This window comes from Cetorhinus maximus, chromosome 15 (assembly GCF_964194155.1).
Source record: "Cetorhinus maximus chromosome 15, sCetMax3.hap1.1, whole genome shotgun sequence".
In the NCBI taxonomy this organism is placed as follows: domain Eukaryota; kingdom Metazoa; phylum Chordata; class Chondrichthyes; order Lamniformes; family Cetorhinidae; genus Cetorhinus; species Cetorhinus maximus.
Window position 1 is genome coordinate 15539657 of NC_135893.1, and position 64370 is coordinate 15604026.

At 43.3% G+C, this 64370-nt stretch overlaps 1 protein-coding gene across 2 annotated transcripts; it reads right to left on the reverse strand.

Moving 5' to 3' along the window:
- Nucleotides 1–4603: 4603 nt before the first annotated feature.
- pank4 (pantothenate kinase 4 (inactive)) lies at nt 4604–59060 on the reverse strand. 2 transcript variants are annotated; one of them, XM_078557942.1, is made up of 19 exons: nt 58911–59060; nt 52339–52421; nt 50534–50742; nt 41134–41317; nt 40242–40334; nt 38516–38669; nt 34273–34454; nt 33984–34065; nt 33057–33157; nt 25112–25267; nt 21425–21537; nt 19698–19785; nt 16771–16922; nt 15949–16004; nt 15169–15218; nt 11316–11420; nt 8177–8277; nt 7303–7371; nt 4604–5001 (listed from the first exon to the last, which is right to left on the reverse strand). In XM_078557942.1, exons 1-19 carry the CDS (start codon nt 59050–59052, stop codon nt 4788–4790), a joined length of 2334 nt encoding a protein of 777 aa, XP_078414068.1. In that variant the 5' UTR covers nt 59053–59060; the 3' UTR covers nt 4604–4787. The 2 variants fall into 2 exon arrangements, with proteins under 2 accessions (XP_078414068.1, XP_078414069.1); XM_078557943.1 differs by lacking the exon at nt 52339–52421 and having other exon boundaries at nt 58911–59021.
- Between the last annotated feature and the right edge of the window lie 5310 nt (nt 59061–64370).

Genomic DNA, 64370 nt, shown 5'->3' on the forward strand with positions numbered 1-64370 from the left:
CATCACCCTACCATCTCCCTGCTCCTGCCACTGCCCTCCCCCATCAACCCACCATGGGAAATAATTTCTTTACAAAATGCTCACCTTTTAATTTTTTCTGAAAAACTTCTTTCTACAACTAAAGGAGGTTTTCATAGGAAAAGGGTAGAGTAAAAGTAGTGCTATTCCTGCAGTTTTTTATTAAGAGGATTAATTAGGTGGTATAGCTCAGTCCAGCTTATTCCAGCCCATAACCTATGGAGCCACATAATACTGATTATAGTTTTTAAGAAGTAGTGTTAAAATTAAAGTGTACAACAGATCTATACCTCTCAATGATAAAATGAAATGTATATTAAGTCCATATGGCTAGGCTGGAGCTTTTAACTAATTAAGCAAATATAAATCAAATTCATGGCTGGTTACAATCAAGTTATTTAATGGAGCATCTCAATCATTCATTGCAACTGTCTACTTTGCTCAGTGTGTAGCACTCTCATCTGAGATTCAGAAAGTCATGGGTTTGAATCCCCTTATAGACTTGGACAGTAAAATGCTGCATTGCTGCGGGTACTGCCTTTCAGCATAAGGCATTAAACCAAGGCCCTGACTTCCGGCTCAAGTGGAAGTTAAAGATCCCCTGGCACTATTCTAAGAGAAGGAAATTCTTGTGCTGTCCTATTCAAAATTCCTTCCTCAAACAGCACCAGTCATTCATTCAGTTATTGTTTGTGGGACTACACTGTGAAAATTGGCAGCTGTTTAGTACATTTCTTTTAAAGCACTTTGGCATGTCCTTGCATAAATTTAATGTTTATTTTTTCTAAAGACAAAGAAAGATTCCTCTATTAAGCCCATTTTAATTCATCCATCCAGAAAGGTTCCTTCGCCCCAACTCACAGCGCCCAATAGCTTCTTAGATGATTTGTGCCCCCATTACTCTACCTGCTAGCCATTTTTAGTCTGAAGAACTTCCTGATGTTCATTCTAATGTTACCTTTGCCAGCTTGAACCTGTCCTATTGTCACTGTTCAATTTGAAGGAGTGCTTCCGATGCACTGTTTATTATCTCGTAAACCACTCAGAAATTCACACCATTTCCTGAAGACAGCTACCTGGCTCAACAAGGAAGAGACCAAAGCAATAATTAATTGGGGCTAATGTTCCCACTAAGCTGTGTGCATGCACAGCCACGCAGTAATCATGAAAATAATGCGTAAGTTGTTCACAAGTTGTCCCCTTTAAGACATCACGCATGCACAACAGTGCCCAAGCAAAGACATTTAAACGTATCGCACATTGAAATAAATAAGTCACACGCACCAAAAAATTTACAGGGGTCGTTGTTTGGGGCTTAAAGAAAGAAACAAAGTGAATATTGGCAATATTGTCAGTTGGTGCAGGTCAGGACTTGTGGTTGGAATTCATATAGTCTCCAAACTCATGACTGAAACTACAGCAGGATTGTTTCTCCAGCTAAGTGGAGGATAATTACATAACAAATTGTGTGCATAAAAGCAATTCCAATTACTTACAGCAGTGCAGCCTCCAGCGACTGACGGGGGAATTACACTAACATCTCCATTCTGGCCACAGCTTCTGTTGTCACTATATTCAGCCAATAAGAATATCATGCGACTATCTTAGTGAGTCAAGGTGCTGGTTCTAAATTAAAAAGGCACGATAAAATCTCATTAAAATAATTTTTCCACATAACTTAAAAAAACTCCTTCAGTGGTTTGATTGTGCCAGTTGCAACACTTAGCCACTGAGATCAGGGAGAGCCCAGGTTTGACCGATGCTGAGTGAGCTGATCTCAGCCAGAGTGGCAATACAAGCTGAACAATTGGTCAAAGCTCCCCCAGGGCTACTGGTGGGGGAAAACCAGCCAGGGTTCCTGCTCATGAGTGTTGCTTGGCAACTCCCATTAGAAAAGTGCCTGTATGCACAAATATTGGACAAGAATAGGGCCAAGCTCATTTGTGGTATTTCCCACGGTCAAACAGTGTGGTGAGACACGTTGTCTAAGCACATTCATGAGGAATGGTCACCTGTTGAAGTGCTGCTGGTGTATGTGGCACTGTAAGGCAGCAAGTTTGAGTTTTCTGGAAAGATTTTAATAGCAATAGCATGAGAATTGATGCTGAAAACCTACTCCATAATCCTATAATCCTTTAACAATCACTCCTGTAAACATTTAAGCAATACTGTCAGGAGGTAGTGCAAGCTTGCACAATTACTAACACTCTACTGTTACTGCAGAGGATCACAACTTTTGCAATACAGTAAAGAAAGGAAGTTGCACTTCCTTCATCCTCCCCTCTCAAAGTCCACTCTCACTGACATTGCTTGTGCACAGACTGAAGGGGTAGCGGAAACAGATTCATTAGTAATTTTCAAAGGGAGATTGGGCAAATACTTGAAAAAACTGCTGGGCTATAGGGAAAATGCAGAGGAGTTGGACTAATTGGATCAATCCTTCAGAGTTGGCTTGGGTGATTCTATGACACTCCAGTCACAAAGATAGAAACATTCTGCCACAGTGAGACATGCAACAACTAGCCATGAACAATATCAATTACAGTGAGCTTGGGAGAGAAATACTACACAAAATGTCTACTTCCAGTCTACATCTAAATTAGCAACTTTTAAACTACAGAGGCGGGAATAAAGCAGATTGAGCATCCCTCAGAAACAGATACAACAAATTAGGATTACAGTGCAAGTCAAGAGACTTAAATAGTTCCGCTGAGGACAAAAGTCAGTCGTGGTGACTAACATTATCAATTGACAATCAGCACCCAAGGATCTCATGTCTTCAACAGGGTATTGGTGAAGGGAGAACAGACAAATTTTGGTCACAGCAGCTCAGGAAAATGGCATGTTACACGCTTCAATTTTTTTTAAGCTCCCCTCTTTCCTGACTGGGTAAACCCATAGAGGGGTACAGGCAAACAGAAACTGTCCATCCTTCAGGAGCTGGTCCTATATGGCCAGAGTTTGAATGCAAGCCGAGACAGTAAGTGTTGGTGGGCCCTTTTAACTCAGATTATTTTAAATTTGACCTCCACACATTGTATCGCCTACCAATTGAAATAAATCATGACTATTTATTGGACCATAACTCTTCATAATGATGGCCTCAACAGGACTCCTTTGAATCTTCACAACTCCTGTCCCCCTCCCTCTGAGCTCTTGGTCCCTCCTCCCAAGCTCCTGTCCGTCTCACCCCCCCCAAGCTATCTCAAGTGACTTTACAATTATAACCCACAGTCCTGAGAACATTCTACTGAATTTCCACTGCACCTTTTCCCATTGATTTTCTATCCCTACCACAATGAGGTGCCCAAAACTGCACAATTCATGCAGTGAGCATTGCTTACTTTGACACATAAGGAGGGACAGCAAATAACTGTAATACTTGTAAACTGACAAGCCTTTTAGAATAAAAACAGAAAATGCTAGAAAAACTCAGGAGGTCTGGCAGCATCTGTGGAGAGAGAAACAGAGTTAACATTTTGAGTCTGTATGACTCACCTTCTTTTAGAATAGCACATTGCTCGCACCCCAAAGCAAGAAAAAAGCATACAATACTGAAATCTCCAAGCAGATGACCAATCCTGCAAAAAGCATATGTCAGGCTCAGCTGACGCACACTGCAGTTCAAAACAAGTTTTGGTTTTAAAACATTGATTCCCTGTTTAGAAATTTACGCTAGCTGTTTCAAATCACAAAGCGACTTTACCTGCTGTGTTCAGGGTACATTGCTGGTACTGGTGTCAGCTGTAGCTCAGCATGTAAAACTCTCACCTCTGAGTAGGTCGGTTCTGGGTTCAAGCCCAACCCCAAAGACTTGACACAAAATCCAGGCTGACACTGACAAAATCTAGTTCTGAGGGAGTTCTGCACTGTGAGAGGTGTTGCCTTTCAGATGAGACATTAAATCGAGGCCCCATCTGCTCTCTCAGGTGCAAGAAAAAGATCCCATGGTGCTACTTCAAAGAAGCACAGGGGAGCTTTCCCTTGTATCATGATCAATATTTATCACTCAATATCAATAAAATAAACTATCTGGTCATTATTTCATTGCTGTTTGTGGAAGCTTGCTGTGTGCAAATTGGCTGATGTGTTTTCCTACATTACAACAGTGACTACACTTCAACAGTAGTTCATGGTTGTAGTGTTATATAATAACAGATCTGTACCCACAGGTACTGTAACTCCAGTGCTAGTGACAGAACATTACCCATCACTACTATACCCATAGTGCTATATTGGGACAAACCTGTACCCGCTAGATTTGTACCTAGTATTATATAGCTTCAATTGTTCTTTTCAAATGTGATTCAAGGTTTGAAGCACATCTGTAATTGTGCTGCTGACTGTTATTCAGAGTTCCAAGTGGGCACAGTATGAAAATATCCCCCATGTATATTACACTTTATTGGTACCCTAATAACACTATCATCTGCAGACCGCATTATCCTTCAACTGGATTTCTTCAAGGGAACAGCTTGCGAAAGGGATAATATTTCACCTGATTGTCGAGTGACCAAAAGCAAAACAATGTTGATTTCCACAAATACTGTGTCTATACAATAAACATTTGTTTAAAACAAGGATATGGTTGCTGTACATATATAATATATATTATTGCTTCTGACACAAAAGCTTTACCAATCCATATTGACTTTTTTTTCAAACTGCAATTATATAGTCACAGAAAAAAAAATACAATTACATTCCACAGGGGACATCTCAGTGCCAGTGCAATGCCAAGTCCTTCCTCAGCAAGGTAGTCCTCACTTTCACTTTGGTGGCATTTCGTATTTAAAAACCACGCTGAAGATTCTCCCACCAAGCCGCTCTGCCAACCAGGCATTCTTGATGACTGCAAGCTTGAGGCTTTCGCAACGTAATGCAGCATAATAGTTTGTGTGAATAGCTCGACCCATGCCTTCGATAATCACCAGGTCAGTCTTCCGCTCCCAGACTACCGTCGCCAATCCTTTGTCCAGTCGACTGAGAGAGAAAGAGACATTAAAGATGGTCATTGGCCTCTACACAAAAGTTGACCTTTGGGTGGGAGGGGATGGTTGTTGGGAGTGGGAGAGTTCAGTATTATCATTCAGTTGAGCCTATTGCTATCAACTGAAGTAGAGTCATGGATTGAAAAAGGGGCAATCAAGCCTGGTGAAGCTCGGTCCTCCTTTACCCAGATTCTCCCATAGCAACATGCAACAAAACTGGAGGGAAGCTCCGTCAGACCCATCCATGCTCATCCTATCCATTAAAAAATGCGACTTCACACTCCAATTTCCTCCACTGGTAGCAATGCCCATTCCCACCATGGCATCAGCTACAAACTGAATTCCCTCCACTGCCCCATCTCTCATTTTCTCAGTTGTTTGGAATAGTACATTTTTCTGGTTCTCTCTTTTAACTGTATTTTTCACCAATTAAAATTTGCATTCTCTGGTGCCACATCTCTGAATTACCTCAGTCAAGTGCTCCAATTAACTAATGCCTTTCTAAAATAGAGAGCTTAAGCCTCTCTAATCTTTCATAACCTGTGCCCCTTTATATTGGGTGGTGGAGGTGGTGGTGGTGGTGGTGGTGGTGGGGGGGAGGCAAGGAGGGAGCCTGATTGCCTTTACCTGCATTGTCTCCACGGTGTGCTTGTTTTTTTTTGTGATGTGCCAGCCGACCTTGAACACAATGTGTGGCACAATTTTGTCAGTTGTTTGTTGTCGGTAAGGCTCAGTTGGTAATACTCTTACCTGACTGAGAAGGTTGTGGGTTCAAGTCGCACTCCTGGACTTCAGCACATCAGTGAAGTACTGAGAGCTGTTGTCTTTCAAATGGGGAGTTAAAACAAGGCCCTGTCTGTTTAGTTAAATGGGCAGGGAGTTCTCCCTGTGCCCAGACCAACATTCTTCACTCAGTCACCACAACCACCAAAAACAGAATAATTAGTCATTTGTCTCATATGCTGATTGAGACTCCTTGCCATGCAAAATTTGACAATTTGCAGGGTTTACCTGCTTAACAGTGACCACACCTTGCAATAATAAGCGAAGCACTATGTAACATCCTAAAAACACGTTAAGGTGCGACATAAAGGTAACTGCTTTCTTATTGTAAACTCTTAGCATCTACTGTGTATTCTACCTTTCTGGATACAAGCCCTGTCATTCTCTTAGCTGATAGAACAATGGTGCAGAAAAAAATTGCACTTAAAGCAATGCATTTTGTTATGATCACCTACACCACTAACACTAGAGACAGACTTATGCCCTCCAGCATTCTACTCTAACTCTGTGTTGGTTAATTAAAGTCCAAAGCAAAATGTAAAATTTTACAGTTCAATCTTTTCAGTTCAGCTGGCCCGAGTATGAAAATGACAAATGCCAGTTAATTGTTTTTAAAATAATATCTTTAAAATTCACTTAAATCATGGGTGATGGGATGGTCAGATATGGGTACACACTCAAGACTGAGCATATGGTCAGCTCCCACTCCTTCAAGCTGACACAGAGAGCTGCTGATTGGGTGCAAGGTGTTTTTCCCTTGGGAAAAGGCTTTAAAAACTGTGCAGGGGAGAATGCAAACAAAACTAGTCCCCACTCGCATCCTCCTCCCACCCCCCCCCCAGCAGTTACTGGCAGAACTGACAGCAATTTACTCAGCCTGTGTGAGCATAAGCATAGCAGTAGAATGTTTTAAAAAAAGGTAACAACTGCCCAATTGCTCAGTTGCTACAGGCAACTTAGCCACACAGACCAGAATGTTCCTGAATTCTTGCCAGACAGCTGCCCTCAACTAGGACTGCAGTTTTGATCCTACAACTGGGACAGCAGTCCTGGATTATGATGAAGGAAAAATAAATAAACTAGTGTTCAATTGCTAATTATGCATTCACCTCTGTGCATGAGAGAGAAATTGAGAATGAAAACAAGAGCGCAAGAGAAAGAAAAGGAAAACAAAAGTTTTCGGTTAGAGAGAGAAAAAGAGAAAGAGAGGCTCACATTGGCAAGGTAATGGAGAGCAGATGGCACCGAGGAACTATACTGGATCAAGAAACAAAGACCCTAGTACCGAAGGTCTATAAGGTTGTTCTTCCACAACACCACTAAAATAAAATGACTACAAAGCAGTTCAGGGACAAAAACAACCAGGCATTGAACAGTGGTGGGAGAAAGGGTAGGAGGAGTGACTGAAACAGTGGTTGGGAAGTACGTTTTGAAGAAGAGCTTGGGGACAACAAGAATAGTTAATTAAATAAGAGTTATTAAAAAAAAGGACAAAAAAAAGAAAATTTACCTCAGGTCTAGACAAGGTGAACTGGAGCCACTCTGAACTAATAATAATTTATCTTCTTGTAAAGCTGTCCTGTGAGGAGGAATGGGAGCAGAGTTAAGCACTATTACCAGTTCAAACATTACAATAGACTCACAGCATACTGCAAAACTGTCCAACAATAGCAACAAAAATAGACCCCAAAGGCACAGGCATTGAATTTCTGCAGGAATCTCCTAACTTAACTTCAGCAAAAAACTAAAGGAACTGTGTAAAGGGACATTTTTAGCCATTGCACTGGGGTTACTGCCAATTTCACACTGGTGAAATGTGGCAGGGATTCCAGCCTTAGTGCTTAAATCTCAAAGCTATGACTGGACAGTAAGTCTTTTGTTCACCACTGCTCCCCTCCCTCCACAAAGTGTATTCATGCTGGAGTGCATTCCAAAAGCATCAGGAACTACCTAGGGCCTGGCCTTCCTCAGGTGTGAGCCCAGACAATGTGTGCAACTGGAGGCAGCTCGACAGTAGAAAATGCCATGGTTAAAGCTGGTCTTGTCCTCACTTTCCAGGCAAGGGTCAACCAACCAAGTTACTGGAATGACTGCATTTTAGGCCATGCAACTAACAGATAGTGCTTACCAACTGCTTTGTTCCAGGATATATGGAATCATACAGCAGAGAAAGAGGCCATTTGGCCCACCATGCCTGTGTCAGCTCTTGGAGATATCCAAATTAGTCCCACTCTTTCTTAATAGCATTGCAAATTCACCCAAATGCTACACAAAAAATTGAAAAGGCAAAGTGCCCATTTGGTCAGCAATCCTCCAGCCACAAGTCAGTCTTTTACCTAAACCAAAGGCAGCAGTAGTAGATACAACTCTGTCATGTTTCTCACCTGATGATTGAGTCCATTGCCGCAATCCTCTCTGTAACTATTGCCAACTCACTGCAGGTAACATCATTTAATGCTGGTCCTGAGTTACTGGCTAAAATAACCTGCATTTGAAGACAATTATGTCAGGCAAGCTTGGAGTGAAATCGCAAACAGATCCACTGATGTGCTGTTTAAACATGTTTTGTAAAAGCCACATAAGCATAGCAAGCCTCAGAAGTTTCCTCCATCACATCAAACCATTTATAGCAATGATCCAGCAGCTGTAGCATGTTACCTACAGTATACCACCACTGACTGGCAATTTCTCTTTACGGTGCATTTGACTACACTTGGGAGTTGGAATGGGGGAGTGGAAGAGAAGCCACCAGAGGAGGTCAGACACATCGGAAGGTAATCAGACAATAGCAAAATGACCATGGTCATGACAAAATAGTTTTGCACAACTGCTAGCTGGCAAGCCTAGAACATGGTCAGGCTTGGCACAGGTACCACCAGCTCAGAAGATTGGCGATACATCATAAAAGAAAATGTATTTTGGAAGGAATTTACTCCCTCCAAAATGTTGCATTTCCACTATAGCTGACACAGAGCAAGGTGAAAGTCTGTTATACACCAATTGAAAATGGCATTTGTGGACAAGTTTAGATTTAAACTGGAGGTAGTGTAGCCAGAGAATTTTAAATGGTATTTAAGTCTTGAGTGCAGCACGGGCTTCCTGCAGGTGTCACACTTACTTCCTCTAACGCTTCCCTGTCATACTCTGTTGACAGACCCGACACTGAGCAGCGCATCCTCTAATTAAGCAAACAACGTCACATGAGGGTAGACGCATATACAGCCAGACACAATCTGTGTTAGGGTTCGAGATATTAAAAAAACTCAATTATTGAAGATAAAGGTGACTCTTTTGTGGCGTTATTCTTGTAATCTGAAATCTACAGAATGGTCGTAAAATTGAGTTGCTTGTCTTATCCAGCCATTTAAGACCACTGTTCTCAAGTACTCCCCGTTGTAAATACAACTGTTTGTTAAAATTTAATTCACCTGAGAAATTAAAGGCAGAATTTTACGACAGCGGGATTTTACGTTCCCGCTGTCGTCAATGGGATTTAGAACGGCCCGCTGCATTTCACAGCCCCGTCCCCGCCGAAATGGGGCCATAAAATTCTGCCCTAAGTTTCAGTTCAATAATTATTTCTGTTAAGTTGCTTTAATCTGTAACAAACTGTGACATTTAGTGTATGACAGATGTGTGCTAGATTCTAGGCATCTTTTAAAATTTTGTAGTTATAGAAGCCATTTGATGCTTCAAAAGTTTTGCAACCTTATAGAAGATTAAGGCCATACCACATGGCAGTTGTTTGTGTGCCAAGGACAACAGCTCTTAGTACATTTTATAAAGCCCAAGCGCATGTGCAATGCAGTTGGTTTAGGCATGTTACAAGAGGGGTCTGCTCACACAGAGGACAATAAAGAGGTCTCCTCACGCACTGGTCATCATGAGGGATCTGCTCACTCACAGGTCAGTGTGGAAAGAGGCTGCGTACACACAGGGCATTATGTGGGGGAAGGGTTTGCTTACAAACGCACATCACACTTCTAAAGACTTGCAGCAATAGTATGTGAGATTGAGCAGAAACAATAACTGTTCACAATTACGGAGGAGCTTCCCCTAGAAGATGGGCATGTAGTCAACCCCATATCTACCTGGTACACACACCACCAGCAATTGGTCTTCCAAGAGCATGTAACCAAGGCATTCACACTGAAAATTGTGTGCTGCACTATACATCCTCTTAACTGCTGATAGTACAAGAGTAAAACAGCTCTGAAAAATCTGTCAACATGCAGACAAAGCAGATTTCTACAAGTTAGAAGTTGGCACAGTTCAAAATCCTTAAGCCAATGCAGCACACAATTCAAATGATTCTTCACAATATAATCAGTACAAAACAAAAGTAACTGTTCAGATATAACCCTGTTCAAATATATCACATATAAAATTTGTTTTTTTTATTTTTGATAATTCGGGGCCAAAAATTCCCTGAAGCTTTTTTTAAAAAAAAGACAAGAATTTTGGAAAATTAGGAAGAATAAGTAATATTGGCCCTCTTGCTTCCCTTAAAAAAAGAAATGAAATTCTGTCCTTCAATTTGGGCAGCAGAGTTAATCTGAGCAATGAGTACTGTTACAGTTATTGTTAGATTACAGGTAGATCTCAAAAATGGGCCTCATTAGCTGAGAATTGAACATTTGAAGCGAATGTTCCACTTTAGAATTTTACATGAAAAGGTGGGACATAAATAATGAGAATCCACTCTAAATACAAAACCCGTAATCTAATAGGAATAAAGTATTTGTTGCAGGGGGAGTTCCTACTTTCAATAATTTTATTGACAAGAGGAATTTCACCCCCATGGCATGTTTATCCAGGTTTTAACCAACTGTTACAAGTATTACCCATCAAGAGGTGAATATGGGAATGGTGGGAGTGGGGCAACATCACATTAAGCCAGTGTCATAATTGGTAACACAGGGGCACTGATAAGAGGACCGGAATTTGGCAACTTCCAACCATCCACCTGAAGTCAATGAGAGGGAGAATGAGGGCCAATCCGGCCAATGGAAAATAAGCTATCCTCTCCCCAAGTCTCCTGTTCCCCAGCCCACAACCCTCAACTTCCCCAAAGATGCTGCCTAATTTAGGTTGCTCTCTACAGTCTTGCCCGCATGACCCTTTGTTATAAATGAGTCTACAGAGTGAGTGCCAGATATTCAATTCTGGCAGTTATCAAGAGTTGAGCCTTGTCCTGTCCTCATCCAACACACTGCCAAGCAGTTGTCATCAGTTAGCGATCAGGAGGGGAAACCAATCTGCCTCCTCGTTATCCTACTGTCAGGGAGATCAACAGCTCTGCCCTTTACTGCCACCCTGACTCTGATCAGCTAACTCAGCAGAGGTGAGATGGTGAAGACTTATGTGGTTCAGATACTAACTAGGCAGAAAATTTACCATTAAAGCCATCAGGGGCAGCCCAAGAAAGGGAATCATGGAGTGAGAATGTGTTAAAACCAAGGAATAATCACACCTTTTTGCTCATTATTTCACAATCAGATGGAACAATGTGCAATACTTTACCTCTGTGCCTTTGGACAGCAGCTCCCTGACAAATGGGAAAACTCCAAGAATTATGTCTATTCCACTATTATCTACGAAAAATAAGGCACATTTGTGAGGAGGACCCTGCAAGAGAAAGCCAGTAAGATTTGGTATTTGATCACTGCGTATTTCTTGTCTGTTTTTTAATCTTTAATCGTGTATCATACAGATACATATATATCTATAAGAGCTAGACATAGAATTTTTTGCTAACCAATTACAGATCATATTTCAGCAAAACAGCAGCACTAACAACAGGAGTTAATGGCATCATTGCTAGCCACTGCTGGCATATTAAATTGACAGAAACTGAATAGAGCTGACATTGTGTATAATGAATAACTAGTGTCAGGGAATGATTTATGGCTGTAGTCAAATTGTAGAGTCCATATGACATATGACAAAACTCATGTTTTGAACTTGGGTTTTATGATGTTGTGTTAACTCTTCAAATACCTTTAGTGTCCTGTAACTCACTCTGGGTTTCCAATGTTCTATTTATAAACTATCCAGGAAAATAATTAAATTCCAGCTCATTTCTTGGTAACTGAAGTAACTGGTATTCTAAATATAAACGATTCAACCTCTGCAATTCCTGCTGCTCCCTCTCGGGTCCTTCATTCATGAGGGCTCAAATACATAACCTCAAATCAAGATACGAAAGCATAAGACTGTGGATGTTGGAAATCTCAAATTAAAAACAGAAAATGCTGCAATTACTCAGCAAGTCAGAGAGCATCTGTGGAGAAACAAAGTTAGCATTTCAGGTCAATGACCTTTCATCAAAACAGTTTTGATGAAAGGTCACAGACCTAAAATGTTAACTTTGTGTCTCTCTCTACAGATACTGCCTGACCTACTGAGGATTTCCAGCACTTTCTGTCAAAAGAGGTAATTTGTAAGAAGCAATAGTTTTTAACCACCCTGTTTTACTGGTCTCAAAACCAGGCTGTTGCACACTTTAATATATTTAAGAAACTCAATGGGCCACTTAATGAACCCAGTACTCAACAGTTTAAATCCAACATTAAATTGCTCTTCACTCCACACTTGACAGGAAACAGCGCAATGGTGAACAGTTGTTTATCGGACTGGGGGAAGGTATACAGTGAGATGCCCAGGGGTTGGCACCACTGCTTTTCTTGATATATATTAATGACCTAGACTTGCGTGTACAGGGCACAATTTCAAAATTTGTAGATGGCACAAAACTTGGTAGTACTGTGAAATGTGAGGAGGATAGTGATAAACTTCAAGAGGATATAGACAGGTTAATTAAATGGGCAGACATCTGGCAGATGAAATTTGTTAACAAGTGTGAAGTAATACATTTTGGTAGCAAGAAGGCAGAGAGACAATATAAAATAATGGGTGCAATTCTAAAGGGGGTGCAAGAACAGAGACACCTTTTGGCATATGTGCACAAATCATTGAAGAGGGCAGGTTGAGAAAGTGGTTAAGCAGGCATACAGGATCCTGGGGTTTATAAACAGATGCATACAGTACTAAAGCAAGGCTATTATGGTGAACCTTTATAAAACACTGAACATTGGTTTAGCCTCAACTGCAGTAGTATGTCCAATACTGGGCACTACACTTTATGAAGAATATGAAGGCAATAGACAGGGTACAGAAAAGATTCATGAAAATGGTTTGATGGATAAGGGACTTCAGTTACATAGGTAGATTGGAGAAGATGGATCTGATCTTAGAGAGGATTGCAAGGCGATTTGATTGGTAACGTTCAAAATCATGAGTGGTCTTGAGAAAATAGATAGGGAGAAACAATTCCCGTTGGTTGAAAGGTCAAAAGCCAAAGGACAGGGATATAAGATGAATGGCAAAAGAACGAATAGCAACATAAGGAAAAACATTTTTTACACAGCGAACATTTAGGATCTGGAATTTTCCCAGAGTGTGGTGGAGGCAGTTTCAATCATGGCATTCAAAAGAGAAAGGTTTATGCACCTGAGGAGAAAAAAAATTCAGGTGTACAGGAAAAGGACTGGAGAGTGTGACTAGCCAATTGGTCCTTGCAGAGAGTTGGCACAAACAGAAAGGGCCAAATGGTTTTCTTCTGTGCTGTAACCATGCTATAATTCTATGGCACTTCAGTTGTTTCACAAAACAAAATCAAGAGTTTGATTGATAATAAGAAAGATGCGACAGATTCCATTCAATTATCAGTAACACAGAAAACAGAAAGAGCAAAATAAATCTGACACACAACAGATGAAATGTAACAATAACTTTTGGGTCAGGTTGTACAGTGGAGAGAATGGTCCCAAATAAATAGCCAATCAAATGCCAGCTAAATAATACAACAATCTGAATGGTCTTAAAAAAGCTATTAAAAGATGGTAAAGAACAGAAAAAACTTTCCCCGAATGCTAGAAAAATTAGGAATAAAATACTGGAACTGGAATCATATGTAGCAAAAGGATAAGACGACAGTTTAGGCACTGTGAAATTATGGTTCCCCCCCATAAGAGGGAAAATACAAGAATGTAGATTGTTCAGTAAAGAGGGAGCTAATCAGAGGAGTCAAGGTGTAATTTTATACATACTGGATGAGTCAGGTGTCGAGAAACTGGGCAATTCTTGGTTGGCGCACTTTAAAAATGACCAGTAAGCAATATGGAGGGTGCAGAGCAAGAATGATTCTAAGTTGAAAAGGGGCAAGCTACATGGGAAAGGCAGAGAAGCTCGAGTTCTATACTTGAGGTGGTTAAAATGGAAGATTGCACTGAAGTACACAAAATACTACACAGCACAGACAAGACAAATCTAGAATATTAATTTATTCCAGCTGACAGAATTAGTGAATGCAAATTTGAAAATAGTTATTAGAAGATTATTCCCCTACTCAAAATGCAATAATTGTTTGGAACAATCTAACTAGTAAAGCATTGTAATCAAAATTGCAGTGTTCAAGATGTAGTTTGACAATCGTATGCTAGACTGGGTGAACTGAAATACCAGACGAACAAGCTTAATGAGCCTTTTTAAAAATCATTTTCCTTATTTGTTGCATTTAAGGGGAAGTTCTATAAATACACGAGTGAGAAGGGAATGGATGGTTATGTTTATATGATTAGATGAAAGGGGTTGGGAGGAGGCTCATGTAAAGCATTAACACTGCCACAGACCAATTGAGCTGAATAAACTGTTTCTGTGCTGTAAATTCTGTGATTATGTTTTATGCATCATATCCCAGATTGCCGATTGGCAGCTCTTTGGCCTCATGAGGAATGTATATGAGGAATGTATATGAGGGCAACCCAGGATATTAAGAGCTTTAAGAACACAACCTAAGATTTTTTTTTAAAAAAGCAGAAATATTTTGGGGCAACCATGGTACCAAACCACTAGAACACCAAAGTAGCAGGAAGGGAATTCCTGCCCAAACCCGCCCCCACCTAAATTTTTTTACACAATAGTCAGGCTTTGCATTCACGATAGACAAAAATAGAAGGTGGGGAATAAATAGGCAGATCGTTTGGGTAGGTAGTGGAGGAGGGCCAGTGTCTGCAAATTCAAGAAAAAACTGGATAGATACTCAGCAAAGTGTTAGAGAGACATGGGTGTTAGAAAACTGTATGGTATTTTTCAAATTTGGGATTGGCTAAATCGACTGTAATGATCTATGCTTCTGCCCACCTGTATGAACCCCTTTTACATTATAACCTTGAAACTCACTACCAGGTATCATAACTGATATCAAATTTAACATTTTTAACCCACGTTTTCAGTACTCAGGAGCACTACACACCCCAGTCCAGTATCCTGACATTGGAACAGAATTAATTGAGTTATTGCTACAAATTCCTACCTTAAGTCGTTCTAACCAGTCATTATATGCATCCACCAGCCAAGGACGTGCTGAGAAACACAAGAGCAAACATTTCTGTTAGTTACTTCCATCAAACTCTTTTAGGAATGGACTCCCAAGTATTTCTTTCTTTGTTAAAGGGGAACTTCAGCATCAGATTAAGTGTTATGGCAATGCACAAACTCTCCAATATCAGTCTCAAAGACAAAAAGATAAAGTGTGATTATCATGTATAGATGGCAAAACATCTAAAGAGAGAAAAAGACAGGTTAACATTTTTAAATGGGGATGTTTTGGCAGAGCTCAGGAGCTTCACCTGAAACATTAACCTGGCTTTTCTTGGTACAGATTCACATCAACCTAATGTTCTGTGCATTTTTTTTTCAAAGGGAGTTTGAGGGAGGGGGCACTGGAGTGGTTTAGTCTTTGTAAGTTAACTGAATTAGCTCAGTGTAGAACCTTTGTTTTTCTTCTTCGTTTACTCCTCTCTTTTCCAAGATGTTGGAGAATGATCTATTGACTATACAGGTGAGCAAACATTGCCCATGAAACCTTACCTCATAACAATGCAGCCGCTTCAAGAACATTTGGGGAAGCAGGTGGGCTAGGGGAAGAATTATAATTCAGACATAATTTCAATAATTCCTTTACATTTCAATTACTCTAATTCCCCTAATCTCCAAGGTGCAACGCCATGGCACACAAGATATCAATCTCATTTGCAGAGTTGAATTAACTTTAATTTCTTACAATGTCAAATAATGTCTCATGGTTCCTTACCTTGTAACCGCTTTTTTGCTTCTTCAAAGCCAAACGCTGAATTTGTTTCAAGAACACTAAATGTGACAAAAAACATGATTTAACACTTACACGTACAGGACACTACAAATATGGAACTAGAAAAAAAGGTTTCCAAGTGGCTTCCCAAATGTTATTACTGTGAATATGGCATGGTAGTGCTTTTCAATAATCAGTACTCCATTTATTTGTAAAAGTAGCACCTATTGTGATAATAAGCCAGGTTCTCTCCTTGGTCTATGCTCAATTTACTGATGGCTTCTGGGACTACAATAAGAAGCAAATCCCATGGCTACGGTTCCAGCTGCTGATCACCACAATGTTACCACTGTTGGGAAACTCACTGGTGCAGATGTCAAATGACAGCAGACTTGAGGTTCGGTTGTGATGCCTCCTTTGCCCCACAGTCAAATAGGCTGCAAAACATCTGTGGTCTAAAACTCAAGACATAAAGAATGCCCATTAGGCAATTGCTGAACAGCAGCAATAGTCCAGGCTCTCTCAAGATGGAAAAAACAATTAGGAGTAAAAGAAACAAAATATGTACTTTGTCCACAGAAAACTAAATCATCAAGACTGCTTGCTGCCTGAGAGGTCAAGTTATAATCGCAACAGGCCTACTTAGATAATACAGGTGCAACCTCAACCAATCAGTACTGAAGTGAGCATGGACCAGGATTCATCCAAGACCTGGGCCCTATTCAACACCTCATGAAACAAAACATCCTCTGCCTCTTCAAAATTTCACCAACCCAGTGAAATATTAGAGTGTAACAGCTTCCATCAGTTCTCGCTCCAACTTACTCTGAAACAGCCTTGGCTCCCCAGTCAAAGACATTCCCCGCTAAGAGACCTTTCACTAATGCAAACTGCCGCTCCTCCATGCTCAGCGATTCCAAGGCCTGCACAACCTTCTGAAAATGTTTCAACGCTATGTCATTCTCCCTCTGTTTCACCTGCAAAACAGTTAAGTTCACAAAACTGTAGTACAATATTACAGGAGAAATACCAGAGAAAAAAAAATGTACAGGATCAGCCAACACAGGGAAAGATACATGGATCACGAACAGGCCAATTTGGTAATTACAAGCAACAGTCAACACCAAGAGTGTGAGATAAATCAATGCTGTAATTTCAGGGTTGCACCAGATGTTGCTCTTATGCTGTGCCAAGAACCACTCTTGTAAATGAGTCCTCTCTTCAAACACACTAAAGTGTAACTGCACACACATCTGTTTACCAGACACAATATCAAGTAATATAGATTTTCCTTGACTCAAACAAAATACCCCAATTACAGAAATTGACACAAGCCTTTTTGTATTAACTCCAAACCCTCAAATAACAAAGAGCAGGAATTGGTTTAAGACTGTGGTTTGGGCTATAATCTACCAAACAGGTTTATTAGGAGTATAAATTAGACAAAAAGCAAAAAAACCAGTAAATTTGACAATACTTAGCTTACAACTTTTGGGTTACAACAATAAAGGATCATGATACTCAGTTAATTTCCTAGTTATAATGAACATAGGCCTGTTCTCTCAATGCAGAAGTTATAGAGGAAGCTTAGTCTACCCACACAGGTGCTCATCTCAACATCGCTGGAACGTGAATACTGCTGCATGCTCGGGTGCAGGAGATTTCATAGTGCCTTTCATGACTCCAGGGCATCCCAGAGCACTTCACAACTAATTAGTTGCTTTTGAAGTGTAGCCATTGTTGTAGTGTAGGGAAATATAACAGCCAATTTGTGCACAGTATGGTCCCAAAAGCCTCAACGTGATAATGACCAAACAACCTGTTTTAATGAGCAATGAGATAAATGACAAGATTATCTGATTCAGCGATTTTGTCTCAGGAATAAATACTGGCTAGGACACCAGAGGAACTCCCCTGCTTTTCTTTGAATCATGTCCTGGGAGCTTTTACATTCACCCAAATGTAGGCAAGGATTGATTTAACTCACTTAAAGATGTCACTCTCTCCATACCGTATTGAAGTGCCAGGTGATGTGATCAAGTCCTTGGAGTGAAATTTTAACCCTCAATCTGTCGACTTAGAGGTGAGAGTGCTCCCTTCCCTGGGATGCAATCAACCTGCCAAATCCTTTGAAGCTCAAACTGGCGCAAAAGTGATTGAGAAAGATAATGGTTTAGACTACTCCCACACTACCTTCAACCTTTGTATCGATTGAACCAAATAGCTGCTGTGGACTGGAAAGAGATATACCTCTAGCTTTCTTTAAGGATCAGATTGGGGCCAAGGAAATCAATTATTTTTCCATAATTGAATAAAGGTATTAGTCACACTAAGGCCTCATTTCGTGACACCATGATTCCCAGCCAGAATGGAGACGACTGGGTAACTCCCCTATTAATCACTACTGGGATCGATTTTACACATATAATTTTTAAGTAACTATCTTCCACTCACTGCATTTTGCTGTAGAAATCACCCTGATTTTATTGGGTGACGTTTCTATAGTTTCCGTCATGAATTCTGTTTGCTGTAGTTTGTATAGACACTTTTGAAATAGACTGTAAATTGTTTGTTATAGTGCACTGTTTAAATAGATTGCTGAGTAAATAGACTTTATTTTCTGCAAAACAGACCGCTTGCTGCGAGTCTTATCGCAAGTTCCATTCCACCTACAACTCACCGGCTGTCACTGTGGCAGTAATACATTCTGAACATATAGGGATGGCATCCTGGAATCTGTCAGCCCTATATACAGAGCTATTGCCTATGATTTAAAAACTGTTCCCTTTAAGTAATTTTTTAACAGGCATTTTCGAAGAAAACCGCAAGGTGAAAGTGCATACTGCCAAAGGAGGAAACAAGGTTGTAATTAAAAGCAGTTGTTTTACTCCAGCATTCTGCAACTGCTTGGACTCTAGAGATAATGACACTGGTTGAATGAACGTTCAACTTTCAGTCCAAATGTTACATTTATTTAAACAAACCCATTTTAAAATCATATATTGTAAAGGGAGAGAAAGGAAAAATAACCAATTTAATCAGATCCCACATATTCTGCTTATGCCATAAATTAAGCAAGTAGATTAAAAGAATCAACCATTAATTTGGTTTTTTGGTCTCACTTCTGCCACCACTCCCCGCCTCAGTACTACTTCATTTAGAACCAAGTCCTGTCTTTTAATAGCGTTTGCAATTCCCATTTCCGCTGCATTTGATTTTCAATTACTAATTTGTCCTGTGCATTTTTATAATCTTCTTGTTGCTGTGTCTTGTGTTGCCAATGCTGTGCTAAACTTTACCCTTCCTTGTCTAGAAATTTGAAAATAATTGCAGAGAGAGAGAGAGGGAAAGCTGCTGTGCCAGTTACTGACATACCATACTTATTTATCAAAAAACACACTATTATATATACAAAGTGATCTTTTCCCTTTTATTTAAAAGGCAACTCATGGCCTTGTTCAAAAAAAAAGGCGATCTTTAATGAGGCTACTTGCTAAGCTGACTGCAAATGTTTCTAGTTATGTCACAGAATATTTTTCTCAACACTGCCCTCTGGTAGCAGGTTCAGCACTGTAACACACAAAATATTTCAGGGGCTTTTTAATCCTCAAATGCAGCATCAACATCACAGGCCCCAGTTTTCCATAATCAACGCAACAAACGGATCGAAGACATTTGGCCAAAGCTTTCTTCTGCAAGAAATTACTGATATTTCTTTTTGAGGAGAAGTAAAGGAAAGCAGGAGTGCCTACTTTTGAGTAAGGATCTGGAAAGTTGAATTCATTCAGACAGTGCTCCCGCGTGTCCAACAAGCTTCTGACTGTTAGGGATCCATATGCACTGAGAGAAAAGGGAAGTGAAAAAGCATTTTCAGGATATACCAGGACAGCCAAGTGTACAGAAATCTATGTTAAAAAAAAACAATTGTAACGCATTCCAAGGTGACTGCTCCTTGCTACTCTTCCCAGAGGAAGGTGAAAATGTGAAGGGTGCGTGATAGCAGGATCAGGCTTAGCAGTGATGCCTTCCATATTGAATAGTCTGTTGACATTCACTGTCCATGCTCCCCCATGAGTAATAGCCACTTTTGTGAAGCTCTGAAGGGCTCCCACCACTTCCAGTGCAAGGGCCTGGCAAGAGTCTGTATCTTCAGGAGGTGCAGGGGGGAAATGGATGCACAATACATATGGTTTCCTTTAAATTATGCATTTTTTGTTTAAAATATTAATTTAACGCTATGGAAAAGAAAGATTTCCCAGGTTAAGGGTTTTTGTCCAAGTATTTCTCCATCTATTTGACAGCAATAGATATTGACTTTGTAAAACAGCAATCCTGACTGGTTACAAGACTTGTTATGACTACTAAATGAGAGCAGTATAGGAACTGATTGACAAGAAAAGGCTAAGGTCCCTTGAGTTCACCTTCTACCATCCTGGTAGTCACATGATACAAGAATAATGAAATTGTTGAGCAATCATGGCAATTAATAGCTATAATTAGTCTACAACAGATTCAGGCACAAGGCAAGGAGAGCTTTGGGAACTACAGATCTAAAGTTACCTGTTTTGCCCAAGCATGCTTCACAAACCACCAGTCATGTCTCAAATTATTTACACACTACACAGCAATATATTATTTTGTGAAAGAAATCCATCTAATTGCACTTGAATGAATCAAAACTGTCTGCCTCCACTGTTTTCCTATGGACTCCGTTCCATCAATTTATCACTCGCTCGGTGAAATAATGTTTCTGTAGATTAGTTCTGAATTAATCGTCTTTCTAGTGCAGGCTGTGTCCTCTAGTGCTACTGTTCTGGGTAAGTGGAAACACCTGGTCATAGTCAACATTGTCCGGTCCCAAAGGCAATCAGATCAACTTCTCAGCCTTCTCATTGCTAGTGGGGACATGCCCAATTTATATAATCACTCAAAATCCAATCCCTCAATCATTCTGACTGCTTCCTTCTCTACCTTTTCAATGGCTACAATACCCTTCCTGAAATGTGGCAACCAGAACTCTATTCAATATTCCAAGTGCAGTCACACTAATGATTTATAAAGTGACAAGATTGCCTCACCATTTCATTGACTTACACAGAATTTACAGTACAGAAACAGGCCATTTGGTCCAACTGATCCATAGTGGCATTTATGCTCCACATGAACCTTCTCCCATCTTATTTCATTGAGCCCTAATAGCATATCCTCCTTCCCCCTCAACTCATCTAGCTTCTCCTTAAATGCATCTACGTTAACTTCCTCAACTAATCCTGCAGTAGCATGTTCCAGCTCAAAACTGAACATACATTTTATTTGTTGGAAAGCCAAATATTTACATGTATTACAGCAAAAAAGGGTTCAGAACCCTGGGAAGTGGTGATGTTTTCAAAACAGGCAGCACCATTGAATTGTGAGCTTTTTATATTAATCTACAATGACTTTGGATCCACTTAGAACACTGGACTAGGTAAAAACTCACAATGGCTGGTGCCTCAATGTTTGAAGTTTGTGTCGGTATTTTTGCCGGAATTTCTCTGCTCGCTCTGTGGCATCCAGTGACTGCGGCTGGCTAGCGACAGCCCGCTTTACTACCTGAAACAGAAGAAACAAAAACACTGCTTCACGTCAGAACAACCTCTTTCAGCTGCTCCAATGAGAGAGTCACAAAGGAAGAACTCGCATTTATGTTGTGTTTCATCATACCCCGGAATATCCTAATGAGTTCCACATCCAATTAATTATTTTTGATGTGCAGACTCTGTTCTTATGTGCGGCAACACGGTAGCTAACTGAAACAGAGCAGTTGACATAAATGAGCAAGTAATTTCATTTTGAGGAGTGTTGGTTGAGGAAGAACATTTCTTTCGCCGTTCTATACGGCCTAGGATTTTACTTCTAGTCTTTGGAGTTAGTTGACAGCCGAACCCTCAGGTGCTAAGTTCTGGAATTCCATCTCTAAACATGTCCGCCTCTCTCCACCTTTAAGACACCACCTCCGGAGGTTCCTAGCATCACAGGTGCCAGTCTTCAGCCAATTCGATTCACTCCACGTGATATCAAGAAATGGCTGAAGGCACTGGATACTGCAAAGGCGATGAGCCCTGACAATATTCCAGCAATAGCACTGAAGGCTTGTGCTCCAGAATTTGACATGCCTATCCAAGTGCAACACTGGCATCTACCCAGCAATGTGGAAAATTGCCCTGGTATGTCCTGTGCACAGAAAGCTGGACAAATCCAACCCAGCCAATTACTGCCCCATCAGTCTACTCTCCATTATCAGTAAAGTGATAGAAGGGGTCATCAACAGTGCTATCAAGCAGCACTTGCTTAGCAATAACCTGCTCACTGGCGTTCAGCTTGGGTTCCGCCAGAGTCACTCAGCTCCTGGTCTCATTACAGCCTTGGTTCAAACATGGACGAAAGAGCTGGACTCCAGAGGTGAGGTGAGTGTGACTGCCCTTAACATCAAGGCAGCATTTGACCGACTGTGGCACCAAGAAACCTTAGCAAAACTGGAGTCATTGGGAATCAGGAGGAAAACTCTCTGCTGGTTGTAATCATACCTAGCACAAAGAAAGATGGTTGTTGCAGGTAAATCATCTCAATTCCAGGACATCACTGCAGGAATTCCTCAGGGTAGTGTCCTAGGCCCAACCATCTTCAGCTGCTTCATCAATGACCTTCCCGCCATCATAAGGTCAGAAGGGGGGATGTTCGCTGATGATTACACAATGTTCAGCACCATTCGCAACTCCTCAGATACTGAAGCAGTCCATGTCCAAATGCAGCAAGACCTGGATGATATCCAGGCTTGAACATACAAGTGGCAGGTAACATTCGCGCCACACAAGTGCCAGACAATGAGCATCTCCAACAAGAGAGAAACTAATCATCAGTCCTTGACATTCAATGGCAGTACCATCGCAGAATTCCCCACTATCAATATCCTGGGGGTTACCAGTGACCTGAAACTGAACTGGGCTAGCCATATAAATACTGTGGCTACAAGAGCAGGTCAGATGATAGGAATCTTGCGGTGAGCAACTCACTTCCTGGCTCCCCAAAGGCTGGTCCGCTATCTACAAGGCACAAGTCAGGAGCGTAGTGGAATACTCTCTGCTTGCCTGGATGAGTGCAGCTCCAACAATGCTCAAGAAGCCTGACACCATCCAGAACAAAGCAGCCAGCTTGATTGTCACTGCATCCACAAACATTCACTCCCTCCATCACTGACACACAGAGCAGCAGTTTGTACCATATACAAGGTGCACTTCAGGAACTCACCAAGGCTCCTTAGGCAGCACCTTCCAAACCCACCACTGCTATCATCTAAAAGGACAGAGAAGCAGACCCATAGGAACACCACCACCTGGATGTTCCCCTCCAAGCCACTCACCATCCTGACTTGGAAATATATGGCTGTTCCTTCAGTGTCGCCTGGTCAAAATCCTGGAAATCCCTCCCTAACAGCACTGTGGGTGTACTTATACCACATGGGCTGTAGCAGTTCAAGAAGGCAGCTTGCCACCACCTCCTCAAGGGCAATTAGAGTTGGGCAATAAATGCTGGCCTAGCCAGCGATGTCCACATCCCATGAATGAATAAAAAAAACTTCTTAAACATACCATTTTGACAAAATGTTTAGTAACCCAGCGTAATATCTCCTTCTTTAGCTTGGCCTCAATTTTTGTCATCATTACGCTCTTGTGTGAGGCACCTTGGTACATTTTATTACATTAAAAATGTTTTGTCAACCTAAGTTGATATTAGGCAAGACAAGTGCGTTCATGTTTGTACATCTGGAAAACCTTCCTAATTTATCACTTTCATAAAAGTTTAGTGGCTTACTCAGCAATAATGTATCTTAAAAATCAGGTAACAAAAAGTACAAAAAAGTCAACAATTGCACTGTTTATGCCATGAATCTGGTACACTTTCACTTCTCAAATCTGGAATGTTTGGGACCAAGGCATTTCTGGATTTCAGAATTTTCTGGGTTTCAGAATAATGTCAGAGTGCCTAATCACAAGAGTGAGAACTGGATATAAATATGCACCCAAGACATAAAACAGTGACAAAGCATTAGGAAGCAGTAATAAAAAGTGCTTTATTTATCCAAAAAGGTAATGAAAAATTATAAAGCAATAATGTTATAAAGCAGCTGATGGAGTGAGTGGGAGGGCTGATGGAGCGGGTGAGGAGGCAGTGACAGCAGTGCGGGGAAACACAGGAAACAAAATTAGCAGTAGGCCTCATTAGCTTCTGTCATCCTCTTATCTCATCCAGCTTGCATCCAGAATGCCCTTACACCGCATCTCTGACAGCGTATCGCATCCTCTACGGCACTGAATCGTCAACCTGGATTTTGTGCTCAAGTTGCTGGAGTGGGACTTAAACCCACAGTTTACTGACTCAGATGAAAGTCCTACCCACCAAGGTGACTAACAACAGAACAGTAACAATATCCCAATTCACTGGTTATTGGCTTTAAAAAGTGCAAATTTTATTTGTGGCTCAGTGGGCACATGGATCACAAGATGTGATACCAACCTACACAGCCATTATTGGGTTCAATTCCTAATATAACTAATCTCAGCTGGTGCAGCGACTGAAGACCAACACCTTTCGCTTTTTTGAGCTGAGGAGGGAAAAAAAGAGTCAGGATTTCTGTCTCTGAACATTACCCAGCAAATCTTCCTGGAAGTATAGTACGTGGATCTCAAGAGAGTTAAGGATCAAACTTCACGGTGATGCCCAATGTGACAGAGCAGCCGGACATTCATTTTCCAGGCTTACACATGCCGAGTGCTTGCTTAGACAAGGCATTGGGCAGCTGCCAGTATCTGCGGAACTGAACCCTGGCAGCAGGGAACATCCTAAGCAAAAGAGGGAAGAAGGGTAAAAAAATGAGACGGGGGAGAATTGTGAAAACAAAACCTGGAAAGCAATATTTCCTGATTGTACCTAAAGAGATCAAGTAGCAGTCACTCCTGAAAGTTGAGACAAGTAGAATAGATGCATTTAAAGGGAAGTGCATGAGGGAGAAAGAAATAGAAGATTATTTTGATAGGGTGAGATGAAGATGAGTGTCAAGGGGCTCATGTAGAGAATAAACATCAGTATAGACCAGTTGGATCAAATAGTTTGTCTCATTTCTACTTACACCATCTAAAGCATCCTCGAAGCAGCTCAGCCAATACTCCCTTGCCATGGCATCTTCGGTGAGGTCAACTGTATCTGGGACGTATGATGATGCATCGAGGAGGAGAGGAAGGTTCACCAGTTGCCGTTCCAGTCGGTCCATCTCCAGCATGTCAAACTACCAATGAATCAAACCTTCAGTTTACTGCATGAAGCAACGCTTTCTTTTAATTTCTCATTAGGGATCTTTTGTAGCATCTCAAAATTGCGGAAGTATTAGTGGGGCAGGCAGAAGTTGACAAGAATTTTTTTAAAAGTCAATACACGCAAGCACACACATGGGCGCACAGTTCCAAACTGTCAAACACTGGAAGCCTCGTTGGCTTTTGGTGTTTATCCTGTCAAAAATCAAAGTTTCTTTATTTTCTGCTCATGCTACTGTATTATACTAGAATATGGCTTTAGAAGCATCGCAGCCACAAAAAGCTGGACGTCAGAATTCATTTACATCTCCCTTTATTGATTAAAGAGGATGCTGACAATTTTGCAATAGATGAGGAGGTAGTAGAGAAATTGGATCGGATAAAATAAAGAATAAAAAGGTTGAACACACTGCAAGCAGAAAAAGTCATCCAACCGGATGGGATGCATCCTTGATTGCTGTGCAATGGTGGAAATTGTAGAGGTTCTGATCACAATGCTCCAATCATCCTTGGATATTGGGTGGTGCCAAAGGATTGAAAATGATACACACTGTTCAAAAAAAGGGGAAAGGGATAAACCTGGCAAATGCAGGCCAGTTAGCCGAACATTGGTAGTGGGAAATCGTTTAGAGTCATTAATCCAAGACAAAATTAATAGACACTGGGAAAAATAGGTGTTAATAAATGAAAGCCAGCACAGATTTAAAGGAAAATGTTTGATTAACTTGATCAAATTATTTGATAAAATAACAAAGAGTAGATCATGGTGGCATGGCTGATGTTGTTCATATGGACTTTCAAAAGGTGTTTCATAATGTACCACATAATAGACTTGCTAGCGAAATTAATGCCCATGTCACTAAAGGAACAGAGGCTGTGTGAATACAAAATTGGCCAAAGGACAGGATGCAGAGAGCAGTGATGAATGATCATTTTACAGGATGGTGGGAAGTGTGCAGTGGTGGCCCACCAGGGATTGGTATTATGACCACTGCTCTTTCTGATATATATTAGTGACCTGGACTTGGGTACATAGGGCATAATTTCAAAGTTTGCAGATAATGCAAAATTCAGACATGAGGATAGTAAACAGGCTTCAGAAGGTCATGGCTGACTGGTAAAATGACAGGCACATGGCAGGTCAAATTTAACAGAGAAAAATGTGACATGATTAATTTTGATAGGAAAAAGAAGCAGCAATATGAACTAAATGGTACAAATTAGATGGGGTGGACAGTGACCTGGGGGTGTTTGGAGCTGGCAGGACAAGTTCAGAAGATTGTTAAAAAGGATCCTTGGCTTTTTAAATAGAGGCATAGAGTACTAAAGTGAAGGAGTTATGTTAAACCTTTATAAAACACTGGTTAGGCCTCAACCAGACTATTGTGGCCAATTCTGAGCACCACGCTTTAGGAAGGATGTCAAGGCTTTAGAAAGGGTACAGAAGAGACTTACTGGCATGGCATCAGGATGAAAGCCTTCAGCTACATAGACAAGCAAGAGAAACCAAGTTTGTTCTCCTTAGAGGTGTGAAGGTTACAGGGAGATCTGATAGAGGTATCCAAAATTTGAAAGGGTGCTGATGGAGGAAGTCAGAGAAACTGTTTCCAGTGATAGAAGGGTTGGCAGAGGGGACAGATATAAGGTAAACTGATAGATGAACCAGGGGCAAAATGAGGGGGAAAAAAAATTACACAGCAAGTTATGATCTGGAATGTACTTTCTGAAAGCCGATGAAAGCAGATTCAATAATAAATTTCAAAAGGGAATTGGATAAATACTTAAAATGGACAATGAGGAAAGAACAAGGGGGCAGAACTAATTGGATATTCTTTCAAAGAGTAACCACAGACACGATAGGCTAAATGGGTCCTTCTGTGCTGTTTCAGTCTTTGATTCTATGATTTGATCATGAGATTAAAGCTTTAAACATGGGCCAGCATGGGTGGCCCCATCATTCACCCACTTAAAATCAATTTTTTAAAGCACATACTGTAAAAATGACACCTTGTACATTGAACAATGTGCTTTTGGGGACATTTTAAATGTAACAGCACTGTGTAAGGATCACAAGTCCTTCTATTCCTTTTTCCTTACCACCAAGACACCCAAAATAGTGCATTTAATCTTACTATTTGTTTACAGGTGGTATCAGTACACTTACAACTGGCACTTTTGGGAAAACTGGAAGACATTGAAGGGGGGAAAAGCCAGCCTGTCTGTTACAGCCATCAAACTGTAGTATAGACACATCATTCCAAGCACAGGCAGGCCAAAAAGGGTTTATACCCTCCAGTGATTATCCCACCCCAACCCATCCCCAGAATATGCAAACAGTAGGGGCAACAGCAATCAAACGGATTCCTATCTATACGGCAATGGGGAATAAAGGACAGCAATTGAAGGGCATGGCTATTCAACCTGCTCATCCTCAATGCCATCTATTCAGGGCAACTGCCAATTATTACTGTCTGTTCTTTCTTTCAACAGGGTGAAAATTACACTGGAGAGTTAATGCGACAAAGCAAAGGGGATAAAAATTGAACAAGAACACTTACTGAAAACTGTGGAAGGATTAACAGAACGTGGAGGAAACCAGGAAAGGAATGAAAGATACAGGTTAGAAGTTAAAAGTGAAAAATTTACAAAAGAAGAAAATAAATGAGTTACCCTGCAAACAAAATCTCACCAGTTGAAGAGGGGAAATGCTTGCAGTATTCTTCCTTCTCTACCCATCATCTAAATCCTTCCCGGAATTCTGGTATCTCAAATCATACGCTCAAGACTTGTAGAATCAATTTCAGGGAAGGGAATGGATAATGTTCTGCTTTTTAAAAATTACTTCAAGGCTTAAACAGCTTTCTTAGCACCCTAAATTCAACTCCCCAGTTCTGATGAAGAAAGCTTGCCACTTTAACTGAACAGCTGACATTCTACTGAAATGTAGGTAGCAATGATGGAACAAAATTTATACCTGGACAAGTCCCTCTTACTAACATCTGGGGGCTTGTGCCAAAATTGGGAGAGCTGTCTCACAAGACTAGTCAAGCAACAACTTGACACAGTCATCCTCATACTTTACAGATCATGTCCCAGACACCACCATCACCATCCCTATCCCTGCGTATGTCCCGTACCACTGGCAGGACAGATCCAGCAGAGGTGGCGGCACAGTGATATACAGTCGGGAGGGAGTTGCCCTGAGAGTCCTCAACATCGACTCTGGATCCCATGAAGTTTCATGACATCAGGTCAAACATGGGCAAGGAAAACTCCTGCTGATAACCACGTACCATGAACACCACACACCCCACCAACCCCCCACCCTCCTTCAGCTGATGAATCATTTGGAGGAAGCACTGTGGGTGTCAAGGGCGCAGAATTTACTCTGGATGGGGGACTTCAATGACCATCACCAAGAGTGGCTCGGTAGCACCATCACAGACCAAGTTGGCTGAGTGCTAAAGGACATAGCTGCTAAACTGGGTCTGCGGCAGGTGGTGAGGGAACCAAGAGGGGAAAAACGTACTTGACCTCATCCTCATGAACCTGTCTGCTGCAGATGCATCTGTCCATGACAGCAGCGGTGGGAGTGATCACCGCACAATTCTTGTGGAGACGAAGTCCTGCCTTTTTTAAAAAATTTGTGGGAATGTGGGCGGCGCTGGCTAGACCAGCATTTATTGCCCATCCTTAATTGCCCTTGTTCAGAGGGCATTTTTATGAACCAACTACATTGCTGCGGGTCTGGAGTCACATGTAGGCCAGACCAGGTAAGGATGAAAGATTTTCTTCCCTAAAGAACATTAGTGAACCAGGTGGGTTTTTAATGACAATTGACAATGTCTTCATGGTCATCATTAGACTTTTAATTCCAGGTATTTACTGAATTCAAATTCCACCATCTGCTGTGGTGGGATTCGAACCTGGGTCCCCAGCGCATTACCCTGGGTCTCTGGATTACCAGTCAAGTGACAATGCCACTGCCTCCCCAGGATACCCTCCATCATGTTGCGTGGCACTACCACCATGCGAAATGGGATAGATTTTGAGCAACAGCTCAAGGCTGGGCAACCATGAGGCGCTGTGGGCCAATAGCAGTAGTGTACTCGACCACAATCTGTAACCTCATGGCCCGGCATATCCCCCACTCTAGGATCACCACCAAGCCAGGGGATCAACCTTGGTTCAACGAAGAGTACAGAAGGGCAGGCCAGGAGCAGCATCATGCATACCTAAAAATGAGGTATCAACCTGGTGAAGCTACAATGCAGGACTACTTGCGTGCCAAGTGCATAAGCAGGAAGTGATAAGACAAGAGCTAAGCGATTCCATAACCAACGGATCAGATCTAAGCTCTGTAGTCCTGCCACATCCAGTGGTGAATGATGGTGCACACTGGAGGAGGAGGCTCCACAAATATCGCCATCCTCAATGTTGGAGGAGTCCAGCACATCAGTGTAAAAGATAAGGCTGAAACATTCGCAACAATCTTCAGTCAGAAGTGCCGAGTGAATGGCCCATCTCAGCCTCCTCCAGAGGTCCCCAGCATCACAGGTGCCAGTCTTCAGCCAATTCGATTCACTCCACATGATATCAAGAGACAGCTGAAGGCACTGGGTGCTGCAAAGGCTATGGGTCCTGACAATATTCCAGCAATAGTACTGAAGGCTTGTGCTCCAGAATTTGCTGCACCCCTAGCCAAGCTGTTCCAGTAAGGCTACAACACAGGCATTTATCTGGCAATGTGGAAAATTGCTCAGGTATGTCCTGTACACAAAAAGCAGGATAAATCCAACCTGGCCAATTACCGCCCCATCAGTCTACTCTCTATCATCAGTGCAGTGATGAAAGGGGTCTCCAACAGTGCTGTCAAGCGGCACTTGCTTAGCAATAATCTGTTCACTGACGCTCAGTTTGAGTTCCGCCAAGGCCACTCCGCTTCTGACTTCATTACAGCCTTGGTAAATACATGAACAAAAGAGCTGAACTCCAGAGGTGAGGCGAGAGTGACTGCCCTTTACATCAAGACAGCATTTGGCCGAATGTGGCATCATGGAGCCCTAGCAAAACTGGAGTCAATGGGAATCACGGGGAAAACTCTCCACTGGTTGGAGTCATACCAACACAAAGGAAGAAGGTTATGGTTGTTGGAGGTCAATCATCTCAGTTCCAGAGCAATACTGTAGGAGTTCCTCAGGGTAATGTCCTAGGTCCAACCATCTTCAGCTGCTTCATTAATGACCTTTCTTCCATCATAAGGTTCGCTGAAGGTTGAACAATGTGCAGCATCATTCGTGACTCCTCATAACTGATGCAGTCCATGTCCAAATGCAGCAAGTGCTGGAAAATATCCAGGTTTGGGCTGACAAGTGGCAAGGAACATTCGCGCCACACAAGTAGCAGGCAATGCACACCTCCAACAAAAAAGATTCTAACTGTCACTCTTTGAAATTTAATGGCATTACCATCACTGAAACCCCCACTGTCAAGATCCTGGAGGTTAGCATTGACCAGACGCTGAACTGGACAAGCCATTTAAATACTGTAGCTACAAGTGCAGGCCAGAGCCTAGGAATCCTTTAGCGAGTAACTCACTTCCTGACTCCCCAAAGCCTATCCACCAACTACAAGGCACAAGCCAGGAGTGTGATGGAATACTCTCCGCTTGCTTTGACGAATGCAGCTCCAATAACACTCAAGAAGCCCGACATCATCTAGGACAAAGCAGCTGCTTGATTGGTACCCCATCCACAAACATTCACCCCCTCCACCGCTAACAAACAGTGGCAGCAGTGTGTACCACCTACAAGGCGCAATGCAGAAACTCACCAAGGGTCCTTCGACAGCACCTTTCAAACCCATGATGCTACCATCTAAAATGACAAGGCAGCAGATACATGGGAACACCTCCATCTGTAAGTTCCCCTCCAAGCCACTCATCATCCTGACTTGGAAATATATCGCCGTTCCTTCACTGTTACTGGGTCAAAATCCTACAACTCCCTCCCTAACAGTACTGTAGGTGTGCCTTCATCACATGGACTGCAGCAGTTCAAGAAGGCATCTCACCACCACCTTCTCAAGGGCAAGTAGGGATAGGCAATAAATGCTGGCCTAGCCAGTGACATCTCCATCTCGTAATAGAATAAAAAGAATATACAGTCAGGAAATAAATAACCTCACATCTAGGACATGTGACTTGATGCCACATCTTGTGATATATAGTAGCTACCTGTAACACGATTTGAGGCAAAAGTACCACAGTTTCACACAAGATGTGCATGAAGTGGCGAGAACGCCTGTGTCTATGCATGCATCAGCGACAACTAGTGACCTGAATTACTCATATTATTTCAGAGATAAAAGAAAGGTACTGAAAACAGCCTTTGTACAGAGTAATGTCCAAGTCTCGAATGCTCTGTACACATTTACATTGAAGCAAGAATTAACATGTAATTTCAAAAACCATTATAAACAAGGGCAGATGGTGGTGTAGTGGTAATGTCGCTGGACTAGTAATCCAGAGGCCCAGGCTAATGCTCTGGGAACATGGGGCAGAATTTTACGACAGCGGGATTTTACGTTCTCGCTGTCGTCAATGGGATTTATAACGGCCCATGGACCTCATTTAACAGCCCCGTCCCCGCCAAAACGGGGCCGTAAAATTCTGCCCACGGTTTCAAATCCCCCATGGCAGTTAGTGGAAGTTCAATTCAATTAATAAAATCTGGAAATGAAAGCTAGTTTCAGTCATGGTAACCATGAAACTATCATTGATTGTCGTAAAAACTCATCTGGTTCACTAACATCCTTTAGGGAAGGAAATCTGCCATCCTTACCCAGTCTGGCCTACGTGCGACTCCAGACCCACAGCAACGTGGTTGGCCCCTAACTGCCCTCGGCAATGGCATACCGAGCCACTCAGTTCAAGGGCAATTAGGGATGGGCAACAAAAGCTGGCCTTGCCAGCAATGCCCACATCTCATGAAAGAATAAAGGAAAAAAATAACATTTTTGAAATCTTCTGGAATAAATAATTAATGTGCAAAACATGACACAATAACTGGGTAGACTGAAGGGGGATCTGCTGATTTGAGGCAAGGGTTTTTTTTCCCTTTCCCTTCATGGCATGAAATGATAAAAAATATGCTTCCTTGGGAAATAAAGGTTCACTTCAGAATAAACCAAACTGCTATAACAGCCTTCACGTGAACGAATTTGCACTCATGTCAAATTTATGATGGCTCCAAGGTGTATTTATACTGCAAATGTAGTCCCTCCTACTGTGGTATAAAAGTAGCCAGAATCGGGAGTTATGGCCCAATGTGATACCAACCAGAGCTAAGTGGAGCGGGGCCCCCTGAAGGAAGAAGCCTCTTACATCTCTCCAGTGTCAGGTTGCGCCTCCACGCTGTATTTAAATTATACTCACGTTGAATTTATATGCCTGAAGTGCTCATCATATTAATCTGCTACATCAGAAAGCATAATAAATGAAGACTTTCTGCAAATCATTTGAAACAAATTACGCAAATTTTGAAACAACATAGATACATTTTTGTTTGTCTTGCTGTAGGAGAATGTTAAATGTCACTTTAACTCCCTGCTTCCGAGGCAACTGCTCTTTATTTAAATAGCAACTACTTAAAGAGAACGACAATCTGGTGAATGCCCATTCCATAGACTAGTCTTTTGAAGGTACCAGGTTTTATATAACTCACGTGGTTCATAAAATACATGATTCTCATGACAGATGCATACCGTTCCACTTCGTGCTCGCTGCATTGGATGTATATCAGGGGAACTGTTCATTAAGCCTGAACTGCCAGCATAGTTCTCTCCCCAGCTATACTGATTAGGATCTGAAAAATAAAAAACGATAGAGTAGAAAGTGCGCAACTTAGCAGCAGGAAGTCTGTTTTTCTGGGAACAAAGAAAAATTTGGAGAAACTACACTGAACTGAAATAGATTTTCTATAACTAATAAACACTCTAGGAATCCCTCTCAGTGCTGCCTTGGAGTATCAGCCCCAATTACATGTTCAAGGTCCTGGTGTGTGGCTTGAATCAACGAACTTCTGCCTCAGGAAGCAAGGATGGCACCAGCTATGCCAAGACAACCGGTGGCACTGAGTGTTTAACTGAAGCTAAATTATGAGGACAGTTTGTATCGACTAGGTTTGTATTCCCCTGAACATTGAAGCACAAGGGATGATGTAAATGAGGTGCTTATGATAAACAAAGTTGAGAGGGCAAATAGAGAGAAACAATATCCTCTGGTGGGAAGAGTCTAGAACAAGGTGACATAGCCTTAAAATTAGAGCTAGGCTGCTCAGGTTTGATGCCAGGTAACATTTCTACACAAAGGGTAATGGAAAGTTGTATCCCCCCCCCACCCCCCCGTCCCCCCTCTCCCGAAACAGACTGTTGAGGCTGGGGATCAACTGCAAGTTTCAAAACTGAAATTGATCAATTTTTGTCCGGCTATGGTATTAAGAGTTACAGAACCAAGGTGGGTGCATGGAGTTAAAATGCAGATCAGCTATGATCTAATTGGATGGCAGAACAGGCCTAAATGACTGAATGATCTATTGCTGTTCTTATGACCCAACCACAACGCAGGAGTGAGAACAACATGCCAGATTTTACCACAACTGAAAGGGTAATGTACTGAAAAGAGATACTTACTGTCCTCTTCTGCTCCCTTTAGAAAAGCCCCAATGGCACCAAGGTATCCTTCATGTCTCAAAAACAATGCCTGAACTTCACCCTAACAACCAAGTGAGACAAAACCATTAATAAACCAGTCGATGACAAATTTGCTGTTACACAGTAACTTCATGTAAATAGATTCATTGTAAAGAGGTCAGGATAGCTGGATTCATGGTAAGAGTTAATGTTAAACAATTTAGGTACTTTCATCAAAGACTTCAATGAAATAAGTACCCGCGCCCACGCCTCCACCCACAATCTTTACCTTTGTGAAGTAGTTGATACTATAGGTAATGGTATGCATGGTAACTGGGTGGCCTCGGATAAAGAAACCACCAAAGTAGACTCTGCTGAGGTTGTGAAGCTTGGCATACAGGCAGGCCAGCTGTCCAATGTCATTGCTGATCATATGGAGTAAACTCTTTGCCATGTCCTCTTTGGTGAACTCTAAACACAAATAAAAAAGACATTTAATGATCTATACGGTTGGGTGGAAAGGCGAACAGCAGAGAGGTAAGAGTGTGGTTCACATTTATAAACATTACTAACTTCTTGCAAAGTTCCAGAATTTCAACCAACGTCTTACGAAACAGCCACCATAAAGCAAAGGTGTTCAGGCCTTTACTTGAATTCCCACATAGGGAGCTACTAATTGCAGTCATATCACTACAGGTCTAGCTGTCCTCAATTCTACACCAAATTAGTGATTTGACTGAGGGGTGTCACAGGAGAATTGACAATGGAGAATGGGACACTGGTGTAAAAGTAGTACACCCTTCTTAGCTTGGGCCTTAAACATTGTTCGGTGAAAGAGTGAAGAAGCTTAACTCTGCATGAAACCAGGCTACGCCACATATAGAAGGCAATAACAAGGATTCTATACGCCTAAAGTAGGGGCAGAATTTTTCTGTCGGCGAGCTGAGGGCGGGGCCCGCTCGCCGACACGGGGTGATGTCGGGCGGAACCCCCGACATCATCCCGCCCCATTTAAATATTCAGGAAGGCGGGCGGACAACGCGATCAGCTGTCCATCCACTGGCCTGTCAATACCTAATTGAAGCCATTGGCAGGGTAGTTAAACCAATTAAAGGCCCTGCCCGTCCAACCTTAAGGCTGGCGGGCAGGCCAGGAGCCCCGGCGGGCTTCTGAAAAAACATGAAACCTCATCCACCGGCGGGATGAGGTTTTATGTCAGTTTTAAAAAACTTTAATAAAGTTTTTGTGATATTTATTAACATGTCCCATCTTGTGTGACATTGTCACATGAGGGGGACATGTTAATGATTTTTTTATTGTTCTATTTTTAAAGTTTCAAAAACTTTCAGCGATCTCCCTGAGGCAGCACTTAGTCTCAGGGAGTTGTGCACTCTTTAGTGCGCATGCGCGAAAGAGCGCACTCTCGCATTTGGGGAATCCCCCCCACCCGCACAGGGAGCGCATAGTGCTTCCCGTCGGGCGTCACGCTGGGCGGGCCTTAATTGGCCCACCCACTTAGAATGGCGGTGGGGCCCGTTTCGGCGGCGGGGATTGGATGCCCGCCCACCCATCAAGGGCAAAATTCTGCCCTAGGAGCTATTCCATTCTCAGCACCAACATTTCCCACCTTAATGAGCTTAAAACTTAAAAGTAAAGGTAAAGGTAATAGGTCAAGTAAGAGTTTTTGCTCTGGATTCTACCATCATCACTTATTTATGATCTGTCATGTTCTGTACAAGATTCAGCTTGAGGTATAATTTTGCCTTTCATTGCTGTCTATGAGGCAGGCTAATGGTAGCTCTATTGGGCAAGATGATAGAATAGCAATAACTTCTAACATCGTTACTCAGCTAATTGCATGAGTACATCTATAAAATGATAAGAAATAGGAACAGGAGTAGAGCCTGTTCCACCATTCAATATGATCATGGCTAATTTACTGCCTCAACTTCACTTTCCTGCCCGCTCGCTATATCTCCTCATTCCCTGAGACACCAAAAGGTAGCTGAGTCTACCTCAGCCTTAAATATACTCAATTGTGGGGCATCCATAATTCCCTGGAGTAGACAATTCCAATGATTCACATCCCTGAGTGAAGAAATTTCTCATCTCATTTCTAAATGATCAACCTCTTATTCAGAGACTCTCCCTGCGTTATAGATTCCCCACCCAGGGGAAAACAACCTCTGTGTCTACCCTGTCATGCCCCTTCAGAATCCTGTATGTTTCAATGAGATCACCTCGCATTCTTCTAAACTCCAGAGAATATAGGCCAATTTACTCAGTTCCTCATCATAAGACAACCCTCGTCCCAGGAACCAATCTAGCCAACCTTTGTTGCACTTCCAATATAAGTATATCCTTCCTTAAGTGTGAAGACCAAAGCTCCAAGTTTGGACACAGTACTCCAAGTGTGGTCTCACCAAAGTCCTACACAACTGTAGCAAGACTTCCTTAACCTTGCACTCCAATCCCCTTGTAATAAAGGCCAACATACCTATGCCTTTCTGATTGCTTGCTGTAGCTGTATGCAAACTTTGTGTTCCTTGTACAAACATTGTTCACCCAAGTCTCTCTGAACATCAACATTTAGAAGTTTCACGACTTTTAAAAAATATATGGATTAGTATTTTCCCAATAGCACTGTAAAGCAAACATACACAAAATGTCCTGCTCTTATAATGCCATTGTGTTTTCCCCCATTACCTATTAACCTAATTTAACAGACTTGGTTTTAAACGCCGTCTTTAGGTCTCTCTTTACCACTACCCAAGATATTGGGCAGGCATCACGCTCTTGTCCTGTCTCAATCCAGCTGTTAGTGTTGCTGCTTTGCATACACCCTGGGTACAATCAGATTCAGTGCATTGTAAGGCTCCCATTTCCCAATAATGTGTGGGGAACTTCCTGTCTTGTCTAATTTAAAGCTCACCCTCCTCTAATTCCAATTTGCCCATCCAAGGCTTATCCATCAGTCTGCAGGTCACTGGTCTCTGGAATACTCTCCCAAAATCAATTTGTACACTTGTTCTCTCACTGCCTTCAAAAAGAAAGACTCCCAAGGATCCTCCTCTTCCTTCCCAATTTTCTCCCTATTTTATCTGTTCCATGTCCACCGGCATAACTCCATGGCTAAGGTTTTGGAGAGAATTGTGTGTTGTGCTTTATAACAAAGTGAATTTGCACAGGTTTTAAAACAGAAATAGCAACACACTGCAGGCACTGAAGAAGTGCGTTAAAACCAAATGACTTCATTACTTCAAAGAGAGACAATGATAGACAACTGACTCATCCCAGAATCATTAAGTCACTGCTGTGCTTATTAATTTTGAAAATAGCAGGAAATGTCTTTAAAGCCACATCATAAAAAAGGGGCAGGGCAGCTAGTCAGTTTTATTTGCATGGCCTAATGGCAAAGCACTGAATAAGTCAAAGGGACTGATTTCCCACTGATTGGGAACTTAAGAGGTAAGGCCAAGTTAGTCCACAAGTCTGGGAGGCTTGCTTAACTTAAACTCCAGATCAGTCAGAATCAGGCCAGGATAAGTTATGCAAGGCCGCCAAGAGGGATAGTATGGCATGATTTCCATTGCTCATATTCTCAATTAGGGTTTTCCCGTCAGTGGCGGGTGTGTTTGGCGACGCGAACGGACAACATGGTGAGAAGGCTAAAAATCGGTTTCACGACATCGTGAAACCAGTTTGAAATTGTCCACTAGAATCACGTCTAGATTCGATTATGTCTTGTTGTTTGGAAATTTAAACAACTTTGCAATTGTACCACAAAGTATTTTAATCTGCCTTAGGAAAGACTGGAGAAGTATTATGAGAGCATGTGTGCAAGATCTGATATCCAGTTCAGTTACAACGGAATCCTATTGGTATTCCCAGGGTTAGACTATTGCATAATTAGATATAATGCAGTACGGTAAATCTTTTGAACACAAATCACTCCAACTGCTTAGGCAAGTGGCACTCACTGTCGTTCCTGAAAAAATATCTAAAGCAGATCTGAAAGTTGTACTGTCTACCCTTTCCTTGAGCATCCAGGATGTTGTTTTTCATGAAGTGTTACATAAATACACATATGCATAAAATTTGTGAGAAGCTGTTTTTTACTTATATCTACCATTTTGTTAAAATCGGCAAGAATAGGAATTTCACTTCTGCACTTCATGTACTGTAACTCCAACTGCAGAAGACACCCCATGACTATTTCCATTTTCCACTTCAGCTACCTTTGTCTGAGTAAGAGGAACAAATTAGTATCGATTTATCAGCAGTTCTAGATTGTGAAATTGTGCTTACTGAGTACTGGATCAAGACTATCCAAATTTACTTCACATAGGAATCTTACAGACAGAAAGAGAGACTTTCATCCCACAAATTTGGGTTGGATTCAAAACCAAGTATGAAAGGTAAAAACCAAATTCAATTACTAACTCCCTCTTCCCAAACAGTAATTTCAAGAAATTGACTCCAGCTGAAGAGGATGTAAGGCAAGACACAGATAATCATCAAGATGCAGTTACCTTTATCAGTAGTGGCAGATTTTCCAAAGCTACTGGCTATAAGATCCCCGGTGAGCCCAAAGGATTCGTATGCCCCTCCATAAATGTCACGAACTAACATGTCCACGTTTGTGTGCTGTCCTTTTGATGCAAGTTGCAATAATTCATCAAATCGCTGGAGAAAAAAAATATAAGTTAAATGTAAGCCACAATCAAATAAGTCAGCCTTTGAGGCATAACAGTCGAGATGAGAAGAATGCAGGAAACAGCTTTTATGAAACTTAAAATGCCATGAGTCTTAAATAATGTGAATTTTACAGCCCTTTGTTTTCTAATTGCTACACACGTAAGGAACGCCCAAAGTGAAAGAAAATCCTGAACTTAAAATTGCAAATCTTGTTCACTGAGTGCCCACTTTGCTTACCTTCCTCCTTCATTGACTCCTTGATGAAATATAGGTCCATAAATGACAGTTGACCGACTGCACCTCAGTCATCAGTCTTTGCTTACTCAGGCAGTGTCATCATCCTTATCCTGTCCTCAGCCTGAGTTGTACTGCCCTGTCTGCACTGGGTTGGATGAAAAATGATCAAGAGCAGGAACAATGACCAATTCTGCTCTCACTAATCCAGTAAAGGGAGGCAAATTATAGTACCCCTTCTCCACCCCACAGCAAAGTTCAATTTGCTCAGGAGAGTCTGGGGATTAAGCCTCATCATCTGGGTCTTCATCTAAATTTATCTGGGTCAAATTATTTCCTCCCGCAAAATTGGGTCACCATACATCCATTGAGTGACCATGATAGGAACCAGCAATCCCACCAACGATTCTCTTCCAATTGCGCTCAACAATCACGTACACAAGGATAGTTTTGGCTGAATTGTGCTCAGCTTAACCATCATTATGTGGGGAGGTGCTTTCCTCACTGTTTCAACATTATCCACTGATGACAAAGCAATGATCACCTTTGCTGATCTCTGCGGGGTTGGGGGGGGGGCGTGGATGGCCACAATATTCTAAACAAGATGTCAATTGAAAGAAGCAGCAGAAGACATGGCAGAAAGCAGCATTAGAGCAAAGTGGAAAATTTGCTGAATTACAAGCAAAGCAACTAGTGGAAACTGACTGCATTTTAACTGGTAACTTCAACAGAAGAGAACAGCTGCCATCATTATCGGCGTTGTGGTAAAACCTCAGGACTTATTAAGGCATCAGCTAGCATCTTGCCGCCGAGTCAGGAGGACTTGGGTTCGACTCTCACACCAGAGACTTGAGCACAAATGCAACAGCGAGGGGCTCCTGCATTGGCAAAGGTGCCATCTTTCGGGTGAGGCATTAAAGCTGGGCCTCATCTGCCCTGTCAGATACAAGTAAAAGATTCCATGGCTATCCTAAATTCCATTGTACTTTGAAGAAAAGCAGGCATGTTACTCTTACTTTACTAGTCAATGTGTGTCCTTCAGTGCTGTGTGCAAATTGGCTGCCACATTACATTAAAAGTGATTAGACTTCAAGAATACTTGGGAGTCATAATGTCATGAAAGATGTTACTTAAATGTAAGTTTTTTCCCCCCTTTTTACTGCACATGGGGAGGAGGCAGTCATCCCAAGCTTCCAAATGCCTGACTTAGAAGACAGAACTGCTGATGCCTGAAGACTGTTTCAAGCCCATATTCCTGACTTCAACTAGGCATGTGGTGAGGAGAGGATACATAAAAGACAAAAACAGGGGGAAAAAAATGACCACCTTTGTTTTTGTCAGCAAGGCTCCGAGCCCCCAAAACGTACCACCACCTATTGAGCTTCCTCCAATCCGCTCAAATTGGTCTTCAGACTCCACCTGCATGGATGAGAGGAATTAAAATAAACAGAATTCATTTCACTATTTCTAACCCACTTTGAGACCCACAAGGCAATGTATAACGGTAGGTTTTTTCAGTATCACTGAACCAGACAGACCTGTTCTTTTCAAAAAGGTTTAAAATTTAATTACAGGAAGGAAATCTTCCTTCATTGCATTCACCATTGAAGCATGCAGATCTGAATGTTAACTTGAGAAATCATTGATCTGTTTACTATTCAGGATTTATATGTTGAAAGAGCAAATTAGCTGATCTCAGCAGCACATAAGTTGAATGCCACAACTAGCCTTTGTGTTTCCAGGATGGTGAAGGGGATGAAATCCAAGTATTTGATACACCTATCTGGAAACTGCACATGCACCTGGATGAGAGCAGGATTGGGTTCAGCCCTGATGTTTTCTTCAATTAAATAGCCAGCCGATCCTTAAGCTTAAAAAATGACCACTTTAGCAAGGCGCTAGAAGGCCGCCAGCTCCTACTGGCACCATTCCCAAATAACAGTCAGTATCTTGACAAGTTAAGGGCAGAAAATTAGGAGAAAGATGAATTAGAAGATCACAGCCACAATTCTGCATCAATAACCTGTGCCAGCCCTGTTTTGAAAGCTAATGGAGAAAAGATAGTAATTAAGAGAAAAAGCAACACAGTATGTATACAGCTGTGTCCTTTGTAGATGTATGATATTTTAGTGGAATGCACCTTTTCATTCCTTAAATGAATGTTGCGCTTTTGTCAGTTACTGATAGCACCGAATTATTCTACATAGATCCTACTTACCCGGACTATAGATACTCCCGACCCAATGTTCACCAGCAGGTAGGGGAAGATATCTGGGTGCGTTGTCTGAAAACGAAATTCAGGGTCTGCATGCTTCACGTACACAAAGGCCTCATGTGGGATATTTCGCAGTACAAAGTTGCAACCTTTGATTAAGCAAGTCATTTCATCTTCCTTATCCACTCTGCAAAGAAATTGAAAGAAAAATCTGGTCTCACTCATTTGGAAGGCCAAAGTACAAAGGATCACATCAATTGGGAATGGATTATACATATAAAACTCAACATTAAGCACAAGCTATGAGAAATCTACCATGTAATCTGTCCCATCTCAAAGGGAACCAACTTAAAAAGAACTGGAGGCTAAAATAGTGCACTGTCCCAAATGTGTGAAGAACACTGCACTAACAAAACCAAAGAAATAATGTATTCTCATGAACAGTACAAACCACACAAACCTGACAAAACATATGTAACTCTCCATCCCACCACAATCTCCTATCACATCCCACTAACAGCAACTCCCTCCCTACCTGTAAAACCCCCCATCAAACTCTCTCCTTTGACCATTCCTTTCGCAACCTCTCAGTAGTTTTCCACCAGTGCACACCCTGGGAGGCTCCTGTGTCCCTGTATAAGCTATTTGTAAATAATATAAAATATCTTTATCAAACTTATTTTAAAAAGCTAAAATGAAGTGTGCGCTATTGGAATATGGTGCTTATAGTTTCAGAATAAGGAATAATTGTTGGGTAGAAACGTATAGTAAGGTAATTAACTCACTTAAGGGGTCAGAGTCTCGAATATACATCATTCTTTTTCCCCAAAACACAGTTCACAAATTGAGAGCCTTCCTTTATTTTCCATTTCTGACCAATGAACATTCCCCATGTTAACTGACAGGGAAAAGGGAGCATTTTGTACGGTTATAATTGGAGAAGGGTTTGACTGAAAAACATGACATGATTTGGAGATATTGGACTGATGGCATAATAAATACTGCAGATGGGAGCATAAAATTACACAAGAGACATCAATAGATTAAGTGGGTAAAACTTAGGCAGATGAATTTCAACACCATTAAGCATGAGGGTTAGACAATAAAGAGAGTTTTGCTACAACTATACAGATGTAGTCCAGCCAGGGCTTTGGAGTAGTGTGTACAATTCTGGTCACCACCTCAGAGAAAGGGTATATTGGTGTTGGAAGCAGTACAGCATAGATTCACCAGAACATTATCAAGGCTCAGGGGGTTAATTAATGAGGAGAATACAAACTAAGTTTGTATTCTCTGGAATATAGAAGGTTAAGGGGTGTTTTGTTTGAGGCTTTAAGGATTTTGAATGGAATCGACAGGGTAGATGGAGAAAACTTTTCCCGCTGATAAGGGACTCTGCCTTGATTACATACCTACTCAAGTAAGGTTAGTGTGGAACACTCTCCCACAAGAAGCAATAGATGCTAACTCAATTAATAATTTTAAATTTGAAAAGGGTCGATTTTTACGAGCCAGGTATATTAAGAAATATGGGGTTGGGATACAGATCATTCATGATCTCACTAAATGCCGGAACAGGCTCAAGGGGCTGAACGGCCTATTTGTGTTCATGTGATGTCCAGTAACGCTGTTTCTGTCAGACTCACTCCTTTTCCAGAAGCATAATACCAAATACTATAGTATAAGGAGGCCATAGAAACACAGGAAGAGAAGCAAACAGTTTCGTTCCTTGAACGTGCTCTGACATTCAGCAAGATCATGGCTGATCTGTGGCCTAACTCCACATAACTGCCTTTGCCTCATATCCCCTAACACATTTAGTTAACAGAAATTTGCACATCATTAAGATTATGACAGGTCACCATATCTGAAAAATGATTCAGTGCCATCAGGAGGCACTTGGAGAGATGGTGGCAAAGTGATAATGTCACTGGACTAGTAATCCAGAGGCCCAAGCTAATAATCTGGGGACACAGGCTCAAATCCCATTACGGCAGCTGGTGGAATTTAAATTCAATTAATAAAAACTGGAATTGAAAGCTCGTCTCAGAATTGCTGTAAAAAAAAACTGATCTCGTTCACTAATATCCTGGAGGGAAGGAAATCAGGCATCCTTACCCAGTCTGGCTACATGTGACTCCAGACCCACAGCAATGTGGTTGACTCTTAACTGCCCTCTGAAATGGTCTAGCAAGCCACTCAGTTCAAGGACAAAGAGGGATGAGCACTAAATGTTGGCCTTGCCAGCAACACCCACATTCCATGAAAGGATTAAAAAAAACTTACTTTAGGACTAGCAACAGGGGAAAGACAATAACATCTCACTTCAATAGGTTTCTCAGCTTAACAGCCTGATATCACACTCAGCTCACCCCATTCACACAGAATTGGCAACGATATTTTAAGCTTAAAAAGGCTTTTATGGCCTGATCGACTAAAGCAGCCTTGTTAAGAATTAAACACATCAAAATGATAGATTACATTTCCTTTGCATGCATCAGCTTGTTGCATAACAACGAAAATGCACTGAAATGCAGTCTAACCAATGATGCTTCACCACTGCACCTACCCAGATCTAATTCCAGTTAAAGGAATCATTACTCTCTTCCACAAATAGCCAAAGCTTTAAAACTAGCTACATGCTGATTGTGGAAACAATATCACTCAAGATCCCTAAATTCTTCCATTTCTACAAAACGTGACTTTTAAGCAGAACGGGGGTCTGAGGAATGGCAATGAAGCAGCAAAATTATCTCACCCCCCAACACCATTGAAATACTTATCATTTCAGCAACCTCCAAATTTAGTTTCTCCAAGGCCTCCCCTGGCTCCATCCCGGACAAACTACAACTTCACAGAATCACACAGTGCAGAAGAGGCCCTTCGGCCCATCGAGTCTTCACCGATACGTGAGAAACACCTGACCTACCTACCTACCTAATCCCATTTACCAGCACTTGGGCCATATCCTTGAATGTTATGACATGCCAAGTGCTCATCCAGGTACTTATTAAAGGATGTGAGGCAACCCGTCTCCACCGCCCTCCCAGGCAGCACATTCCAGACCGTCACCACCCTCTGGGTAAAAAAGTTTTTCCTTACATCCCCCCTAAACCTCCTGCCCCTCACCTTGAACCTATGTCCCCTCGTGACTGACCCTTCAACTAAGGGGAACAGCTGCTCCCTATCCACCCTGTCCATGCCCATCATAATCTTGTACACCTCGATCAGGTCGCCCCTCAGTCTTCTCTGCTCCAACGAAAACAACCCAAGTCTATTCAACCTCTCTTCATAACTTAAATGTTTCATCCCAGGCAACATCCTGATGAATCTCCTCTGCACCCCCTCCAGTGCAATCACATCCTTCCTATAATGTGGCGACCAGAACTGCACACAGTACTCCAGCTGTGGCCTCATCAAGGTTCTATACAACTCCAACATGACCTCCCTACTTTTGTAATCTATGCCTCGATTGATAAAGGCAAGTGTCCCATATGCCTTTTCACCACCCTACTACATGCTCCTCTGCCTTCAGAAATCTATGGACACACACGCCAAGGTCCCTTTGTTCCTCAGAACTTCCTAGTATAATGCCGTTCATTGAATACTTCCTTGTCAAATTACTCCTTCCAAAGTGTATCGGAGGTGTCAGCTGTGGCTCAGTTCATAGCACCCTCGCCTTTGTATCAGAGGGTTGTGGGTTCATGTCCCACTCCCGGAAACCAAGAACTGTGATTGTACTCGAACGAGTTGCAATGTGTGACTGTTGATAACTTGAAAGAGTTTCCAAAGTGTATCAACTCACACTTTTCAGGGTTAAATGCCATCTGCCACTTATCTGCCAATTTGACCATCCTGTCTATATCAGCCATGATTGAATGGCGGAGCAGACTCGATGGGCCAAATGGCCTAATTTCTACTCCTATGTCTTATGGTCTTATATCTTCCTGTAGTCCAAGACACTCAACCCCATTGTTAACCACTTGGCCAATCTTTGTGTCATCTGCAAACTTACTAATCCTACCCCCCACATAGTCATCTATGTCGTTTATATAAATGACAAATAATAGGGGACCCAGCACAGATCCCTGTGGTACGCCACTGGACACTGGCTTCCAGTCACTAAAGCATCCTTCTGTCATCACCCTCTGTGTCTCCTGCAACTAAGCCAATTTTGAATCCACCTTATCAAATTACCCTGTATCCCATGTGCATTTGCCTTCTTTATAAGTCTCCCATGTGGGACCTTGTCAAAGGCTTTGCTGAAATCCATATAAACTACATCAACTGCGCTACCCTCATCTACAACCTGGTCACCTCCTCAAAAAATTCAATCAAATTTGTTAGGCATGACCTCCCTCTGACAAAGCCATGCTGACTATTGCTGATCAAACCTTGCCTCTCCAAGTGGAGATAGATTCTCTCCTTCAGAATTTTCTCCAATAGTTTCCCTACCACTGACGTGAGACTCACTGGCCTGTAGTTCCCTGGCTTATCTCTACAACCCTTTTTAAATAGCAGAACCACATTAGCTGTTCTCTAGTCCTCTGGCACCTCCCCGGTGGCCAGAGAGAATTAACAATTTGGATCAGAGCCCCTGCGATCTCCTCCCTTGCCTCACTCAGCAGTCTGGGTCACAAAACATCCGGGCCTGGAGATCTGACCACTTTTAAGCCTGCCGACACCTCCCAATACCTTGTCACTCCCTTTATCAATTTGCTCAAGAACCTCGCAGTCTCTCTCTCCGAGTTCGATACCTTCATCCTCATTCTCTTGGGTGAAGACGGATGTGAAGTATTCGTTCAACACTCTACCGATGTCCTCTGGCTCCACCCATAGATTTCCCCCTTGGCCCCTAGTGGGCCCTACTCTTTCCCTTGTTATCCTCTTCGCATTGATATACTTCTAGAATATCTTGGGATTTTCCCTACTTTTACCAGCCAGAGCTTTCTCATATCCCCTCTTTGCTCTCCTAATTGCTTTCTTAAGCTCCACCCTGCACTTTCTGTACTCCACTCATGACTCCGCTGATTTGCTTCCCTTGTTCCTGCTCAAAGTCTCTCTTTTCCTTCTCAACGTATCCTGAATATCTCTGGTCATCCATGGTTCTCTGGGCTTGTTACTCCTTCCTATCACCCTAGAGAGAACATGTTGAGCCTGTACCCTCCCCATTTCCTTTTTGAACACACCCCACTGCTCCTCTGTAGATTTCCCCACAAGTAGCTGTTCCCAAAAACTCTAACTAAAGTCAGGTTATTGCCGAAGGGAGTATCAGATTCATGGAAGTGTTTAGGATGAATAAGCTAAAAAAAAAATGTTGTTTAGGCATATTTCCAAAGGGAAAAGTAAATTTACTTCAGGCACTAGATCAACAACATATTGCTGGCACATGCAGAAACCTAGAATATCTGTACATCTTTCAAATCTTGTTGAGAGCTGCTTTTCCCCACCCATACCAATGGTACAATACCATTCCTGTCCTGCTACCCTTTAGATCGCACACAAAGTGGGGAATTTAATGTCATCTCCCGTGGCAAATTTGATGACGGTGCAGGGAATTTAATCAGGTGCGGACCGTCACCTTCCCGCATCTGCCCCCATTAAGTCCGTGGTGGGAGGTTCATGGACGGCCATGTGGGAAGGCCGAAAAGCAAACTCTGTCGAAGTAGCTTGCGGATTTCCAGGGGAGGTCCCTTATTCAAAGGCACTCAGTACCTGATTGATGGACCCCAGCGTTGGAGGGTGGGGGGGGGGGGGGAGAGGTGTCACCAAGAGCCACCCCACTGCCTTTGCTGTCGACTTCCCTTCCCCACGACCCCTCCCCCACCATCATTAGCTGTGGCCTGGGTCCCTCAGCAATCCTGGGTCTCGGGTGGATGCATTACCGACAACCACCACCCTCTCCCTGGTGGAGCTGCCAAGCTATGAAGAGCTGCTTTACCCTGGGGAAGGCCCACTGCTGCCCAGCTAAGTCTTTGATTGACACTTAATACAGTGTGCCTTTCTGAAAAGAGGCAAAGTGAGAATCTTGCTGGATCTCCAGCCAGCGGGCAAGGTCCCTGTTACCTACATTAAATTCCACCCATAGTCTAACATGGATTTTGTCTTTAAGTGTAATGGGGAAATTTATAAAGAAACAAAGGCCGTCACTTGGAATATACATACATAAGATACCAGAGTCAGATAGGAGCATCTTAAGTGGCTTGCGTGTGAAATCACCTTGGGGTTACTTAAAAGCAATTAGGCTTTGTGGGTTTAAAACAAAACCACTTCATAATCACAAATTGTACATTTCACCTCATAACAATACCATATAAAAAAACTGAGATACAACAGCACACAGTTCATTGTATCTGAATACTGTCTGCTTTCCTCCATAACACTGACTGGTAATAAAGTTCCGCTCAGCCTAAAAAAAGGCACATTGAGCCATACAATTATACTAGTGGAATTTGATAATATTGCTTACAATGAGTCTGTGTTTTATATCAACAGGAGCTTTGCAGTATATAATGCAGGGTGTATTATTTGCTGCTCATGACCTTATTCCCATTATGACTAGAGTCCAGTTATAGTTAAATAATTACTGGATGAGGTCAAAAATTTAATAGTTCTTCAGGCTGTTGACCAATGCTCAAGATGAATGACCTGGCTGGCTTGGGTTCTTTATTTAAAAAGTGCATTCCAAAGATCAGGCAGACATGCCAGATATTCCAACTCATGTGTTAATACATATTTTTTAAAGTGTCACAGACAGGAAAAGGAGAAACAATTTAACATTATTATAAACTCAGCAAATGTCCTATAGCATCCCTCATGCTCGGTTTAAGGGTATACTATTTTATAAGGAAAGGGTCATTAAACCATGCAAAATGTACTGCGTTATTCTTTCACTAAAGTGCAGTCGCTCATCGCTTTAGATTGGGGCTGGATGTTTTAGTATTATAGTGGAGGTCTGGGCTCTAATCCAAAAATACATAATGAGGCTTGGCTGAGAGCCCAGAAATCCATTAGCCTGTTAAAACACCTGAGCCCCAGGGAAAACAAAGCTTGATTGACAACTCTGGCTCTCTGATCTATGCTGTCAATTTGTCAATTGCACAATGCTTATTTACACAAGATGAAAAGAGGTTTCAAGCGCTTGCCCTTTCTGCTATTGATACTTTAAACGGTCTGGACCACTGACACTTTTATTGGCCTGTCGTCAAAAGTAGTATTTTGTTTAAGAAAGTTATCAATAAATAACTGTTTTTTAAACTCTGTTTTTATATTTTTTATAGGTCACTACAGCATTCATTGGTTTTAAACAGTGTATACTGGGTGAATGGGCATTAAAGTGCCATCCCTTGGTATGGGAGGCATGAGGACGACCATTTGAACTTGCCTTTCAAAAGGTTCCCATGTAGACAATGGTTTCCAACACTTCTTGAGGTGCTGTGAACCTTGACTCTTTGAAAGGCTGGCACAACTCCATGAAAATTGCAGAGGAGCAGGACACGCATATTCCTGAAATGGAGCCAGCCAGGTCAGGAATGCAAAGTGCGGGCTCATGATCCGAACTAGGCTGAAAATTTAAAAGGCCCTGATGAAAATCAGAAACCCCAGGAATGGAGTCAGGTATCTCAGAATCGGGTCCTGGCTGCCATTTTTAAAGGTCTGTGGAGTCTCCCTAACTCTGCGAAAATCCAGCCTATAGTCTTTCCTTCAAAACTAATTCCTTCAGGAGATGGAGAAACTGAATAGAAATTGGTTGAAAGCAATGTTTAATAATGCAAAACATATTAATGTTTTTAACTGCATCTAACTTGAACATGCCACTGACCCAGCAGTATGCCGATTAAGGACTATTAACATAAGCCCACATTCAGAGAGCACAGTATTAATTCATGTCTTTATTAACTTATGATTTAGTTAAATATCAAACCAGAAGCAGAAAATTATTTCAGGTTGTTGCTTCACAGCAGAAAGCAAGAGGGCTGTATAAACATTTGCCTTTTGAACGCTAAATGATTATACAGTGAATAACTCAAAGAGTAACTTAAGAAAACGTCTCTTGCAATGCAGCAAAACCACATAATTCACCATTGACATTTTCAAAAGTGAAGTTCATCGTCTGCCTAAAAGAGGATATATACCAACAAATATTTGATTTCTATTCCAAGTTTAAAAACATAATTTCAGTATGCATAATCACAAGTACTAAACAAAGGAAATAAAGAATTTGCATTTATATAAGACCTTTCCATGACCTCGAGTTTTCCCAAAATTCTTCACAGCCAATGATGCAATTTTGCTTTCAAATGATCAATGTAGGAAATGCAGCAGTTAATTTGCACAGAAGATTCCACAAATAAAAATGAGATAAGAACCAGATGATCTATTGTAGTTGGTTGAAGGATAAATATTGGTTAAGATAATAGGATAGAGCCATGGATCTTTCATGTCCACCTGAGGGGGCAGGTGGAGCCTTGGTTTAAATGACTCAGCTGAAAGACAGCATCTCTAACAGTGCAGTGGTGTGTCAGTAATGCACAAGTTTTATCAGCCTAGGTTTTGTGCTCAAGTTCAAGAGTGGAGTGGCACTTGAACCTATGATGCCCTGACTCAAAGCCAAAAGCACTTTCAGCCAAGACAGACAGAGAGAAGATTAGACAATTTATTAAGGCAAGTGGGAATTCCTCCCATGGAGGGGTTTTTTTTCTATAGTTTGTCTTCATTCAAAGAGTCTTCTTACCTCATCCTTCCCACACACGGTCCTTTGGTACATAATTGCTCCTGACCATTGAAATCTATTTCTCCATCGATCCACAAGCAAGCCCAGGAGAGCTAGCTAGCAAGTTTCGGCAGCTACATGCAGCACTGCTAGCAACCCTTAGATTTAATGGAGCAAACTGAGTTTCCCACATGTGCCCAGAATATAAGAAAGAAAGATTTGGTTGGAGGCTGTGTGATTCAATGTACCCTGGTACCAATGTCACTTGTTCTCATCAGCTTTTTTAAAATTCCTTTCCCGGGATGTGGGTGTTGCTGTCAAGGCCAGCATTTGTTGCCCATTCCTAAATTGCCCTTCAAATGAGTAGCGTTCTTGGCCATTTCAGAGGGCAGTTGAAAGTCAACCGCATTGTTTGGGTCCAGAGTCACATGTAGGCCAGACCAGGTAAGGATGGAAGATTTCCTTCCCTGGAGGACATTAGTGAACCAGATGGGTTTTTACGAAAATTGATAATAGTTTCATGGTCATCATTACTGAGACTGAATTTCAATTCCAGATTTATTAACTTAAATTCTACCAGCTGCAGTGGTGGGATTTGAATCCGTGCCCAAAGCATTAGCCTGGACCTCTGGATTACTAGTCCAGTGACTTTACCACAATGTCACAGCCTCCCTCCATGCTCTCACTTACTTTAGTCCCAGCTTCTTCTCGATCAGGTTCTTAAACTTGTGAGCACCGCCTCCTGTAGCTTTAATCACTTTGGTCTCCGTGTTCACCAGGTGGGCTTTGATGAAGTCCAGGCATGTTTCTATATAAGCATTTTCAAATTTAACGAAATGAAGTCGGGCAGTGATTTCTTCCTGAACAGAGATCTCGTACAATGGTTCATCATCAGGAACCTTAGAAAAACACAAACACAGCATCATGGGCTGAATTACAGGCTGCAGAAAGGCACATTTTCCAGGAGAAACATAATACAACTTGAACAAAAATCTACCTCAATGGTCTCCAACAGATGCTCAGGGTGTACTATAAAGACTCAAAGTTTAAAATCTACCTTCCCAATAAATTGCAAGTGTCTTAAGTTCCTGATATTAATAAAGCTTGACGTTCTAGTTTAGGATGATTTCAGCAATGAAGTAACAGTGATAAGGGTAGTCCTTTCCTAGCAGCATAAAATTGAAATAAATCAATCAGCAAGCAACAAAGGCACAAATAGGATTGAGCTACCTGGACTTAGTGGGCCAGACTGTTAGGGCTTGGGAACTACATTTTGGGCTGAAGGTCATAGTTTAGATACCCTTGTATGACAAAAGGTTTTTAAATGATCATCTGACAAAAAGCTCAAAATTTCCACAAAGTTCTAGTTATTTCATCAAAACTGTCAACATTTTTTGATTACGTGTTCTTTGTTAATTTACTATTACACCTGTCATAATAGCTGTCTAGAATGAAAAAATAAAGTAGATTAAAAAGTAATGACTACAGTTAGTTCTATTTAGTCAATAATATGAATCAGCTCACCTGCTTACCATCCGTGTAGGGAGCAACTGCTTTTGGAAATAGCTCTTTGTTGTATGAGTTACAAAGACACCATTATGAATGATGTTTTTATATTATTATGCGGTCTTGCACAGTTGATGGTGTTTCTCAACATAACCTGTCTGGTCCAACTTGCTCTCAAACTCAAGTACAACTTTCACCAAGTTTCACATGTACGCTGATAACACCCGATTCTACCTCACCACCATCCTCCTCGACCCCTCCACTGCCTCTGCATTGTCTGACATATAATCCAGGAAGTGCTGCATTTACCTCCCATTAAAAATTTAGAAGGCCAAAGCCATTGTCTTTGGCTCATGCCACAAACTCCATTCCTTAGCTACTGATTCCAGCCCCATCCCTGCCCATTGCCTCAGACTGAGCCAGATGGTTCGCAATCTTGACATCCTGCTTGACCTTGAGATGAGCCTCCTGTTATAAATTCTCTATCCATCATCAAAATCATCTTTTTCTACCTCTGTAACATTGCCCATTTCTGCCCATGCCTCAGCCCATCTACTGCTGCAACTTTCATCCATGACTTTATGACTACTTCACTGCACTTTGACCAGCCTTTCATATTTTACCATCTGTAAACTTGAAGTTATTCAAAACTCTGCTGAACGTGTTGTTGCTCAAACAAAGTCCTGTTCACTGACCTATATTGACTCTCAGTCAAGCAATGCTTCAATTTTAAAATTCGCATCCTCGCTTTCAAATCCCTCCACGGTCTCCCCTTCCTCTGCAATCTGCTCAGCCCCACAACCTTGAGGTGTCTGTGCTCCTCTAATTGATTGACCAAGTTTTCAGCCATCTGCCTCATTATCGCCTTATGTGGCTCAGTGTCAAATTTTGCTTAATAACACTCCTATTATAAATGCCTAGGGATGTTTTATTACATTAACAGTGCTGTATAAATAGAAGTTGTTTTTGTTGCTACACATCATACTTACTTTGCCATAATGATCAAAGGATCGTACTTTGGCAACCTTATGTTGAACAGTTGAATAGTAGGCCAGCTTTGTCAAGGAGCCACCTGTTAACAAAAGACATCATGCTAGTTCTGTAGCTAATATGTAGCATAACAGCTCAAAACCTGCAGAAGAGAAACAGCTCTAAAAACGCACAGCACTGCTAAACCAGTGTTGTCACTAGACATAAATGATTTGGTGCCAATACACAAGAGAAAATGATACTTGTGTCAATATGAGTCAATGCTGTTTGCTGCTCTTAATTTACCAGCTCAAACTGCTCCTATTTCCAATACCAGATGAGTTTGTAACCACTAGTAATTCAGCTTGGGGTTATCTGGCTCAAAATGCTCTAGACTAGAAAGTTTGAAAGAGCTAAATTCATACTTTTACTGTTGAGTGCTCTGCACAGCTCAAAGGGCACAGCACAAAAAGTCGGCATCCTTCACTAAAATCCTAAAGATAACACCCTTATCTCTCCTGAACAGGAACATTCATTATTTTGCTGTTAGTTCTCTAGCTGAAACAGGAATCTGCGGCTGACAAATCTTTTCTTTCCTTTGTATTACACCTGTACACTGTCATTCTCTGTTGGAGAAACAACAGAAAGAAGCCCACAAATTCTGTACTTACAATGTCCTCTCTTGGGAAAAGCCTCCAGACAATGGAGATGCAACCAAATTACCACAAGTTCCTAACGACAACACACTGCCAACCGGTTTCCTGCTCAAGAAATAGGAACTGCAAAGTAGGCCATGTTCCAATGTTTTATATACTAGATTATTCTATTTCTCACTATCTGCCTTTGATTGCCTGCACCTCAATATTTCTGCTACAACAAAGTTGAATTGTAATGACCTTGGGAGGATATCAGGGGAGTTGGGGGGAGAGCTGGTCTGGAAAGAGGCCATCAGCAGAAGGATAAGTTAAATAAACAAATACAATTTAAAATGGCATGTTCATGGATACATTCAGGTGAATGGAATATGCACTAATCTTAGTTCTGTTCCTTCACACAAACATCCAGTGAACTCAGAACTGAAGTCCACGGCTCACTTTGATTTTTTTTTTAAAGCACTTCATCAGTGATGTATTTAATAAAGTTTACGTTTGGCTAGCATATTAAGTAAATAAAGCTCATTTATCCACTTCATTGGGGGTTACTGGGAGAAACATATCATGATGTTCCTGGTGAAAAGATGTTATCAATTAGCTGCCACCTATAGCAACTAAGCTGATAAATCTCCTACCCTGAACATTAGAAGTGCAGAGAGGCAAATATTCACCAATCCCATATCTTCTAAGGGCGGGGTGGGGATGTCTTTCAACTCATCCTACAATTCATTCTCTCAGCTCCAAGGCCAGGCAGACAAACAACATAATCTGTCAATGACAGTCAAGCTTTGACCAGCTTTCCTCACTGCTCTGCTGTGTGGAAGTAGCTGGTCTCTGTATACACTTCTCCTCCATCACAACTATTACTTAAAGCTCGCCACGCGAGAAATGCAAACAAGATTTAACTACGTTTTTACAATGAAAAGAAACTTCCCTCTTCTGCAGGTGCTGATTCTAGCTGTGGTATGGTGCTTTGCCCAAGTGCCCATTCTTTACGTGTCAGCCTAGGTGGGATTTTTGTACTTTAAATACATCATAGCCAAGCTCAATCCTCATCTATTATGCACAGTTTCAGCAAGAATACTGAATATAATCAGAGGTTGATTTTGTGCACCTTCCTAATCCAGTCACACTGATGTGAATTGTATTCCACCCCCTTGCCCACAATTCCTGCCATGGCTCAGGTCATCTAAGTCAGCAAAGACCATAATTCAAATCTGCTGGCTCACCTACTGTACAGAAAATTTATTCGGGTATGTGAATTGGGGCTAATTCTAAACTCTAGGGTTACCTCTGCTACTGTCTTGCAAAATAACAATGTTACAACACAAGAGGAGGCCATTCAGCCTATTGCACCTGCGCTAGCTTTTCGTAAAAACACCACCTGATTAATCCCACTTACCTACTCCATTCCAAAAGCCCTGTAATTTTTTATTCCTTTTCAAGCTTCAAATTCCCCATTGAAAGTCATTGCTGCATCTGCTTCCACCACTCTTTCAGGCAAAACATTCAGCTCCTCTGTCCTCTGATTCTTTTGCCAATTATCTTACATCAGTGTCGTCTGGTTTACCAACGCCCCTGGCTGGCAGAAAGTTTCTCCTTGTTTACTCTTAACAAAACCCCTTGTGATTTAGATCAACTCTACTAAATCTCCCTTTAATTCTCCTGGAGCCCAGTCCCAGCTCCTGTAGTGTCTTCACATAACTGAAGTCCCTCTTCCTTGAGGTAATATAGTAAAGTAGGACATTTCTCCAAGCTGTGTTGGCAAAGTATCTTCCGGTTGGCAGCTCTGGAAAGCCCTGAAGCAGGGCGTGTAACCCTGTCACTCTCAGTTACATGTCAGCTGAACGACGACTCCCTTTAGCCAAATATTGGACTGACAATCACAGCTCAGCCCAAATTTGAAGTCAACATACGCACATTCCAGGCTATGTCACTTGGTAGCAATGAGAAGCTGTTTATTCTTGCCAGTCTCAGGAAGGAAACCAAATATTTCTCCCAACCTTTGCCGCAGTCTGAATTATTTAATCTCAGCTAAAGATTCAAACCTGGGACATGCCTAATCTGTATCTCTTAGTACCATATGATGTGGTGCAATTATACATTGAACCATTGGGGGACCCATTTATGTGTATGCTTTATGTTGACATCTTTATACACACTAAATGTTTTAAAATCTACTTTTCATAGGCCGTTACAGCACAGAAAGAGGGCATTCAGCTCTTTGAAAGAGCTTTCCAATTAGTCCCATTCACCTGCTCCTTCACCATAGCCCTGAACATTTTCTGTGTCTGAAACTGAAGATGGTTGATGAGAAGAAACCAGCTCCCAAGAAGGGAGCCAAAAAAGCCTTAAAGAAACCGGTAGCAAAGGGCGGCAAGAAGCGGCGAAAGTCGAGGAAGGAGAGTTACGCCATCTACATCTACAAAGTGATGAAGCAGGTTCACCCCGACACCGGCATCTCCTCCAAGGCCATGAGCATCATGAACTCGTTCGTGAGCGATATTTTCGAGCGCATCGCGGGTGAGGCTTCCCGCCTGGCCCATTACAACAAGCGCAGCACCATCAGCTCCCGGGAGATCCAGACCGCCGTGCGCCTGCTGCTGCTCAGGGAACTGGCCAAGCACGTCGTGTCAGAAGGGACAAAGGCGGTGACCAAGTACACCAGCTCCAAGTAAAACCCCACAATGGATTGAAAAGCATTCAAAATAGCTCTGAACATCACCCAAGAAACAATGAGCACTTTTGCTCACACTAGACTCAACACAATAAGCACCGATCTAAACCAACCTAGAGAACCTGCTACTAGAAGCCTGCAAGACAGTTTACAAACAAAAATGCAAACCACAGAAAACTTGATCACCATCTAAGTCATAATGTGCCACCTGACCACCACCTCTTTAATTCTTCGATTGATAATACAGTACCTTGCCCTTATTTTAATGGTAAAATGAAAAACAGAGTTGCATTTAAGCAGAATCTTATTACATCTCTCATGTAATCTCAACATGTAACTTGATATAACCAATCATAGAACATAAGAAATAGGGGGAGAAGCCATATGCCCCAAGCCTGCTTTACCAGTCAGTAAGATCATGGCTGATCTGATGTGGCCTTAACCCCACTTTGCTGCCTGTACCCTATAACCCTCGACTCCCTTGTCAATCAAAAATCTGTCTAACTCAGCCTTGAACATATTCAATGGCCCAGCCTTCACTGCTCACTGGGAAAGAAAATTCCAGCCAACCAGACAAACTCCTTCATCATTCTGCAGACATCCAGACCTCACATAAATAGCAGTATATTGAATGGTTAATCAATCTATTTTTGGTTGAGGTCAGGGCATTGCTCCCTGCTCTTCTTCAAAAATTATGAGAACTTTAAACCATCATCCACTACAGCAGAACAAGCAGAGAGCTTGGTTTAACATCTCATCCAAAGGACCTCACTACCAACAATGTAGCACTCCCTCAACACTGCAATGGAACATCAGCCTCGATTCTGTGCTCAATCACTGGCGGGGATCTTCAACCCACAACCAGGAAATCCGGGAGAAGAATTGTTCTAGCCACATAAAGCAGGCACAGAAAAGGAAAACAAAAACTGCTAGAAATCAAATAAAAACTGAAAATGCTAGAAATGTTCAGCTGGTCATCAGTTATTAAATTCTACCTGTGTACCTGTTGTGATGAATGGCACACATGAAACATCACAACCTGTCTTCTCTCTTCACAGATGCTGATTTGACTAACAGTGTACTTCCAACAAGTTCTGCTTTCACATAGATAAATCTACATCTAGAAAACATGCCAGAAACTTAATACTTACTCAACGCACCCACCCTCAGGTCAATAAATGCAATTTCCAAAAGATTTCCTTTATTTTCTTTCACCTGTTTATAAGCAACTACTTGTCTGCATCCACACAGTCCATCCAGAATGATGGACGTATAAGGATTTTAAACTCTTTTACACAAATTTCTCACTATGCCAACAAAGATTGTTAAAGTCAGAATATGGACTGAATGTCTCTGTACTTTTTTTCAGGAAAACCTGTGTATTACTGAAGCATATTGCTCCATTCCAGCAAACTGTAAACTGCAAAATTGTACGTCCTGCCATTGCATACATAATGGAGGCACTCAATTTTATGGATTGCTATTGAGTTCATACCTCGTCTTTCTATAGCAGGCAAGCCTTTTAATAGCTTCAAAGTCTGGTTTTCTTTTTTTAAATTGGCAGTGGGCAATTCATACATGACTTCCTAAATAATTAATGATTTCCTAAGGCAGAACATTTAACCACTATAACTGACTGGGAAAATGCACCATAACAATCTTTATAATTTATACTGACACACATTACTCAAATAACTGGCGCAGAAGGGTGGGAAAAGATAGATTATCTTGAGGGCAATAGATAAATAAATCAAGCTAAAATGCAATGAATTTTCCTGTGACGTTCACTGGCTATTCCTTTTTACAGAAAACACAAATTCCAGTGTCCCTGATGATGCAGGTGGACAAGGTAATAAGCAGCTTAGTCAAAAGCAAAAAGACCTTTGGTCTCTCACCTTAGTTACATCATCTCAGAAGGCTAGCAATAGCCCATTATTTTTAGCATTAACCATCCTGGATCAAGAGGAGAGAGAAAAAATAAATTGCTAGAATCTCCTCCCTTGAATACTATCCAGGAATACCAGCCATCTAATAGCCTGGTCAACATTTAGCATTTAATTTAATAAGAGAGTAACTGGCACCAGTAGAAGCATATTCCAGCAGAGTCAGTGCCTTTGTGGGAGAAAGAAGGTCACTAAGACTGGCAGGAAAAAAGCATATTTTCCTTGAATTACTAAGTTAGAATTCTACTTCTATGTCCCGTAACTGAAATCAAGAAATAATAAGTATGCGCAAATTGCCTCATCAGAAATGGAGCCCAGGATAAATGCATTGAGGTCTTAAAGTGCTTTGGAATGTTCTTCTACAACAACAATTTGCATTTATGTAGTGTCCTTAATATAACAGAAGCAATTATCAAACAAAATTGGGCAACAAGTCACATAAGGAGATATGAGGCCAGATGACTAAAAGTTGGGTCAGAGCTAGGTTTCAAGGAGTGCGGCGAAGGAAGAGAGACAGAGGTTTAAGGAGGTGATTCTCAAGCTTAGGACCCAGGCAGCTGGCAAGGTCACAAATGGTGGTGCGAAGAAAATCTGCGAAGCCCAAGAGGCCAAATTTGGAGAAGCGCAGAGATCTCAAAGGACTGTAAATCTGGGGAAGGTCACAGAAATACAGAGGGAGTGAGACAATGGAGCGATTTGAACACAAGTCTGAAAATTGAGGCACGGCTGGACTGGAAGCCAATGTAGGTCATCAAGCTCATGGGTGACGGTTGAACAGGACTTGGTTTGAGTTAGGAAACCTACCGGAGCATGGTGGGATCCAAGAGAACACTGGAATAGTCGAATCTAGAGATCAATGTTAAAGACGTTCTGTTATTACAAGCTGCTGTTATATTGGCCTATTAGCCTGCTTTAAAGGTAAAACAAATGACTTGTTCCCTGATAAATAACAATCATGTGCTGAAGGTTAGTCAGAATGCAGCACAAACCGGTCCTAGGTTAGTAGCCTGCACTTAGTTCACTTGCTCTGTAAACACCTGTACTGGTTTGTGTACTTTCTGCCTGGAGTGAGTTGTCAGAGTGATGCCTAGTGGGAGTTGTAGTTTTGCTGTCCATGCTTTTCGACATCGACCAACCAGTGCCATTCGCGCTGAGAACTACAACGTCCAGGAGCGCTGCAACAGGCCGCACATGCGCATTGCATCTCGTCCACTCGCCGCACCACCCGCCCTCCAGTCCTCTCAGGCCAAACAGTTCCCTGTCCCTTATCACCCGCCCCTCACTCTCAACACAGCCGTCACTCTTACTCCTCTACTCACCTATGTCGATGGCAAAGCTCTTGGCATTCTCCAGGTTGCGGAAAATCTCGTCAGGCGGCAACGTGATGCTTTTGTCCAGGCCGTCCCGCGGAGAGCGGGACGTTCGAACGCCCCCGGCCGCCTTCGTGCAATCTACCGCCATTGCCGTTCCCACAGCATCGTGCGTCATACGTCAGACGTGCGTCACACGCAACCCGCACGCCACTCATGGTGACGTGTCACGCAATGCAAGGCTATTACGTAATCGGCAGCAGTTGCTTATGAATGAAGTGTGAAACTATCCTAACTTCTAAGGCTTTGCTCCTTGGGTGACCCCCTATCACAGGGAGACACACACTTCCATCAGTCCCCCTGTAAAATCGTACATAGAATCGGGATCTCTATAAATACTAACACACCACAGACTAACTGTAAAATTATATATTAAACACAGAACCCCTGTAAATATTGTAACACTGCCACAAACCCTGTAAAATGAGAAACTCCATAATATCCCCAGATCTGAAGTTTCCAAAAGCATTGTCTCTGCACGAAGACAAACAGTATTATCATTGCATGGAACAGTATATTAAGATCTCAAACAAAAACAAAAATACCTGGAAAAACTCAGCAGGTCTGGCAGCATCTACAGAGAGGAACACAGTTAACGTTTCGAGTCCGAATGACCCTTCAACAGTTCTCGACACGTGAACTGTGCTCCTCTCCGTAGATGCTGCCAGACCTGCTGACTTTTTCCAGGTATTTTTGTTTTTGTTTTGGATTTCCAGCACCCCGCAGTTTTTTGCTTTTTATTAAGATCTCAAACCTGAGACTAAGGCCGTGATTTACCAGGCAGCAGTGATCCCCATGCTTATATATGCTTTGGAGAGTTGAACAACCTACAGCAGACACCTCAAAGCACCGGAGAAATACCACCAGCAGTGTCTTCGCAAGATCCTCCAAATCCAGTGGCAAGGAAGGCTGTCCAACAGCAGCCTCCTCTCCGAAGCTAACTTGTCCAGCATCAAGGTGCTAATCAATCAAAACCAGCACTGCTGGGCAGTGCATGTAATTTGCATGCCTGACACTAGACTGCCAAAGCAACTGCCCTACTTGGAACTTGGTTGTGGCAGGAGACACCCAGAAGGACAACAGAAACGCTTTAGGGATGTCCTCAAAGCATCCCTGAAGAGGTCAAACATCACCGCCGACTCATGGGAGTCCCTGGCTTGTGACTGACCAAAATGTAGAAGGTTTATTCAGATATCACCAAACGCATCGAGAGACTTTGTCGGGAACACGCAGAGGTGAAGTTGAGAGAGCACACAAACTTTCCAACCACTCGTCTACCCAGCCCTTCAAGTATCAACTGTCCTGCACATGGCAGAGTCTGCAGATCACACACTGGACTTGGACTGGACTCAGCCATCCCAGTACCCACTGAACTGGGAAGAAAGCACGTTAGTCTCAATCCCAGGGGACAGCCTAAGAAGATGTTAGTGTTATCACACCACGCTCAGAAATTAACATGGACAGAAATTTAAAGAAGGGTAGGAATATATTAATTTTGTGAATCCCTTGCAATGTTTTTTCAAACAATTGTTAAAATGTGATTTGTCTTTGTTGTGATTTGGGGAGGGAGTGAAGCTATTATTTCACCAATATGATGTCACCTGCAAGCTTTCCTGTGATATATCATTGTCTGTATTTTTGGAAAACTGGAACAATACATGCTCCTTTGATAAATCATGGGGAAAATGCTTAAAATAGCATTCTGAGCCATAGAGACTGGGAAGATTCCAAGTTCAAACCCTGCATGTGCAAAATTTGCAGGGCTCAGCCAGCATGTTGCTGGAACAAAAACAAAAATTGCTGGAAAAACTCAGCAGGTCTGACAGCATCTGTGGAGAGAAACAGTTAACGTTTCAAGTCCGTATGACTCTCCTTCAGAGATAAAGAGAAGTAAAAATGTGGTGAAATATATACTGTTTAAGGAGGGTGGGACAGGTGAAGCTGGATGGAGGGCCAGTAATAGGTGGAGGCAAAGGAGAGATTGGGAAAGATGTCATAAACAAAAGGTCGAAGGTCTGTTGATGGTGATGATACTGGCTAAAGGAGATGCTAATGGTGACATTAAGAGTAGAAAGCAGGATAAGCAAGTGACAGATGGGGGTGGGGGAGGGGACGGTGTGGGAGAAAAGATCAAAATGGGCTAAAAGGTGGCGATAAAACAATAAATGGAAATAAATTTTTTAAATAATAATAATAGAAATAGGTGGGGGAAAATATATAAAAATTTAAAAATAAATATTTGGAAAAGGGGGATCAAAAAGGGGTGAGGATGGAGGAGAGAGTTCATGATCTAAAGTTGTTGAACTCAATATTAAGTCCGGAAGGCTGTAAAGTGCCTAGTTGGAAGATGAGGTGCTGTTCCTCCAGTTTGCGTTGAGCTTCACTGGAACAATGCAGCAAGCCAAGGACAGACATGTGGGCATGAGAGCAGGGTGGTGTGTTGAAATGACAAGCGACAGGGAGGTCGGGGTCATGCTTGCAGAATTTCTGAAGTTGTTAGGAGGGGAGGGGAAGAGGGGAGGGGAGAGGAGGGGGAGAGGAGAGGAGAGGAGGGGAGCGGGAGGGGAGGGGAGGGAAGGGGGGAGGGGGGGAGGGAAGGGGGGAGGGGGGGAGGGAAGGGGGAGGGGGAGAGGAGGGGGAGGGGGAGGGGGGAGGGGGAGGGGGAGGGGGAGGGGGGAGGGATGAAGAGGGACGGAGGGAGATAGGGAGAGGGAGGGGGAGGGAGAGAGGGAGAGGGAGGGAGAGAGGGAGGGGGGAGGCAGAGAGGGAGGGGGGGGAGGCAGAGAGGGAGGGGGGGGAGGCAGAGAGGGAGGGGGGGAGGCAGAGAGGGAGGGGGGGGAGGCAGAGAGGGAGGGGGGGGAGGCAGAGAGGGAGGGGGGGGAGGCAGAGAGGGAGGGGGGGAGGCAGAGAGGGAGGGGGGGAGGCAGAGAGGGAAGGGGGGGAGGCAGAGAGGGAGGGGGGGAGGCAGAGAGGGAGGGGGGGGAGGCAGAGAGGGAGGGGGGGGAGGCAGAGAGGGAGGGGGGGGAGGCAGAGAGGGAGGGGGGGGAGGCAGAGAGGGAGAGGGGGGGAGGCAGAGGGGGGGGGGAGACAGAGAGGGAGGGGGGGAGGCAGAGAGGGAGGGGGGGAGGCAGAGAGGGAGGGGGGGAGGAGGGGAGAGGGATCGGGGTGGAGGAGGGGAGAGGGATCGGGGTGGAGGAGGGGAGAGGGATCGGGGTGGAGGAGGAGAGAGGGATCGGGGTGGAGGAGGAGAGAGGGATCGGGGTGGAGGAGGGGAGAGGGAGTGGGATGGAGGAGGGGAGAGGGATCGGGGTGGAGGAGGAGAGAGGGATCGGGGTGGAGGAGGGGAGAGGGATCGGGGTGGAGGAGGGGAGAGGGATCGGGGTGGAGGAGGGGAGAGGGAGCGGGGTGGAGGAGGGGAGAGGGAGCGGGGTGGAGGAGGGGAGAGGGAGCGGGGTGGAGGAGGGGAGAGGGAGTGGGGTGGAGGAAGGGAGAGGGAGGGTGTGGAGGAAGGGAGAGGGAGGGTGTGGAGGGGGGAGAGGGAGGGGGTGGAGGGGGGGAGAGGGAGGGGGTGGGGGGGGAGAGGGAGGGGGCTTTGGGGGGAGAGGGAGGGGGTGGAGGTGGGAAGAGGGAGGGGGGGTGGAGGGGGAGAGGGAGGGGGGTGGAGTGGGGAGAGGGAGGGGGGTGGAGGGGGGAGAGGGGGGAGAGGGGGGGAGGAGGGGAGAGGGAGGGGTGGAGGAGGGGGGAGAGGGAGGGGTGGAGGAGGGGGGAGAGGGAGGGGGTGGAGGGGGTAGAGGGAGGGGGTGGAGGTGGGAGAGGGAGGGGTGGTGGAGGAGGGGAGAGGGAGGGGGTGGAGATGGGGAGAGGGAGGGGGTGGAGGGAGATGGAGGAGGGAGATGGAGGAGGGTTGGGGAGATGGAGGAGGCTTGGCGAGGGGAGGAGAGGGTGGATGGAGGGGAGGGAGAGGAGGGATGGAGGGGGAGGGAGCGGGGGGATGGAGGGGAGTGAGAGGGGATGGAGGGGGAGGGAGAGGGGGGATGGAGGGGGAGGGAGAGGGGGGATGGAGGGGGAGGGAGAGGGGGGATGGAGGGGGAGGGAGAGGGGGGATGGAGGGGGAGGGAGAGGGGGGATGGAGGGGGAGCGAGTGCAAGGAGGGCCAGGCGATGCAGAGAGGGAGGGAGAGAGGGGAGAGGGGGAGAGAGGGAATGGGAAGGGGAAGGGGAGGGAGGGGAGAGAGGGGGAGGGGGGAAGGGGAAGGGGAGGAAGGGGAAGGGAAATGGGAGGGGGAGGGAGGGGAGAGAGGGGGAGGGGGGAAGGGGAAGGGGGGGAAGGGGAATGGGAGGGGGAGGGGGAGGGGGGGAAGGGGAAGGGGAATGGGAGGGGGAGGGGGAGGGGAGGGGAGGGGGAGGGGGAAGGGGGAGGGGGAAGGGGGAGGGGGGAAGGGGGAGGGGGAGGGGAAGGGGGAGGGGAAGGGGGAGGGGGAGGGGAAGGGGGGAGGGGAAGGGGGGAGGGGGAAGGGGGGAGGGGAAGGGGGGAGGGGGAAGAGGAAGGGGAAGGAGGAGGGGGGAGGGGGGAGGGGGGGAGGGGGGAAGGGGGGAAGGGGAGGGGGGAGGGGGGAAGGGGAGGGGAAGGGGGGAAGGGGAGGGGGGAGGGGGGAAGGGGGAGGGGGGAAGGGGAAGGGGGAGGGGGGAAGGGGAAGGGGGGAGGGTGGGTGTGTGAGTGGGGAGGGTGGGTGTGTGAGTGGGGGGGGTGGGTGTGTGATTGGGGGGGGGTGCGTGTGTGAGTGGGGAGGGTGGGTGTGTGAGTGGGGAGGGTGGGTGTGTGAGTGGGGAGGGTGGGTGTGTGATTGGGGGGGGGTGCGTGTGTGAGTGGGGAGGATGGGTGTGTGAGTGGGGAGGGTGGGTGTGTGAGTGGGGAGGGTGGGTGTGTGATTGGGGGGGGGGTGCGTGTGTGAGTGGGGAGGGTGGGTGTGTGAGTGGGGAGGGAGGGTGTGTGAGTGGGGATGGTGGGTGTGTGAGTGGGGGGAGGGTGGGTGTGTGAGTGGGGGGGGGTGCGTGTGTGAGTGGGGGGGGGTGCGTGTGTGAGTGGGGAGGGTGGGTGTGTGAGTGTGGAGGGTGGGTGTGTGAGTGGGGGGAGGGTGGGTGTGTGAGTGTGGAGGGTGGGTGTGTGAGTGGGGGGAGGGTGGGTGTGTGGGTAGGGTGGTTGTGAGAGTGGGGAGGGTGGGCGTGTGAGTTGGGGTGGGTGGGTGTGTGACTGGGGGAGGGTGGGTGTTTGAGTGGGGAGGGTGGGTGTGTGACTGGGGGAGGGTGGGTGCGTGAGTGGGCGAGGGTGTGTGTGTGAGTGGGGAGGGTGGGTGTGTGAGTGGGGGGAGGATGTGTGTGTGAGTGGGGAGGGTGGGGTGTGTGAGTGGGG

What these genes read in the sequence shown, in the direction of transcription:
- pank4 (XM_078557942.1), bottom strand. Translation starts at nt 59,052, where the DNA reads ATGGCGGTAGATTGCACGAAGGCGGCCGGGGGCGTTCGAACGTCCCGC. An exon ending in TCGAGGATGCTTTAGATGGT is followed by an intron (nt 21,538 to 25,111) that starts GTAAGTAGAAAT and finishes CTTCTGTTTCAG; the next exon opens with GTAGTAAAGCGGGCTGTCGC. An exon ending in TGCTGTCCAAAGGCACAGAG is followed by an intron (nt 8,278 to 11,315) that starts GTAAAGTATTGC and finishes CTTCAAATGCAG; the next exon opens with GTTATTTTAGCCAGTAACTC.